Consider the following 72,089-nt stretch of genomic DNA (forward strand, 5'->3'; position numbering starts at 1 on the left):
TATATGCTGGAGAATCAACCTCTGGTATGTCACACTTAAGGACTCATCGTATTACGTGTTGCCTACTTATGCATGTAGCTTATGTTGTCATTTGTGAGTGAATGATGATGAGTTAATTTGCTCTTTGCGAAGGCTTCATGCTGACTTTTCTATGCCCATGGAGCTCCATGGGTATGTGGGTATCCAGTGGGTTTGGACACGGGCACAAGTTTTGCCCATGGATAATTTGGTGGATGGGCAGAGGGTAGGAAGATGGGTCATGGGTTGGATTTGGACCAGCTCCACCCGCCCCAAACCCGACCCATTGCCATCCCTAGCTGGCAAGGAGCAGAGGAGCACTGCCCTAGGCTAGGAACCACCATGGTTGGGGCCGGAGCCATACATCAGGTGCGGCGGCACACCCCATGCGCGCCATGATGACCCGTCGGAGACCAGAACCGAAGCACCCGCGACGCCAACAGAAGGCAGTGTGATCAAGATCGCCACCAGCTCCCACCACCCCACCACCTCCACTAGCAGTACTCACCACCACCCTCCTCTGTCCCAAGCCGAACAACCACGGGCCGATCCAACCGGATCCAGCAAGTCCAGCGGAACGCACCACCAGCAACCTTCCAGATCAGGAGCGGAGCCATAGGAAGGACATCATCGCGCGCGCCTAGGATGGACCACCAGGGCACGGGAGGCCGGCACAGCACCCCCTGATGACCCACAAGTATAGGGGATCTATCGTAGTCCTTTTGATAAGTAAGAGTGTCGAACCCAACGAGGAGCAGAAGAAAATGATAAGCAGTTTTCAGCAAGGTATTCTCTGCAAGCACTGAAATTATAGGTAATAGATAGTTTTGTGATAAGATAATTTGTAACGAGCAACAAGTAACAAAAGTAAATAAAGTGTAGCAAGGTGGCCCAATCCTTTTGTAGCAAAGGACAAGCCTGGACAAACTCTTATATAGAAGAAAGCGCTCCCGAGGACACATGGGAATTATCGTCAAGCTAGTTTTCATCACGTTCATATGATTCGCGTTCGGTACTTTGATAATTTGATATGTGGGTGGACTGGTGCTTGGGTACTATCCTTACTTGGACAAGCATCCCACTTATGATTAACCCCCATTGTAAGCATCCGCAACTACAACAGAAGTATTAAAGTAAACCTAACCATAGCATGAAACATATGGATCCAAATCAGCCCCTTACGAAGCAACACATAAACTAGGGTTTAAGCTTCTGTCACTCTAGCAACCCATTATCTACCTATTACTTCCCAATGCCTACCTCTAGGCCCAAATAATGGTGAAGTGTCATGTAGTCGACGTTCACATAACACCACTAGAGGAGAGACAACATACATCTCATCAAAATATCGAACGAATACCAAATTCACATGACTAATAATAGCAAGACTTCTCCCATGTCCTCAAGAACAAACATAACAACTCACAAAGCATATTCATGTTCAGAATCAAAGGGGTATTAATATGCATATAGGATCTGAACATATGATCTTCCACCAAATAAACCAATTAGCATCAACTATGAGAAGTAATCAACACTACTAGCAACCTACAGGTACCAATCCCAGACTTAGAGACAAGAATTGGATAGAAGAGATGAACTAGGGTTTGAGAGAAGACGGTGCTGGTGAAGATGTTGATGGAGATTGGCCCCCTCCCAATGAGAGGATCATTGGTGATGATGATGGCGATGATCTCCCCCTCCCGGAGGGAAGTGTCCCCGACAGAATAGCTCCGCCAGAGCCCTAGATTGGTTCCTCCAAGGTTCCGCCTCGTGGCGGCGGAGTCTCGTCCCGAAAGCTTGCTTATGATTTTTTTCCTCAATGAAAGACTCCATATAGCAGAAGATGGGCATCGGAGGGCCACCAGGGGGCCCATGAGGCAGGGGGCGCGCCTAGGGGGGTAGGGCGCGCCCCCACCCTCGTGGCTAGTGAGTGGCCCCCCTCTGGTACTTCTTGCACTCAGTATTTTTTATATATTTTGGAAATAACTTCCGTGAAGTTTCAGGACTTTTCGAGCTATGCAGAATAGGTCTGTAATATTTGCTCCTTTTCCAGCCCAGAATCCCAGCTGCCGGCATTCTCCCTCTTTATGTAAACCTTGTAAAATAAGAGAGAATAGGCATAAGTATTGTGACATAATGTGTAATAACAGCCCATAATGCAATAAATATCGATATAAAAGCATGATGCAAAATGGACGTATCAACTCCCCCAAGCTTAGACCTTGATGTCTACTACACAACCTTCTTCTTGTAGACGTTGTTGGGCCTCCAAGTGCACAGGTTTGTAGGACAGTAGCAAATTTTCCTCAAGTGGATGACCTAAGGTTTATCAATCCGTAGGAGGCGTAGGATGAAGATGGTCTCTCTCAAGCAACCATGCAACCAAATAACAAAGAGTCTCTTGTGTCCCCAACACACCCAATACAATGGTAAATTGTATAGGTGCACTAGTTCGGCGAACAGATGGTGATACAAGTGGTATATGGATGGTAGATAATAGTTTTTGTAATCTTAAAATATAAAAACAGCAAGGTAACGAATGATAAAAGTGAGCGTAAACGGCAAGGCCTAGGGTTCATACTTTCGCTAGTGCAAGGTCCCTCAACAATACTAACATAATTGGATCACATAACTATCCCTCAACATGCAACAAAGAATCACTTCAAAGTCACTAATAGCGGAGAACGAACGAAGAGATTATGGTAGGGTACGAAACCACCTCAAAGTTATTCTTTCCAATCAATTCGTTGGGCTATTCCTATAAGTCTCACAAACAGCCCTAGAGTTCGTACTAGAATAACACCTTAAGACACAAATCAACCAAAACCCTAATGTCACCTAGATACTCCAATGTCACCTCAAGTATCCGTGGATATGATTATACGATATGCGTCACACAATCTCAGATTCATCTATTCAACCAACACATAGAACCTCAAAGAGTATCCCAAAGTTTCTACCGGAGAATCACGACGAAAACGTGTGCCAACCCCTATGCATAGGTTCATGGGCGGAACCCGCAAGTTGGTCACCAAAACATACATCAAGTGAATCACGTGATATCCCATTGTCACCACAGATATGCATGGCAAGACATACATCAAGTGTTCTCAAATCTTTAAAGACTCAATCCGATAAGATAACTTTCAAAGGGGAAACTCAATCCATTACAAGAGTGTAGAGGGGGGAAGAAACATCATAGGATCCAAATATAATAGCAAAGCTCGCGATACATCAAGATCGTATCACCTCAAGAACACGAGAGAGAGAGAGATTAAACACATAGCTACTGCTACATACCCTCAGCCCCAAGGGAGAACTACTCCCTCCTCGTCATGGAGAGCACCGTGATGATGAATATGGCCATCGGAGAGGGATTGCCCCCTCCGGCAGGGTGCCGGAACGGGTCTAGATTGGCTTTTGGTGGCTACGGAGGCTTCTGGCGGTGGAACTCCCGATCTATTGTGCTCCCCGGTCATTTTAGGGTATATGGAGATATATAGGCGGAAGAAGTACGTCAGGGGAGCCACGAGGGGCCCACGAGGGTGGAGGGCGCGCCCAGGGGGGTGGGCGCACCCCCTGCCTCGTGGCTTCCTCGTTGCTTCCCTTACGTGGACTCCAAGTCTCCTGGGTTGCTTTCCTACCAAAAATAAGTTCCGTGAAGTTTCAGGTCAATTGGACTCCGTTTGATTTTCCTTTTCCGCGATACTCTAAAACAAGGAAAAAACAGAAACTGGAACTGGGCTCTAGGTTAATAGGTTAGTCCCAAAAATCATATAAAATAGCATATAAATGCATATAAAACATCCAAGGTTGATAATATAATAGCATGGAACAATAAAAAATTATAGATACGTTGGGGACGTATCAGCATCCCCAAGCTTAATTCCTGCTCGTCCTCGAGTAGGTAAATGATAAAAACATAATTTTTGATGTGGAATGTGTTGGGTTTCGTAGTAATTTCAAAAAATTTCCTACGCACACGCAAGATCATGTGATGCATAGCAACGAGGGGGAGAGTGTTGTCTACGTACCCAACGCAGACCGACTGCGGAAGCGATGACACGACATAGAGGAAGTAGTCGTACGTCTTCACGATCCAACCGATCAAGCACCGAAACTACGGCACCTCCGAGTTCGAGCACACGTTCATCTCGATGACGATCCCCGGACTCCGATCCAGCAAAGTGTCGGGGTAGAGTTTCGTCAGCACGACGGCGTGGTGACGATCTTGATGAACTACAGCAGCAGGGCTTCGCCTAAACTCCGCTACAGTATTATCGAGGAATATGGTGGCAGGGGGCACCGCACACGGCTAAGGAATAGATCACGTGGATCAACTTGTGTGTCTAGAGGTGTCCCCTGCCTCCGTATATAAAGGAGTAGAGGGGGGAAGGCTGGCCGGCCAAGGAGGGAGGCGCAGGAGGAGTCCTACTCCTTCCGGGAGTAGGACTCCCCTCCAATCCTATTCCAACTAGGATTCCCCGAGGGGGAAAGAGGGAGAGGGGTGGCCGGCCACCTCTCCTAGTCCTAATAGGACTAGGGGAAGGGGGGAGGCGCGCAGCCCTTGTGGACAGCCCTTTCACCTTTCCACTAAGGCCCATGTAGGCCCATATGGCTCCCGGGGGGGGGGGGTCCGGTAACCTCCCGGTAACCCGGTAAAATCCCGATTTCACCCGGAACACTTCCGATGTCCAAACATAGGCTTCCAATATATCAATCTTTACGTCTCGACCATTTCGAGACTCCTCGTCATGTCCGTGATCACATACGGGACTCCGAACAACCTTCGGTACATCAAAATGCATAAACTCATAATGTAACTGTCATCGTAACCTTAAGCGTGCGGACCCTACGGGTTCGAGAACAATGTAGACATGACCGAGACACGTATCCGGTCAATAACCAATAGCGGGACCTGGATGCCCATATTGGCTCCTACATATTCTACGAAGATCTTTATCGGTCAGACCGCATAACAACATACGTTGTTCCCTTTGTCATCGGTATGTTACTTGCCCGAGATTCGATCGTCGGTATCCAATACCTAGTTCAATCTCGTTACCGGCAAGTCTCTTTACTCGTTCCGTAATACATCATCTCACAACTAACTCATTAGTTGTAATGCTTGCAAGGCTTATGTGATGTGCATTACCGAGAGGGCCCAGAGATACCTCTCCGACAATCGGAGTGAAAAATCCTAATCTCGAAATACGCCAACCCAACATCTACCTTTGGAGACACCTGTAATGCTCCTTTATAATCACCCAGTAACGTTGTGACGTTTGGTAGCACCCAAAGTGTTCCTCTGGTAAACGGGAGTTGCATAAACTCATAGTCATAGGAACATGTATAAGTCATGAAGAAAGCAATAGCAACATACTAAACGATCGTGTGCTAAGCTAATGGAATGGGTCATGTCAATCAGATCATTCAACTAATGATGTGACCTCGTTAATCAAATAACAACTTATTGTTCATGGTCAGGAAACATAACCATCTTTGATTAACGAGCTAGTCAAGTAGAGGCATACTAGTGACACCTTATTTGTCTATGTATTCACACATGTATTATGTTTCCGGTTAATACAATTCTAGCATGAATAATAAACATTTATCATGATTATAAGGAAATAAATAATAACTTTATTATTGCCTCTAGGGCATATTTCCTTCAGTCTCCCACTTGCACGAGAGTCAATAATCTAGATTACATTGTAATGATTCTAACACCCATTGAGTATTGGTGCTGATCATGTTTTGCTCGTGGAAGAGGCTTAGTCAACGGGTCTGCAACATTCAGATCCGTATGTATCTTGCAAATCTCTATGTCTCCCACCTGGACTAGATCCCGGATGGAGTTGAAGCGTCTCTTGATGTGTTTGGTCCTCTTGTGAAATCTAGATTCCTTTGCCAAGGCAATTGCACCAGTATTGTCACAAAAGATTTTCATTGGACCCGATGCATTAGGTATGACACCTAGATCGGATATGAACTCCTTCATCCAGACTCCTTCGTTCGCTGCTTCCGAAGCAGCTATGTACTCCGCTTCACATGTAGATCCCGCTACGACGCTTTGTTTAGAACTGCACCAACTGACAGCTCCACCGTTTAATGTAAACACGTATCCGGTTTGCGATTTAGAATCGTCCGGATCAGTGTCAAAGCTTGCATCAACGTAACCTTTTACGGTGAGCTCTTTGTCACCTCCATATACGAGAAACATATCCTTAGTCCTTTTCAGGTATTTCAGGATGTTCTTGACCGCTGTCCAGTGATCCATTCCTGGATTACTTTGGTACCTCCCTGCTAAACTTATAGCAAGGCACACATCAGGTCTGGTACACAACATTGCATACATGATAGATCCTATGGCTGATGCATAGGGAACATCTTTCATATTCTCTCTACCTTCTGCAGTGGTCGGGCATTGAGTCTTACTCAATTTCATACCTTGTAACACAGGCAAGAACCCTTTCTTTGCTTGATCCATTTTGAACTTCTTCAAAATTTTGTCAAGGTATGTGCTTTGTGAAAGTCCAATTAAGCGTCTTGATCTATCCCTATAGATCTTAATGCCTAATATGTAAGCAGCTTCACCGAGGTCTTTCATTGAAAAACTTTTATTCAAGTATCCCTTTATGCTATCCAGAAATTCTATATCATTTCCAATTAGCAATATGTCATCCACATATAATATCAGAAATGCTACAGAGCTCCCACTCACTTTCTTGTAGATACAGGCTTCTCCGAAAGTCTGTATAAAACCAAATGCTTTGATCACACTATCAAAACGTTTATTCCAACTCCGAGAGGCTTGCACCAGTCCATAAATGGATCGCTGGAGCTTGCACACTTTGTTAGCTCCCTTTGGATCGACAAAACCTTCCGGTTGCATCATATACAACTCTTCTTCCAGAAATCCATTCAGGAATGCAGTTTTGACATCCATCTGCCAAATTTCATAATCATAAAATGCGGCAATCGCTAACATGATTCGGACGGACTTAAGCATCGCTACGGGTGAGAAGGTCTCATCGTAGTCAATCCCTTGAACTTGTCGAAAACCTTTCGCGACAAGTCGAGCTTTGTAGACAGTAACATTACCATCAGCGTCAGTCTTCTTCTTGAAGATCCATTTATTCTCAATTGCTTGCCGATCATTGGGCAAGTCAACCAAAGTCCATACTTTGTTCTCATACATGGATCCCATCTCAGATTTCATGGCTTCAAGCCACTTTGCGGAATTTGGGCTCACCATTGCTTCTTCATAGTTCGTAGGTTCATCATGATCTAGTAGCATGACTTGCAGAACAGGATTACCGTACCACTCTGGTGCGGATCTTACTCTGGTTGATCTACGAGGTTCAGTAGTATCTTGATCTGAAGTTTCATGATCATTATCATTGGCTTCCTCACTAACTGGTGTAGGTGTCACTGAAACAGTTTTCTGTGATGTACTATTTTCCAGTAAGGGCGTAGGTACAGTTACCTCATCAAGTTTTACTTTCCTCCCACTCACTTCTTTCGAGAGAAACTCCTTCTCTAGAAAGGATCCATTCTTGGCAACGAATGTCTTGCCTTCGGATCTGTGATAGAAGGTGTACCCAACAGTTTCCTTTGGGTATCCTATGAAGACACATTTCTCCGATTTGGGTTCGAGCTTATCAGGTTGAAGCTTTTTCACATAAGCATCGCAGCCCCAAACTTTAAGAAACGACAACTTTGGTTTCTTGCCAAACCACAGTTCATAAGGCGTCGTCTCAACGGATTTTGATGGTGCCCTATTTAACGTGAATGCGGCCGTCTCTAAAGCATAACCCCAAAACGATAGCGGTAAATCAGTAAGAGACATCATAGATCGCACCATATCCAGTAAAGTACGATTACGACGTTCGGACACACCATTACGCTGTGGTGTTCCAGGTGGCGTGAGTTGCGAAACTATTCCACAATTTTTCAAATGTACACCAAACTCGTAACTCAAATATTCTCCTCCACGATCAGATCGTAGAAACTTTATTTTCTTGTTACGATGATTTTCAACTTCACTCTGAAATTCTTTGAACTTTTCAAATGTTTCAGATTTATGTTTCATTAAGTAGATATACCCATATCTGCTTAAATCATCTGTGAAGGTGAGAAAATAACGATATCCGCCACGAGCCTCAATATTCATCGGACCACATACATCGGTATGTATGATTTCCAACAAATCTGTTGCTCTCTCCATAGTACCGGAGAACGGTGTTTTAGTCATATTGCCCATGAGGCATGGTTCGCAAGTACCAAGTGATTCATAATCAAGTGGTTCCAAAAGTCCATCAGTATGGAGTTTCTGCATGCGCTTTATACCGATATGACCTAAACGACAGTGCCACAAATAAGTTGCACTTTCATTATCAACTCTGCATCTTTTGGCTTCAACATTATGAATATGTGTATTACTACTATCGAGATTCAATAAGAATAGACCACTCTTCAAGGGTGCATGACCACAAAAGATATTACTCATATAAATAGAACAACCATTATTCTCTGATTTAAATGAATAACCGTCTCGCATTAAACAAGATCCAGATATAATGTTCATGCTTAACGCTGGCACCAAATAACAATTATTTAGGTCTAATATTAATCCCGAAGGTAGATGTAGAGGTAGCGTGCCGACCGCGATCACATCAACTTTGGAACCGTTTCCCACGCGTATCGTCACCTCGTCCTTTGCCAGTGCCCGCTTATTCCGTAGTCCCTGTTTTGAGTTGCAAATATTAGCAACAGAACCAGTATCAAATACCCAGGTGCTACTGCGAGCTCTAGTAAGGTACACATCAATAACATGTATATCACATATACCTTTGTTCACCTTGCCATCCTTCTTATCCGCCAAATACTTGGGGCAGTTCCGCTTCCAGTGACCAGTCTGCTTGCAGTAGAAGCACTCAGTTTCAGGCTTAGGTCCAGACTTGGGTTTCTTCTCCTGAGCAGCAACTTGCTTGCCGTTCTTCTTGAAGTTCCCCTTCTTCTTCCCTTTGCCCTTTTTCTTGAAACTAGTGGTTTTGTTAACCATCAACACTTGATGCTCCTTTTTGATTTCTACCTCCGCAGCTTTCAGCATTGCGAAGAGCTCGGGAATAGTCTTGTTCATCCCTTGCATATTATAGTTCATCACGAAGCTCTTGTAGCTTGGTGGCAGTGATTGGAGAATTCTGTCAATGACGCAATCATCCGGAAGATTAACTCCCAATTGAATCAAGTGATTATTATACCCAGACATTTTGAGTATATGCTCACTGAAAGAACTGTTCTCCTCCATCTTGCAGCTATAGAACTTATTGGAGACTTCATATCTCTCAATTCGGGCATTTGCTTAAAATATTAACTTCAACTCCTGGAACATCTCATATGCTCCATGACGTTCAAAACGTCGTTGAAGTCCCGATTCTAAGCCGTAAAGCATGGCACACTGAACTATCGAGTAGTCATCAGCTTTGCTCTGCCAGACGTTCATAACATCTGGTGTTGCTCCAGCAGCAGGCCTGGCACCCAGCGGTGCTTCCAGGACGTAATTCTTCTGTGCAGCAATGAGGATAATCCTCAAGTTACGGACCCAGTCCGTGTAATTGCTACCATCATCTTTCAACTTTGCTTTCTCAAGGAACGCATTAAAATTCAACGGAACAACAGCACGAGCCATCTATCTACAATCAACATAAACAAGCAAGATACTATCAGGTACTAAGTTCATGATAAATTTAAGTTCAATTAATCATATTACTTAAGAACTCCCACTTAGATAGACATCCCTCTAATCTTCTAAGTGATTACGTGATCCAAATCAACTAAACCATAACCGATCATCACGTGAGATGGAGTAGTTTTCAATGGTGAACATTGTTTATGTTGATCATATCTACTATATGATTCACGCTCGACCTTTCGGTCTCCGTGTTCCGAGGCCATATCTGCATATGCTAGGCTCGTCAAGTTTAACCTGAGTATTCTGCGTGTGCAAAACTGGCTTGCACCCGTTGTAGATGGACGTAGAGCTTATCACACCCGATAATCACGTGGTGTCTGGGCACGACGAACTTTGGCAACGGTGCATACTCAGGGAGAACACTTCTTGATAATTTAGTGAGAGATCATCTTATAATGCTACCGTCAATCAAAGCAAGATAAGATGCATAAAAAGATAAACATCACATGCAATCAATATAAGTGATATGATATGGCCATCATCATCTTGTGCTTGTGATCTCCATCTCCGAAGCACCGTCATGATCACCATCGTCACCGGCGCGACACCTTGATCTCCATCGTAGCATCGTTGTCGTCTCGCCAATCTTATGCTTCCACGACTATCACTACCGTTTAGTAATAAAGTAAAGCATTACATCGCGATTTCATTGCATACAATAAAGCGACAACCATATGGCTCCTGCCAGTTGCCGATAACTCGGTTACAAAACATGATCATCTCATACAATAAAATTCAGCATCATGGCTTGACCATATCACATCACAACATGCCCTGCAAAAACAAGTTAGACGTCCTCTACTTTGTTGTTGCAAGTTTTACGTGGCTGCTACGGGCTTAAGTAAGAACCAATCTCACCTACGCATCAAAACCACAACGATAGTTTGTCAAATAGACTCCGTTTTAACCTTCGCAAGGACCGGGCGTAGCCACACTCGGTTCAACTAAAGTTGGAGAGACAGTCGCCCGCAAGCCATCTATGTGCAAAGCACGTCGAGGGAACCGGTCTCGCGTAAGCGTACGCGTAAGGTTGGTCCGGGTCGTCTCGTCCAACAATACCGCCGAACCAAAGTATGACATGCTGGTAGGCAGTATGACTTGTATCGTCCACAACTCACTTGTGTTCTACTCGTGCATATAACATCAACATAAATAACCTAGGCTCGGATGCCACTGTTGGGTTTCGTAGTAATTTCAAAAAATTTCCTACGCACACGCAAGATCATGTGATGCATAGCAACGAGGGGGAGAGTGTTGTCTACGTACCCAACGCAGACCGACTGCGGAAGCGATGACACGACGTAGAGGAAGTAGTCGTACGTCTTCACGATCCAATCGATCAAGCACCGAAACTACGGCACCTCCGAGTTCGAGCACACGTTCATCTCGATGACGATCCCCGGACTCCGATCCAGCAAAGTGTCGGGGTAGAGTTTCGTCAGCACGACGGCGTGGTGACGATCTTGATGAACTACAGCAGCAGGGCTTCGCCTAAACTCCGCTACAGTATTATCGAGGAATATGGTGGCAGGGGGCACCGCACACGGCTAAGGAATAGATCACGTGGATCAACTTGTGTGTCTAGAGGTGTCCCCTGCCTCCGTATATAAAGGAGTAGAGGGGGGAAGGCTGGCCGGCCAAGGAGGGAGGCGCAGGAGGAGTCCTACTCCTTCCGGGAGTAGGACTCCCCTCCAATCCTATTCCAACTAGGATTCCCCGAGGGGGAAAGAGGGAGAGGGGTGGCCGGCCACCTCTCCTAGTCCTAATAGGACTAGGGGAAGGGGGGAGGCGCGCAGCCCTTGTGGACAGCCCTTTCACCTTTCCACTAAGGCCCATGTAGGCCCATATGGCTCCCGGGGGGGTTCCGGTAACCTCCCGGTAACCCGGTAAAATCCCGATTTCACCCGGAACACTTCCGATGTCCAAACATAGGCTTCCAATATATCAATCTTTACGTCTCGACCATTTCTAGACTCCTCGTCATGTCCGTGATCACATCCGGGACTCCGAACAACCTTCGGTACATCAAAATGCATAAACTCATAATGTAACTGTCATCGTAACCTTAAGCGTGCGGACCCTACGGGTTCGAGAACAATGTAGACATGACCGAGACACGTCTCCGGTCAATAACCAATAGCGGGACCTGGATGCCCATATTGGCTCCTACATATTCTACGAAGATCTTTATCGGTCAGACCGCATAACAACATACGTTGTTCCCTTTGTCATCGTATGTTACTTGCCCGAGATTAGATCGTCGGTATCCAATACCTAGTTCAATCTCGTTACCGGCAAGTCTCTTTACTCGTTCCGTAATACATCATCTCACAACTAACTCATTAGTTGTAATGCTTGCAAGGCTTATGTGATGTGCATTACCGAGAGGGCCCAGAGATACCTCTCCGACAATCGGAGTGAAAAATCCTAATCTCGAAATACGCCAACCCAACATCTACCTTTGGAGACACCTGTAATGCTCCTTTATAATCACCCAGTAACATTGTGACGTTTGGTAGCACCCAAAGTGTTCCTCCGGTAAACGGGAGTTGCATAATCTCATAGTCATAGGAACATGTATAAGTCATGAAGAAAGCAATAGCAACATACTAAACGATCGTGTGCTAAGCTAATGGAATGGGTCATGTCAATCAGATCATTCAACTAATGATGTGACCTCGTTAATCAAATAACAACTCATTGTTCATGGTCAGGAAACATAACCATCTTTGATTAACGAGCTAGTCAAGTAGAGGCATACTAGTGACACCTTATTTGTCTATGTATTCACACATGTATTATGTTTCCGGTTAATACAATTCTAGCATGAATAATAAACATTTATCATGATTATAAGGAAATAAATAATAACTTTATTATTGCCTCTAGGGCATATTTCCTTCAGAATGCTACCTAACATATTCATCATGTATTTCTATTTATTCTAGCAAGAATATTCAGATCCATAAGATTCAAGAGAAAAGTTTAATATTGACATAAAAATAATAATACTTCAATCATACTAACAAAGCAATCATGCCTTCTCAAAATAACATGGCCAAAGAAAGCTATCCCTACAAAATCATATAGTCTGGCTATGCTCCATCTTCACCACACAACATATTAAATCATGCACAATCCTGATGACAAGCCAAGCAATTGTTTCATACTTTTGATGTTCTCAAACCTTTTCAATCTTCACGTAATACATGAGCATGAGCCATGGACATAGCACTATAGGTGGAATAGAATGGTGGTTGTGGAGAAGACAAAAAGGAGAAGATAGTCTCACATCAACTAGGCGTATCAACGGGCTATGGAGATTCCCATTAATAGATATCAATGTGAGTGAGTAGGGATTGCCATGCAACGGATGCACTAGAGCTATAAATGTATGAAAGCTCAAAAAAAAGAAACTAGTGGGTGTGCATCCAACTCGCTTGCTCACGAAGACCTAGGGCATTTTGAGGAAGCCCATCATTGGAATATACATGCCAAGTTCTATAATGAAAGATTCCCACTAGTATATGAAAGTGACAACATAGGAGACTCTCTATCATGAAGATCATGGTGCTACTTTGAAGCATAATATATGAGACTCGCTATATGAAGAACATGGTGCTACTTTGAAGCACAAGTGTGGAAAAAGGATAGTAGCATTGCCCCTTTTTATTTTTTTATCTGGCCTTTCCTTTTTTTATCTGGCCTTTCCTTTTTTTATTTGGCCTTTATTTTTTTATTTGGCCTTTTTTGGGACAATGCTCTATTGAATGATGATCATCACACTTCTATTTGTTTACAACTCAATGATACAACTCGATACTAGAACAAAGTATGACTCTATATGAATGCCTCCGGCGGTGTACCGGGATATGCAATGAATCAAGAGTGACAAGTATGAAAGAATTATGAACAGTGGCTTTGCCACAAATACTATGTCAACTACATGATCATGCTAAGCAATATGACAATGATGAAGTGTGTCATAATAACCGGAACGGTGGAAAGTTGCATGGCAATATATCTCGGAATGGCTATGGAAATGCCATAATAGTTAGGCATGGTGGCTGTTTTGAGGAAGGTATATGGTGGGTTTATGGTACCGGCGAAAGTTGCGCGGTACTAGAGAGGCTAGCAATGGTGGAAGAGTGAGAGTGCGTATAATCCATGGACTCAACATTAGTCATAAAGAACTCGCATACTTATTGCAAAAATCTACAAGTTATCAAAACAAAGTACTACGCGCATGCTCCTAGGGGGATAGATTGGTAGGAAAAGACCATCGCTCGTCCCCGACCGCCACTCATAAGGAAGACAATCAATAAATAAACTATGCTCCGACTTCATCACATAACGGTTCACCATACGTGCATGCTACGGGAATCACAAACTTCAACACAAGTATTTCTCAAATTCATAACCACTCAACTAGCATGACTCTAATATCACCATCCTCATATCTCAAAACAATTATCAAGCATCAAACTTCTCATAGTATTCAACACACTCATAAGAGAATTTTATTCTTCTTCTTGTATACCTAGCATATTAGGATTATTTAAGCAAATTACCATGCTATTTAAGACTCTCAAAATAATATAAGTGAAGCATGAGAGTTCATCTATTTCTATAATACCACCACCGTGCTCTAAAAAGATATAAGTGAAGCACTAGAGCAAATGACAAACTACTCAGAAAGATATAAGTGAAGATCAATGAGTAGTTGAATAATTATGCAACTATGTGAAGACTCTCTAACATTTAATAATTTAAGATCTTGGTATTTTATTCAAACAGCAAGAAAAACTAAATAAAATGACATGACGCTCCAAGCAAAACACATATCATGTGGCGAATAAAAATATAGCTCCAAGTAAAGTTACCGATGAACGAAGACGAAAGAGGGGATGCCTTCCGGGGCATCCCCAAGCTTAGGCTCTTGGTTGTCCTTGAATATTACCTTGGGGTGCCTTGGGCATCCCCAAGCTTAGGCTCTTGCCACTCCTTATTCTATAGTCCATCGAATCCTTACCCAAAACTTGAAAACTTCACAACACAAAACTTAACAGAAAACTCGTGAGCTCCGTTAGTATAAGAAAATAAATAACCACTTCAAGGTACTGTAATGAACTCATTATTTATTTATATTGGTGTTAAACCTACTGTATTACAACTTCTCTATGGTTTATAAACTATTTTACTAGCCATAGATTCATCAAAATAAGTAAACAACACATGAAAAACAGAATCTGTCAAATACAGAACAGTCTCTAGCAATATGGATCAAATGTATACTTATGGAACTCATAAAATTATCAAATAAATTGCTGTACCTGAGTAATTTATCTATTAATAATCTGCAAAAAGAATTAACTAAATATCACTCTCCAAATAAAAATTGCAGCACTTCTCGTGAGCGCTAAAGTTTCTGTTTTTGACAACATGATCAACAAGACTTTCCCCAAGTCTTCCCAAAGGTTCTACTTGGCACAAACACTAATTAAAAGCATAAAACCACATCTAAACAGAGGCTAGATGAATTATTTATTACTAAACAGGAACAAAAAGCAAGGAACTAAAATAAAATTGGGTTGTCTCCCAACAAGCGCTATCATTTAATGCCCCTAGCTAGGCATGATGATTTCAATGATGCTCACATAAATGATAAGAATTGTAACATAAAGAGAGCATCATGAAGAATATGACTAGCACATTTAAGCCTAACCCACTTCCTATGCATAGGGATATTGTGAGCAAACAATTTATGGGAACAAGAATCAACTTGCATAGGAAAGTAAAACAAGCATAACTTCAAAATTTTAAGCACATAGAGAGGAAACTTGATATTATTGCAATTCCTACAAGCATATGTTCCTCCCTCATAATAATTTTCAGTAGCATCATGAATGAATTCAACAATATAACCAGCACCTAAAGCATTCCTTTCATGATCTACAAGCATAGAAAATTTATTACTCTCCACATAAGCAAAATTCTTCTCATGAATAATAGTGGGAGCAAACTCAACAAAATAACTATCATGTGATTGAAAATTAAGATCAAGATGACAAGTTTCATGGGTATCATTATTATTTAAAGCATACGTGTCATCACAATAATTATCATAGATAGGAGGCATGCCTTCATCATAATAAATTTGCTCATCAAAGCTTGGGGGACAAAAAATATCATCTTCATCAAACATAGCTTCCCCAAGCTTGTGGCTTTGCATATCATTAGCATCATGGATATTCAAGGAATTCATACTAACAACATTGCAATCATGCTCATCATTCAAATATTTAGTGCCAAACATTTTATAGATTTCTTCTTCTAGCACTTGAGCACAATTATCCTTTCCATCATACTCACGAAAGATATTAAAAAGGTGAAGCGTATGAGACAAACTCAATTCCATTTTTTATAGTAATTTTCTTTTATAAACTAAACTAGTGATAAAACAAGAAACTAAAAGACTCGATTGCAAGATCTAAAGATATACCTTCAAGCACTCACCTCCCCGACAACGGCACCAGAAAAGAGCTTGGTGTCTACTACACAACCTTCTTCTTGTAGACGTTGTTGGGCCTCCAAGTGCAGAGGTTTGTAGGACAGTAGCAAATTTCCCTCAAGTGGATGACCTAAGGTTTATCAAGTGGATGAAGATGGTCTCTCTCAAGCAACCCTGCAACCAAATAACAAAGAGTCTCTTGTGTCCCCAACACACCCAATACAATGGTAAATTGTATAGGTGCACTAGTTCGGCGAAGAGATGGTGATACAAGTGCAATATGGATAGTAGATAATAGTTTTTGTAATCTGAAATTATAAAAACAGCAAGGTAGCAAGTGATAAAAGTGAGCGTAAACGGTATTGCAATTATAGGAAACAAGGCCTAGGGTTCATACTTTCGCTAGTGTTAGTTCCCTCAACAATACTAACATAATTGGATCATAAAACTATCCCTCAACATGCAACAAAGAGTCACTCCAAAGTCACTAATAGCGGAGAACAAATGAAGAGATTATGGTAGGGTATGAAACCACCTCAAAGTTATTCTTTCCAATCAATCCGTTGGGCTATTCCTATAATTGTCACAAACAGCCCTAGAGTTCGTACTAGAATAACACCTTAAGATACAAATCAACCAAAACCCTAATGTCACCTAGATACTCCAATGTCACCTCAAGTATCCGTTGGTATGATTATACGATATGCATCACACAATCTCAATTCATCATTCAACCAACACATAGAACCTCATAGAGTGCCCCAAAGTTCTACCGGAGAATCACGACGAAAACGTGTGCCAACCCCTATGCATAGGTTCATGAACCCGCAAGTTGGTCACCTCAACATACATCAAGTGGCACGCGGTATCCCATTGTCACCACAGATATCCACGGCAAGACATACATCAAGTGTTCTCAAGTCTTTAAAGACTCAATCCGATAAGATTACTTCAAAGGGGAAACTCGATTCATTACAAGAGAGTAGAGGGGGGAAGAAACATCATAGGATCCAAATATAATAGCAAAGCTCGCGATACATCAAGATCGTATCACCTCAAGAACACGAGAGAGAGAGATCAAACACATAGCTACTGGTACATACTCTCAGCCCCGAGGGAGAACTACTCCCTCCTCGTCATGGAGAGCACCGGGATGATGAAGATGGCCACCGGTGAGGGTTCCCCCCTCCGACAGGGTGCCGGAACAGGGCCCCGATTGACTTTTGGTGGCTACGAAGACTTCTGGCGGCAAAACTCCCGATCTATCTTGCGTTCTAGAAGGTTTAGGTCACGTGGGTATATATGGGTGCAGGAGGTACGTCAGGGGAGCCACGAGGGTCCCACGAGACAGGGGGGCGCGCCCTAGGGGGGCGCCCCCCACCCTCATGAGCACCTCGTTCCTTCCTTGACGTAGGGTCCAAGTCCATTGGGTGTGTTTCCTTCCAAAAATAACTTCTCCAGTTGATTTCGTTCCGTTTCGACTCCGTCTGATATTCCTTTTCTTTAAAACACTGAAATAGGCACAAAACAGCAAATCTGGGCTGGGCCTCCGGTTAATAGGTTAGTCCCAAAAGTAATATAAAAGTGGATAATAAAGCCCAATATTACCCAAAACAGTAGATAATATAGCATGGAGCAATCAAAAATTATAGATACGTTGGAGACGTATCAGCCACCATTCATAATTCTTTCATACATGTCACTCATGTATCATTGCATATCCCGGTACACCGCCGGAGGCTCATATATAGTCATATTTTGTTCTAAGTATCGAGTTGTAATTATTGAGTTGTAAGAAAAATAAAAGTGTGATGATCATCATTATTAGAGCATTGTCCCAGTGAGGAAAGGATGATGGAGACTATGATTCCCCCCACAAGTCGGGATGAGACTCCGAATGAAAAAAAAGAAAGAAAGAAAGAAAAGAGGCCATAAAAAAGAGAAAAGGCCCAAATAAAAAAAGAAAAGAAAAAAATGAGAAAAAAGAGAGAAGGTACAATGTTACTATCCTTTTACCACACTTGTGCTTCAAAGTAGCACCATGATCTTCATAGTAGAGAGTCTCTCATGTTATCACTTTCATATACTAGTGGGAATCTTTCATTATAGAACTTGGCTTGTATATTCCAATGATGGGCTTCCTCAAAATGCCCTAGGTCTTCATGAGCAAGCAAGTTGGATGCACACCCACTTAGTTTCTTTTTGAGCTTTCATATACTTATAGCTCCAATGCATACGTTGCATGGCAATCCCTACTCACTCACATTGATATCTATTGATGGGCATCTCCATAGCCCGTTGATATGCCTAGTTGATGTGAGACTATCTTCTCCCTTTTTGTCTTCTCCACAACCACCACTCTATTCCACCTATAGTGCTATATCCATGGCTCATGCTCATGTATTGCATGAAAATTGAAAAAGTTTTGAGAATGTCAAAAGTATGAAACAATTGCTTGGCTTGTCATCGGGGTTGTGCATGATTTAAATATTTTGTGTGGTGAAGATAAAGCATAGCCAGACTATATGATTTTGTAGGGATAACTTTCTTTAGCCATGTTATTTTGAGAAGACATAATTGCTTTGTTACTATGCTTGAAGTATTATTATTTTTATGTCAATATGAACTTTTGTCTTGAATCTTTCGGATCTGAATATTCATACCACAATTAAGAAGAATTACATTAAAATTATGCCAAGTAGCATTGCGCATCAAAAATTCTGTTTTATCATTTACCTACTCGAGGACGAGCAAGAATTAAGCTTAGGGATACTTGATACGTCTCCAACGTATCTATAATTTTTGATTGCTCCATGCTATATTATCTACTATTTTGGACATTATTGGGCTTTATTATCGACTTTTATATTGTTTTTAGGACTAACCTATTAACCGGAGGCCCAGCCCAGAATTGCTGTTTTTTGCCTGTTTAGGGTTTCGAAGAAAAGGAATATCAAACGGAGTCCAAACGGAATGAAACCTTCGGGAACGTGATTTTCTCAACGAATAAGACTAGAGAGACTTGGACCCTATGTCAAGAAAATAAACAGGTGGCCATGAGGTAGGGGGCGCGCCCACCCCCACGAGGCGCGCCCTCCACCCTCGTGGGCCCCCTGTTGCTCCACCGACGTACTCCTTCCTCCTATATATATCCACGTACCCTCAAACGATCAAAGACGGAGCCAAAACCCTAATTCCACCGCCGCAACTTTCTGTATCCACGAGATCCCATCTTGGGGCCTGTTTCGGAGCTCCGCCGGAGGGGGCATCGATCACGGAGGGCTTCTACGTCAACACCATAGCCTCTACGATGAAGTGTGTGTAGTTCACCTCAGACCTACGGGTCCATAGTTAGTAGCTAGATGGCTTCTTCTCTCTTTTTGGATCTCAATACAACATTCTCCCCCTCTCTTGTGGAGAACTATTCGATGTAATCTTCTTTTTGCGGTGTGTTTGTTGAGACCGATGAATTGTGGGTTTATGATCAAGTCTATCTATGAATAATATTTGAATCTTCTCTGAATTCTTTTATGTATGATTAGTTATCTTTGCAAGTCTCTTCGAATTATCAGTTTGGTTTGGCCTACTAGATTTATCTTTCTTGCAATGGGAGAAGTGCTTAGCTCTGGGTTCAATCTTGCGGTATCCTTTCCCGGTGACAGTAAGGGCAGCAAGGCACGTATTGTATTGTTGCCATCGAGGATAACAAGATGGGGTTTTCTTCATATTGCATGAGTCTATCCCTCTACATCATGTCATCTTGCTTAAGGCGTTACTCTATTTTTAACTTAATACTCTAGATGCATGCTGGATATCGGTCGATGAGTGCAGTAATAGTAGTAGATGCAGGCAGGAGTCGGTCTACTTGTCTCGGTCGTGATGCCTATATACATGATCATACCTAGATATTCTCATAACTATGCTCAATTCTGTCAATTTCTCAATAGTAATTTGTTCACCCACCGTAGAATACTTATGCTCTCGAGAGAAGCCACTAGTGAAACCTATGGCCCCCGGGTCTATCTTTATCATATTGATCTCCTATTACTTAGTTATTTCCTTTGCTATTTACTTTGCCTTTATTTTACTTTGCATCTTTATCATAAAATACGAAAAATATTATCTTATCATATCTATCAGATCTCACTCTCATAAGTGGCCTTATAGGGATTGACAACCCCTATTTGCGTTGGTTGCGAGGATTTATTTGTTTTGTGCAGGTGCGAGGGACTCGCGCATAGCCTCCTACTGGATTGATACCTTGGTTCTCAAAAACTGAGGGAAATACTTACGCTACTTTGCTGCATCATCCCTTCCTCTTTGGGGAAAACGAATGTAGTGCTCAAGAGGTAGCAGAAACCACCTCAAAGTTATTCTTTCCAATCAATCCGTTGGGCTATTCCTATAAGTGTCACAAACAGCCCTAGAGTTCGTACTAGAATAACACCTTAAGACACAAATCAACCAAAACCCTAATGTCACCTAGATACTCCAATGTCAGCTCAATTATCCATGGGTATGATTATACAATATGCATCACACAATCTCAGATTCATCTATTCAAACCAACACAAAGTACATCAAAGAGTGCCCCAAAGTTTCTACCAGAGAATCACGACAAAAACGTGTGCCAAACCCTATGTATAGGTTCATGGGCGTAACCCGCAAGTTGGTCACCAAAACATACATCAAGTGAATCACGTGATATCCCATTGTCACCACAGATATGCACGGCAAGACATACATCAAGTGTTCTCAAATCTTTAAAGACTCAATCCGATAAGATAACTTTCAAAGGGGAAACTCAATCCATTACAAGAGAGTAGAGGGGGGAAGAAACATCATAGGATCCAAATATAATAGCAAAGCTCGCGATACATCAAGATCGTATCACCTCAAGAACACGAGAGAGAGAGAGAGAGATCAAACACATAGCTACTGGTACATACCCGCAGCCCCGAGGGAGAACTACTCCCTCCTCGTCATGGAGAGCACCGGGATGATGAAGATGGCCATAGGAGAGGGATTGCCCCCTCCGACAGGGTGCCGGAACGGGTCTAGATTGGCTTTCGGTGGCTACGGAGGCTTCTGGCGGTGGAACTCCCGATCTATTGTGCTCCCCGATCGTTTTAGGGTATATGGAGATATATAGGCGGAAGAAGTACGCCAGGGAAGCCACGAGGGGCCCACGAGGGTGGAGGGCGCGCCCAGGGGGTGGGCGTGCCCCCCTACCTCGTGGCTTCCTTGTTGCTTCCCTTACGTGGACTCCAAGTCTCCCGGGTTGCTTTCCTTCCAAAAATAAGTTCCGTGAAGTTTCAGGTCAATTAGACTCCGTTTGATTTTCCTTTTCTGCGATACTCTAAAACAAGGAAAAAACAAAAACTGGCACTGGGCTCTAGGTTAATAGGTTAGTCCCAAAAATCATATAAAATAGCATATAAATGCATATAAAACATCCAAGGTTGATAATATAATAGCATGGAACAATAAAAAAAATTATAGATACGTTGGAGATGTATCAGACCTCACTTGTCCTCAAGCGAAAGCCGAAATCAAAAAATATGTACACATGTTTAGAGACAGTGGTGTCGATAAAAATAAAATATGGACATGAGGGCATCATGGTCATTCTTAGAACAGCAACATATATATATATATATATATATATATATATATTGTCATATGATCTCTTATGCTAAAATAACAATTCAATCACAATTTCAAGGATGAATCATAAACTTCATTGAGAACCAACAAACTCTAATCTCAGTCATTGAGGCAATTGCAATTTATCATAACATATGAAAGAGTCAATATAAGAGCTTTTCAGCAAGTCCACATACTCAACCATCTTTTAGTCTTTCACAATTGCTAACACTCCCGCAATATTTATGGGTATGAAGTTTTAATCGGACACAGAGAAAGATAGGGGCTTATAGTTTTGCCTCCCAACATTTTACCTCAAGGGTAATGTCAACAACAATTGTTCATGAAGACTCACATCCAATTAGCTATATATATCAGGATCTTTCCAACATATTGTGCTTGCCAAAAGATAAAATGTAAAAAGGAAAGGTGAAGATCACCATGACTCTTATGTAAGGTAGGAGATAAAAGTAAAAGATAGGCCCTTCGCAGAGGGAAGCAGAGGTTGTCATGCGCTTTTATGGTTGGATGCACAAAATCTTAATGCGAAAGAATGTCACTTTATATTGTCACTTGTGATATGGACCTTTATTATGCAGTCCGTCGCTTTTATTTCTTCCATATCACAAGATTGTATAAAGCTTATTTTCTCCCACACTAATAAGTCATACATATTTAGAGGGAAATTTTTATTGCTTGCACCGATGACAACTTACTTGAAGGATCTTACTCAATCCATAGGTAGATATGGTGGACTCTCATGGCAAAACTGGGTTTAGGGATATTTGGAAGCACAAGTAGTATCTCTACTTGGTGCAAAGAATTTGGCTAGCATGAGGGGAAATGCAAGCTCAATAATGTTGGATGATCCATGATAATATAATTTATCTCAGATGTAAGAAAACATAACCCATTACGTTGTCTTCCTTGTCCAACGTCAACTCTTTAGCATGTCATATTTTAATGAGTGCTCACAATCATAAAATATGTCCAAGATAGTGTATTTATATGTGAAGACCTATCTTTCTTTATTACTTCCTATTAATTGCAACGATGACCAAAACTATGTTTGTCAAATCTCAACAACTTTTATTCATCATACTCTTTATATGTGAGCTCATTACTCTCCATAAGATCCATATGATCTCTTTTATTTCTTTTTATTCTTTCTTTTTCTTTTATTCACTCAAGATCATAGCAAGATAATCAAGCCCTTGACTCAACACTAATCTTTATTATATAGCTCATGGACTCGATTACATAGAGGGATCATAAAGCAAAACTCAAAACTAGATCATACCAAAAACTTTATTCTACTAGATCAAGATATTACTAAAAGGATCAAACTAAGAAAAACGATAAAGATAGAGATGTGATGGTGATACGATACCGGGGCACCTCCCCCAAGCTTGGCAGTTGCCAAGGGGAGTGCCCATACCCATATGATTATGTCTCCTTTGTTGGTGAAGAAGATGGTGGTGATGATGAAGTAGGTTTGTCGTCCATCTTCCAAGGCATAGGCTCACCATCATAGAAGGATGAACGAGTCTCCTGGATCCTCAAATCTGCATCCAAACTCATCCTCTTGAATCTATATTCATACTCACAGTTTTGGTTTTGCAGGTCATAGATTTGGGCTTGGAGGTGCTCGATCTTCTCGTGAAGCTTGAAGATGGTCTCCCCAATGTTCTTGGCATTCAGCTTGTGGTTGTTGGTGAACTCCATGATCATCATATGGTTGGCATTGAGTCCACGTTCCACCATCTCCTGGCACTTGAAAACTTGTTGCTCCATTGCCTCGAGCCTTGTCTCCATGCTTCTGGTCCTCCTTGGTCCTTCAACATCGCGGATGTGCAGCACCCCCTCATGCATCTCAATGGTTTGAGAGGGTTGCGGCACTTCCGCGAGGTAGGGGTTGATGACCTTCTCGAAAAACTTGTCCTTGGGGCACTTAGAGACGTCATGATGATCTAGATCTGTCAGAAAAGCAGCTCGAAACAAGAACAGAGGACAATTGTGTGATACGGGAGTCAAAACCTTCGGGAGATTATATAATGAATTTTTACCGACCAAAATATGTAATGTGCAAGAAAACGGAGTCCGAGAGCGCACGAGGTTCCCATGAGGCGGGGGGCGCGCCCAGGGGGTAGGGCGCGCCCTCCACCCTCGTGGAGTCCTCGTGTCCTTCCCGGCCTGCTTCTTATTTTTGTATTTTTCTAAATATTCCGAAACGGAGAAAAATTGCCATTAGAACTGTTTTGGAGTCGGTTTACTTACCGTACCACATACCTATTCCTTTTCGGAGTCTGAAACGTTCCGGAAAGTGTCCCTTATGTATTCCTCTGGAGTTACGGTTTCAATAACATTGGTTTCAACATTTATAGGATTACCTGAGATATAATGTTTGATTCTTTGACCGTTCACCACCTTCGGATTCGTGCCTTCGAAGTTGTTGATTTTTATGGCACCGGAACAATAGACCTCCTCGATAACGCAAGGACCTTCCCATTTAGATAGAAATTTTCCTGCAAAAAATCTTAAACGAGAGTTGTATAGCAATACATAATCACCTACATTAAACTCACGCTTTTGTATCCTTTTGTCGTGGCATCTTTTAACTTTTTCTTTAAACAATTTGGCATTCTCATAGGCTTGGGTTCTCCATTCATCAAGTGAGCTAATGTCAAATAACCTTTTCTCACCGGCAAGTTTGAAATCATAATTGATCTCTTTAATAGCCCAATAAGCCATATGTTCTAGTTCGGGAGGTAAGTGACATGCTTTTCCATAAACCATTTTATACGGAGACATACCCATAGGATTTTTATATGCAGTTCTATAGGCCCATAATGCATCATCAAGTTTCTTGGACCAATTCTTTCTAGATCTATTAGCAGTCTTTTGCAAAATTAATTTGAGTTCTCTATTACTCAATTCTACTTGATCACTGGACTGTGGGTAATAAGGAGATGCAATTCTATGATTAACATCATACTTAGCAAGCATTTTACGGAAAGCACCATGAATAAAATGTGAACCACCATCAGTCATTAAATACCTAGGGACCCCAAACCTCGGAAAAATAACTTCTTTAAGCATCTTAATAGAGGTGTTATGATCAACACTACTAGTTGGAATAGCTTCTACCCACTTAGTAACGTAATCAACAGCAACTAAAATATGTGTATATCCATTAGAGGCAGGAAAAGGTCCCATATAATCAAAGGCCCAAACATCAAATGGTTCAATAACAAGCGAATAATTCATAGGCATTTCTTGACGTCTACTGATATTACCAATTCTTTGACATTCATCACAAGATAAGACAAACTTACGGGCATCCTTGAAGAGAGTAGGCCAATAAAAACCGGATTGCAATACCTTATGTGCAGTTCTATCTCTAGCGTGGTGTCCTCCATAAGCTTCAGAGTGACACTTGCGTAGGATCTGTTCCTGTTCATGCTCAGGTACACAACGCCTAATAACACCATCTACTCATTCTTTATAAAGATGTGGGTCATCCCAAAAGTAATGTCTTAAATCATAGACAAACTTTTTCTTTTGCTGGTATGTGAAACTAGGTTGTATAAATTTAGCAACAATGTAATTAGCATAATCAGCATACCATGGAGCAGTATGAGAAGCATTTATGACATTTAATTGTTCATCAGGAAAGCTATCATCAATAGGTAGTGGGTTATCAAGAACATTTTCTAACCTAGACAAGTTATCTGCAACGGGGTCCTCAGCTCCCTTTCTATCAATAATATGCAAATCAAATTCTTGTAGCAAGAGAACCCATCTAATAAGTCTAGGTTTAGCATCTTTCTTTTCCATAAGATATTTAATAGCAGCATGATCAGTGTGAATAGTTACTTTAGAATCAACAATATAAGGTCTGAACTTATCACAAGCAAATACAACTGCTAAAAATTCTTTTTCAGTAGTAGCATAATTTCTCTGGGCATTGTCTAGAGTTTTACAAGAATATTGAATAACATTTAATTTATTATCAACTCTTTGCCCTAGAACAGCACCCACAATATAATCACTAGCATCACACATAATTTCAAAAGGTAAATTCCAATCAGGTGGCTGAACAATCGATGCAGAGATCAATGTTTTCTTAAGTATTTCAAATGCTTCTACACAATCATCATCAAAGACGAATGGTATATATTTTTGTAATAAATTAGTCAGAGGCCGATAAATTTTTGAGAAGTCCTTAATGAACCTCCTATAAAAGCTGGCATGACCAAGGAAACTTCTTATACCTTTGATGTCCTTGGGACACGGTATCTTTTCAATAGCATCAACTTTATCTTTATCAACTTCAATGCCCCTTTCAGAAATTTTGTGCCCCAAGACAATACCTTCATTAACCGTGAAGTGGCACTTCTCCCAATTCAAGACAAGGTTAGTTTCTTCACATCTCTGTAAAACTCGATCAAGGTTGCTTAAGCAATCATCAAAAGAGGATCCATAAACGGAGAAATCGTCCATGAAAACCTCACAAATCTTTTCACAAAAGTCAGAGAATATAGCCATCATGCATCTTTGAAAGGTAGCGGGTGCATTACATAAACCAAAAGGCATACATCTATAAGCAAAAGTACCGAAAGGGCAAGTAAAAGTGGTCTTAGCTTGATCATCAGCTGACACGTGTATTTGAAAGAAACCAGAATAACCATCTAGAAAGCAAAAATGTGTATGTTTGGATAATATTTCTAGCATTTGATCAATAAAAGTTAAGGGGTCATGATCTTTTTTAGTAGCCTTATTTAATTTGCGGAAATCAATTACCATCCTATAACCTTTAATAATTCTTTGCGGAATCAATTCATCTTTATCACTAGGAACGACAGTAATACCTCCCTTCTTAGGAACACAATAGATAGGACTTACCCACTGACTATCACCAACGGGATAAATTATACCTGCCTCAAGGAGTTTTAGTATTTCTTTTCTTACCACTTCTTTCATCTTAGGATTCAGCCGTCATTTATGATCAATAACTGGTTTGGCATCTTTCTCCAAATTTATTTTGTGTTGACATAGAGTGGGACTAATGCCCTTAAGATCATCAAGAGTATATCCAATAGCAGCACGGTGCTTCTTCAGAGTTTTCAATAATTTTTCTTCCTCCTTCTCTGAAAGGTTAGCACTAATAATAACAAGATATATCTTCTTTTCATCAAGATAAGCATATTTAAGAGTATCAGGCAATGGTTTAAGCTCAAACACGGGATCACCCTTGGGTGGAGGAGGATCCCTTAAGATTTCAACAGGAAAGTTGTGTTTCATAATAGGTCCCTGTTTAAAGAACACTTCATCTATTTCCCTTCTTTCATTCATAAACATATCATTTTCATGGTCTAGCAAATATTGTTCTAAATGATCACTAGGAGGTACGGCAATAGAAGCAAGACCAATAATTTCATCTTTACTAGGCAATTCCTCTTCACGGTGTTGTCTATGAAATTTAGAAAAGTTGAACTCATGAGACATATCACCTAAACCAATAGTAACAACATCCTTTTCATAGTCTATCCTAGCATTAACAATGTTTAAGAAGGGTCTACCAAATATAATGGGACAAAAGCTATCTTGTGGGGAACCAAGAACAAGAAAATCAGCAGGATATTTAGTTTTCCCACACAAGACTTCAACATATCTAACAATCCCAATTGGTGAAATAGTATCTCTATTGGCAAGTTTAATTATGACATCAATATCTTCTAACTCAGCAGGTGCAATATCGTGCATAATTTCTTTGTATAAGTCAATAGGTATTGCACTAGCACTAGCACCCATATCACACAAGCCATGATAACAACGATCTCCTATTTTAACAGAAATAACAGGCATGCCTACCACAGGTCTATGTTTATCTTTAGCACAAGGTTTAGCAATTCTAGCAGTTTCATCACATAAATAAATAACATGCACATCAATATTATCAGCCAAGAGATCCTTAACAATAGCAATATTAGGTTCAACTTTAACTTGCTCAGGAGGTGTATAGGTTCTAATATTGCTTTTACGAACCACAGTTGAAGGTTTAGCATGATCTTTTATCCTAACAGGAAAAGGTGGTTTCTCAACATAAGAGTAGGAATAATAGGATCATCATAAGTGATAGTCTTTTCTTCAACTTTAATAGGTGCAGCTACTTTTACTTCTATGGGAGGATGATATTTAAACCACTTCTTCGGGAGATCAACATGAGTAGCAAAAGATTTACAGAAAGAAGCTACTATCTCAGAGTCAAGTCCATATTTAGTGCTAAATTTACGGAAAACATCGGTATCCATAAAAGATTTAACACAATCAAACTTAGATGTCATACCTGACTCCTTACCTTCGTTGAGATCCCAATCTTCAGAGTTGCATTTAATTCTTTCCAATAAATCCCATTTGAATTCAATATTCTTCATCATAAAAGAGCCAGCACAAGAAGTATCGAGCATGGTGCGATTGTTGTCAGAAAGCCGAGCATAATTTTTTTGGATAATCATTTCTATTGAGAGCTCATGATTGGGGCATGAATATAACATTGATTTAAGCCTCCCCCAAGCTTGAGCGATGCTTTCTCCTTCGCGAGGCCAAAAATTATATACATAATTGCGATCACGATGAACAAGATGCATAGGATAAAACTTCTGATGAAATTCCAATTTCAATCGTTTGTAGTTCCATGATCCCATATCATCACATAGCCTATACCATGTCAATGCATATCCCTTCAAAGATAAAGGGAAGACCTTCTTCTTGATAACATCATCGGGCATACCTGCAAGCTTAAATAATCCACAAACTTCATCCACATATATTAGGTGCTCATCAGGATGTAATGCTCCATCTCCTGCAAAAGGATTAGCTAGCAGTTTTTCTATCATACCCGAAGGAATTTCAAAGTAGACATTTTCATTTTCAGTAGGTTGAGGAGCAACTCTTTGCTCTACTGGTCGGGGTGAAGATACCCCGGACAAGCCCCTCATAGGATTACTTTCCATAGTAACAAGTGACAGTAAATTTCAGCACACTATATAAATTTTTCCTTACCAAATTCCACCTACCAAAGACGCTTCACTCCCCGGCAACGGCGCCACAAAAGAGTCTTGATTCCCCACAAGTATAGGGGATCTATCGTAGTCCTTTCGATAAGTAAGAGTGTCGAACCAACGAGGAGCAGAAGGAAATGATAAGCGGTTTTCAACAAGGTATTCTCTGCAAGCACTGAAATTATAGTAATAGATAGTTTTGTGATAAGGTAATTTGTAACGAGAAACAAGTAACAAAAGTAAATAAAGTGCAGCAAGGTGGCCCAATCCTTTTTGTAGCAAAGGACAAACCTGGACAAACTCTTATATATAAGAAAGCGCTCCCGAGGACACATGGGAATTATCGCCAAGCTAGTTTTTATCACGTTCATATGATTCGCGTTCGGTACTTTGATAATTTGATATGTGGGTGGACCGGTGCTTGGGTACTGTCCTTACTTGAACAAGCATCCCACTTATGATTAAGCCCCATTGCAAGCATCTGCAACTACAACAGAAGTATTAAGGTAAACCTAACCATAGCATGAAACATATGGATCCAAATCAGCCCCTTACGAAGCAACACATAAACTAGGGTTTAAGCTTCTGTCACTCTAGCAACCCATCATCTACTTATTACTTCCCAATGCCTCTCTCTAGGCCCAAATAATGGTGAAGTGTCATGTAGTCGACGTTCACATAACACCACTAGAGGAGAGACAACATACATCTCATCAAAATATCGAACGAATACCAAATTCACATGACTACTAATAGCAAGACTTCTCCCATGTCCTCAGGAACAAACTTAACAACTCACAAAGCATATTCATGTTCATAATCAGAGGAGTATTAATATGCATATAGGATCTGAACATATGATCTTCCACCAAATAAACCAACTAGCATCAACTACGAGAAGTAATCAACACTACTAGCAACCTACGGGTACCAATCCCAGACTTAGAGACAAGAATTGGATAGAAGAGATGAACTAGGGTTTGAGAGGAGACGGTGCTGGTGAAGATGTTGATGGAGATTGCCCCCCTCCCGATGAGAGGAGCGTTGGTGATGACGATGACGATGATCTCCCCCTCCCGGAGGGAAGTGTCCCGGCAGAACAGCTCTACCAGAGCCCTAGATTGGTTCCGCCAAGGTTCCGCCTCGTGGCGGCGGAGTCTCGTCCCAAAAGCTTGCTTATGATTTTTTTTCCTCAACGAAAGACTCCATATAACAGAAGATGGGCATCGGAGGGCCACCAGGGGGCCCACGAGGCAGGGAGGCGCGCCTAGGGGAGTAGGGCGCGCCCCCACCCTCGTGGCTGGTGAGTGGCCCCCCTTTGGTACTTCTTGCGCTCAGTATTTTTTATATATTCTGGAAATAACTTCCGTGAAGTTTCAGGACTTTTGGAGCTGTGCAGAATAGGTCTCTAATATTTGCTCCTTTTCCAGCCCAGAATCTCAGCTGCCGGCATTCTCCCTCTTTATGTAAACCTTGTAAAATAAGAGAGAATAGGCATAAGTATTGTGACATAATGTGTAATAATAGTCCATAATGCAATAAAAATCGATGTAAAAGCATGATGCAAAATGGACGTATCACCCCCGGTGTCGTCACCTCGCATAGGGCGACCCAGATCCGCCCCCAACGCCCACGATAGACCTGCCTTCACCGCAAGACGCGGCCACACCAGTCAGCAGACACACGGGCCACCGCGATGGGAGGCAGCAACCCCGGATCCGACGCCAGTCGCCCACACGAGCCACCACGCCGAGAGGCAGCTGCCTCAGATCTGCGTGAACGCCAGTCGCGAGAGCCCCGCCGCCACCATCCCAGGGGCACGTGCGGCAGGGGTTGCCCCCGAGTCGTCGGAGGAGACGACGCAGGGGGGGGCGTCATAGATTGCTAATATATTCAAGGCAATTTTTTTTATTGATGTATGGCGCAAAAATAAATTGTATTATAAAGAAAGTTGGAATTAATATACACAGTCCCCACAATTTGTTAACTAAGAATCCCGCAAAAAGTTTTTGAATCTAATTTTACTTTATGTTTCTCTTCCAAAACCATCTTTTTTGGGCGCAACACTTCTTTGACATAAGCTGCAACATGGCCCGAGAGGAATCAGTATGGGCCATGTCTTCTGAGAAGGATTACACGATCGGTCTAGAACATGGTGGATGTAGCAACCATGCACTATTCACTCGGATCACACTGGTTTTAGCCGTTGGATTTAGGACATAAATGGTTAGGATTGATGGCCAGTTCCAATTCAAATTGGTACACTATAGTCGTGTAGCTGAAACTTGATGAAGTTTTAAAAACTCATTAAAACATATTCCAAATGGGTGTCATTTCAAAGCCATCCCACAAAAAACATGAAGATGCAAGTGAAATTTAATTTAAACTTTTGGTTTAAAAGATCCAGATACAAAAAGCAAAAAGAAAAGAAAAAGGTAGGTGCAGAGAAAGCGTTGACGCCTCCCTGCCCCTCATGCCACAAAGTGCCTCCCGGCTGCCTTCATAAGTTTTAGTCAATTTGATTTTGACCTCGCCGTTTGATTTTTATACTTCGTCATTCTCTCTCGCTTTTTTCCTCGTCTCGACTTAACTTAAAGTCAAGGGTTTTTCACCCCTTGGAAGTGAGCGGCCTCAGACTCTTTTTTTCCTCTGAAGCAATGCCGGTTGTCCTTGTCTGCGCCAAGGTTGTACTGAGGGCCTAGCTCGCCACCGGCCTCCACTCATTCACACATCCCTGACTCCATCGAGGTAATTTGTCCCTGCCTCCATCGAGGTCCTCATGAGCTTTCATTGTCCCAGTATGCTCGTTTTAGGCTTGGAATCAGGCCTAGTGATATCGGCTCTTACATGCGCATTCTATCAATTAAGAAAGCAAGTTTTCAAATTTGAATGTTTTGAAAATTGAAATAATATATTCATGAATGTTTACAAACGATGTGTTCACAAGAGATGCGCCCACACACTTAGAGAAAACAATTCTAAACTCAAAATACACATTAAGAAATAAAAAAAGACAAATCCATGATCCATGATGATAGTGTCAAAGAAGATAAAAGGCAAAAGTGACACTATTCACATATGGATTTCTCTTTTTTATTTCCTCCATGTGTATTATGAAATTTGATTTGAAATGATTTTTATGAGTTGTAGACACATGTCTGGTGAACACTCATAATTTTTATAGAAAAATTAACGAAAATACTAACGCCCATACATGTGGGCGTTTGCATCTCGCCTACACGCATGGATCAACATCCGTTTATGTTTGCATAAATCTCGGCATGTTTCGTTAGATTTTTTATGCCACGTAGAACTGGGTTGGTGTGTGTGCATTCATCCGGTCGCCGCCACGTCCGTTTCACCACGCAGGATGGGCTGGTGTGAGCGTTTAGCAGTTCGCCCATACATCAATTTTCACGCACGCAGAGGGGTTGGTATGTGGGCGTTTATCAGTTCGTCCACACGTTCGTCTTCTCTCCCGCACCCAAAGCTGTTAGTTGCCATGTGTTTTGTACGGTACATGACAACTGCCCTAGCGTGCTTGTAAGCATATGGCAACTCTCTCCTTACTCGAGTTGACATGTGTTTTGCAGGGTACATGGCAACTGCCCTAGCATGCTTGTAAGCAGATGTCAACTCTCTCTTTACCCGAACATATTCTTTTGCCATGCCTTTTTTTAGTGTTATATGGCAACTACCGTGTTAGTAGGTGTCAACTCCTAAAATTTTCAAATCATGGCAACTGCAGTAGACCAAACCATACATGGAAATAGCTGCAGTTGTCCAAAAATGGCATCTGGCACTTGCCCTGAGATGGCAACTGCAGTTGAGCAACCATGGCAACTGTAGTTGTCGGACATGGCAACTGTAGTTCAGCAACATGGCAACTGCAGCTAAACGAACATGAAAGAGGGTTCGGACCATGGCAACTGAGGGGACGCGTGGTGACTGTCACGTGGAGCGTGTGGAACCATGAGTACGGGCATGTGAGCGTTATTTATTTTACCCACACATAGACGTGTGGGAGGGACCGCGAGGGAAAAGACCGGGCGTGTGGACATTACTTGTTTTGCCCACACGCAGACGTGTGAACTGGTTCTTTAGATACCACACAAAACGTGTGGCCAAACACCTTAACGCCTACACATGTGGGCGTTATCAGGACCCAAAATTAATACATCTAAATTTGATATCATTTTTAAAAAAAGATTGATAGTATAAAAAAAAGTGTGTGGTCTCAGTTCTCAGAGTGAACTATGCGGCTGGCTGGTAGTACTACAGTGAACAAAAGGTTTTGTCTCCGTTCTAAAAGAAGTTGGCATGAAAAACTCCCTAAAAGAAATTTGGTCTGAGTAAAGGACGCGATGCAGAGGATAGACTGGATAGACGGATTTGGACACGCAGGATTAGCAGCATGTGAAGTTTGTCGGTACGAATAAATCCGCTGCTCCGCTGCCGTCTTTCGGCATCCCGTGCCGTGAAGTTTTGTCGATTCTTTGGCTCTGTTTGAATCCTAAGTTAAAGTTAGTTTTAGTTAGTTGGGGTTTAAATAACCTAAAAATATCCAAACATGATAAGTTAATTTGGGTTAGTTGAATTTAACCCACTTTAAAAAACTAGTCCGCACTAGAGGAACTTATTTGGGTTAGTTTTCCTAGGCCCACTAGAAAAAATAGTAAAAAAGTTATCCCTTCCATTCAAACATGATCCAAAGTAGTCAAATGATTGAGAAAGAATATTTATTGTCAATTTAACTCTACCATCCAAACAGCTCTTTGGTTAGAGTTAGTCTAGGGTTAGTTCAAGGTTAGAATCTAACTCTAACCTCTAACTGAGTTAGAGTATCCAAAAAGGCCTTCGTTATATACTGGCATCTCCAACAGTGTTTCGTAGAAACAGTGGTATCCCAATCCACTATGGTTTAAATCCTGGTACTCGTATTATTTTTAAATTTATTTCAATATTTTCAGCGATGTGCTTTCAGTGGAAGGAGACGTTCCCGTTGATGATGAGGCGTCTATGATGACTTCGTAACTCTCAAGATGATATGCCGACTCCTTCTCTTAAAAGTGTCCATAAAAATAGAATATGCGTGTTTATAAAGGTGAGTATATATGTATATATATAAACGCTTGCGTCTATACTGTGCTTAAAAAATAAAAATGTTCCTTAAACCGGCCCTCAGGAAAAATATAATGTGCTGCCGTCCATCTCATGATACAGTGCTCCAAGACCTCATGGTTCGTTGGATCTACATGCAAGGGACATGATCATCTTACTACCCCATGAAACGTTGGATCTGCATGCAAGCAATAGGATCATCTATCTTTTTACACACACTCCTAGTGTGTCTTGCGTGCCATCACACACGAGTCGCAAGACTGGCTCAAACTTGAGAATTTTTCTGAAATCTTGATTTTTTTTAAGTAAGGAAAATAATCAAAAAGAAAAAGAAAAATGAGATGACAAAAACATGGGTGTCCCTTCTCCCATAGGGGCCGGCCCAAGAGCGCTTGCGGGGGAACGGGGGGTGTTAACGGTGTCCTGGATACTTGGCATATACATCAAAGCATATTCAAATATTCGGCATGTTTATCTCTAAATGCAACCGATCATGTGTAATGCTAGGTATCACTCGGTGCCTATATAAGCCGAGGGTTTTGGTCTGTAGAGATAAATCATCCTGTATTTTGTACCCCATCCCCCACCCCCATCCCCCATCCACAATACGAATGGAAATACAACACTGAAAGACGAAAATCCATTTCTGCATCTGAGCTCATCTGCACCCGCGCCGATGAAAAAAAAATAAAAGCAAATACTAGAAAAATTCGAAAAATTCCAAATAAAATTTGTGTGGTAGAAAATTTGATGCGCGAGGCCCGCTCCAAATTTTAAGTTATTTGGACATATGAGCAGCTCTCAGCAAAAAAGGCAAATTGGGGGTCTGTAAAAATGTTTACTGTTCATGTACTGTTTTGGCCCGATTTGTCTTTTTTGCTGAGAACTGCTCATATGTCCAAATGACTTGAAATTTGGAGCGGGCCTCACGCATCAAATTGTCTACCACATAAATTTTATTTAAAATTTTTTGAATTTGTTTTGAATTTTTTATGATTTTTTTCTAACCGGGTGCAGATGAGCCTGGGCACCAAAACGCCCTACTCATTGAAAGATAATAACATAAATGAAATAACCAACCATAATAACTTGCTAGAGAAAAAAAGACATCCACCAGACGAAGAACAACCTGACAAAAACATGCATTAGCCTCTAGCTTGTACCACGATGACTAATAAGGGTTACCCCTTGTAAAGGTTACTCCCACCTGAAAGTTTTCCCTTTTGTTGTAGATTCATTTATTCAAAACGGGTTATCTCTTGGACCGTGCGTCAAGATCCTAAACCATTTTCACTGTTGAATTTCTCGCATCAAGATCTTTAAATCTAGATCCCACGTTAATAGATTCCGACTAACTTTTTTCACAAAAAAGAAAAGAAAAAACCCAAAGCCGGAAGCACTACCCCTCCCCCCTCCCCAGTTTTTCCCTTCCCGAGAGGCATAGTCGTGCTTCTCGCGAAAACAAATTTGTATCTCCACGAGAAGCAAACAAATCTGTGCTTCTCGTGAAAGCAAAAAAGCACATTTTTTCCCAAGAGGCATAGATGTGCTTCTCGCGGGAGTAAATCTGTGTCTCCATCAAAAGCAAATATGTCATTATTGTGCAAGAAAAAACACATTTTTTTACTATTTTTGAGAGGCACAGTCGTGGTTCTCACGGAAGCAAATTTGTGCTTCTCGTGTAAACAAAAAATACATGTCTTCTCTTTTTCTGAGAGGCACAACTGTGTTTCTCACGCAAGCAAATATGTGCTTCCATGATAAGCAAATATTTACTTCTCGTGCAAAAAAATCACACAAATCTGTGCTTCCAAAGCCACTATATATCCTTTTTCTGTCCGGATGGTGGAAAGCCATTGCTGATTTTTTATTTTTTTTGCTCTTTGGCGGAAGGTTGCTAGCATTTGGCGGAAGCACTATTGTTTCACTTTTTTTTCCTCAAGTGCTGTAGTCTATTTTTCTTTTTCAAGTGCTCACAGTGGCGGAAAGCACTAAATTTTGAAGTCACAATGGCGAAAGGCCATTAGCCAATAGTTGCGGACCGATTCCGGGCAATATCATGTCTGTTCTTTTCAAATACCGTGTCCGTTTGTGGGTCGGCGTTGGAGGAGCCCATCAAAATGACCTGAATGATTCGGCCCGAGGAGAAAAGGCCTCGCATGTAAAACGTCCCAACGGAGGCCCACGAGCAAGTCAAACGGTCAAGTCTGAACGCCGCCGCACCTGACCGTGCGTGTCCCCAACGCGTACGCGTAAAAAGCCGGCCCAGGACTGGAACCAGAACGGGTATTCCACCCGTCACCCTAGACAGGCTTCGTTTCCTCCGGCGACGGCGGAACGAGCGAGAGAGTCCTCGGCGCGGCCGACAACCGGCTGCGGGATCGCGCGATTCAGCCGGCGCCAAGGGCCGCAGAACTAGCGGCACCGCACCGCACCGCGCCGCACGCCATGGCAGGTTCGTCGCCTCCCCGCCCCGCGCGCTTGCGCCCCCCACCCTCCCCTCCCCTCCCCTCCCCGGATTACTTTTCTGATGATGGTTGGATCGATCGTGTTGGGTGCGATTTTGGTGCGCGCGGTTGGTCTTGGGCCGTCGCTTAGTTCGCGATGGATCGGGTTGGGGCGTGGGAAGCATCCGATCGATTAGGTAGGGTAGTAGGTGGGTGGCCATGTTCAGGAACGTCTTTCGGGAAGTACTGCGAATTCAGGAACGATAACCGATAATTGGTATAGTTTGGGGTTGAAGTTGAGATGGCTCTGAGTATTTCTCATGTGAGGTATTATATGTCAAACCTTCATACATGTGTTTAGCTTAATTAGCTCCTCTGCTTATTCCAAAAAAATTGTACAGGTGTTTAGAACTTTAGATGGTTTCTTTCCTGCACATTTCTTGCAGGTTAACTGATACTAGTTCCTAAACGTTTTCATGACTGGCTGCAATCTCCGCCTTCTAGTATAGCGCTCTGCCCGTAAACATCCAGCTAAGATTGCTGTCCAGTGTCCAGGGTGGAAGTAAAAGCATGGTTCCTCATAGTTAGAAGCAATTTCTTCATTTCATTCAGTCACGAATGTACCAGCTCAGATTGCTACAGTGTGCAGATAAAATCATGTCTCTTCATAGTTAGAACAATCCCTTCATTCAGTCATGAATGTGATTTGCAGGTAATAACCCACCACCAAAGCCATGGGAACGTGTTGGCACTTCATCTGGTCCAGCGCCTTTCAAACCCCCATCTGGAGGCAGCACAAATGACGTTGTTGAGGCCTCTGGGACAGCAAAACCTGGGGAAGTTGTTTCTGCTGCACAGAGCAATGCTGCTTTCAACGTGAACAATCCAGTTGCAGGGCCTGTGCCCCCGCGTCCCTGGCAGCAGCAAGGATACGGAAATACTTATGGGGGTAATCAATAATTTGTGCAGCGTTCCAGCAATTACATGCTCTTTGTGGCTTGAAATGATAACTTTTCAATCAAAATGCAGGTTATGGTGCCAGTACCTATAATTCATATGGTGGATTTGGTGGGGCTTATAGTAACGGCGGGCTATATGGAAATAATAACATGTATTCAGGGTATGGAGGTGGTTACGGCAGTTCGTACGGGGGCTCTGGAATGTATGGTGGGTCAATGTATAATAACGGGATGGGAAACCCATACGGTGGTATGGGCATGGCTCCTTACAATCAGGGTCCTAATTCATTTGGTCCTCCAGCACCACCCCCAGGTTTCTGGGTGTCCTTCCTACAAGTGGTAATGCCATTTCTACCAACTGAAAATTGAATTAGATATTGATTTGTGCAATTTATAATCCATACAGTTGAGCATGATTCAGCTTTGCACAATTGTGTCCTTCATATGGTGATTGCTGTGCTTAAACTTTTGTGGATCTAAGTTTGCTTGTTTAGCCTGTTTGTGCTGCCATGTTATGATTATCCTGATGAAGTTCATGCCTTCTTTATGTATAAAAATTAGTTGGCGGAACCGGTTTCAGGTTTGGCTAGAAATCTATGATCTAAATCTATGGCGCGGCTATTGTCCAACGCACAATTTGTTCCTTGCATCTTGTGCATTCAAAACATAATAATTAATCATTTTATATGCTTTAAATGGGGACAACATTCTATTTACTCTGGTTCTCGCTGATTGCAGATGCATGGGATTGTGAATTTCTCTGGACGAGTTGCTTTCCTTATCAGCCAGAATACTCAGGCATTCCACATGTTCATCACAGCTCTTTTGCAGGTATCCTTTGACGAGTGCCTTTCCATTTGGACTCTATTCAAGCATGCTTCTTAAGTTCTTCTGAATTCTGATCCAATGATATTATTGCCACAGCTATGTGATAAGTCTGGAATGCTTTATGGTGAGCTTGCGAGATTCACATTTCGATTGCTGGGGATCAAAACCAAACCAAATAAGGGCAGAATTCAGGGTGCACAAGCTCCATCATCGGATGGGCCAGGCCAGCAGTTCGTTGAGGCACCAAAAGCTAACAAGAACTCATGGGAGAATGTCTGGAACGGCGATGCTAAGGGAATGTGAGCTGCTATATGTGTGCAGTTACAGTGACAGGTTTTGTTAGACGAGGACGATGAGTTTGCTTATGGCTATGGGGAGAAAGGAAATCTGCTGATTTCTGTTCTGATGCATCTGCCATTTGAACCAGAGCGAGAAAGCCAAGTAATCCCTATTGCTCGTTGTATTTACCGTGATATCTTTTCTTCCCTGGTATCTGTGTAGTGCTGTTACGAGGAGTTTGCTGCTGTGAGAAATGTGAGCTTGTAAAGTATGGCTTTCCTGATAATAGAGTAAATATTACCCAAAATGCCTTGTCCGGAGAAGTGGTCCACAATATTACTGTTTTCCGTCATATCCTTTTTAATGATAAAAAGATATATTTTTATTTTAGTACAGGAGTATACTGGCGCTCCTCGTGATAACGGCTTGGAATTATTATCTGCTCTCACAGTTGTTTTCGCCAACAGGCGGAGTGATCATGATTAATCAGCAATATCCCTTCCCTTTGGAACAGTTGCTGGGACAGATAAAAGTTCTTGGGCTCTTGCAGAGGGTAGTGCTGCTACTCGTAAGTGTTACTAGCTGCGTGGTGCGCGAAACTGGTCTGAAGTTGACATGCGCCCTGAGCTCTGAGGCTGAAGCGCGTTGTTTCTTATCCTCCTTGTTGCCTGACTGTCGTTTATGCAGAGCATGATTTGTACCATAGCTCTGAACTTTTGCCTTTTGAAAACTGTATGACACGAGAGACTTGTAAAGGCCATGTGATGTCCTGTGTCTCTGACCAAGACGGAGCAGATTTGCATGGCAACCTCTTGCGATGGCTGACGCAGGTCTTGTGGGTGTATCAGGTTCGTTCACCGAGTCCTTAAGTGAACATGGTCACTGGTCCCTGTATGTACCCCATTATCGCCAAACAGTCCCACTTGAGCAACCAAACCAAACGTGCCATATATCAAGATACAGTACCATAATTCTTTTCAAAAAAAAGATACAGTACCATAAAATTTTCAAAAACCGTAGATCGGCTGCCGAGTACGGGCGCCTAATATCTCTTCTGCTGTCCAGCAATCACCGGCGCGACAAGATCACCTGGACTCACCGATGATCAAGACAATTGGTCGCCACGGCCTTTAATTTCTTACAATTTTCCGAGAGAAGGTCAGGGAGGAGATAATCTGCTGCAACGGAAACACAAAAAATAAAGAAAATGAGCCCCTTTTATTGTGTTTCTCCGTTGGCTTGGCTGCTCATGATGATGTCAAGTGGATGAGGAAGCAGTGTAGGAGGAGCCACCCTTCATCCCAACCTCCAATAGCTCATCCGTAACCTCCACCCCTGCCTTTCCCCCTCAACTATCTCCACGTCTCCCTGCATCTTTGTCTCCATGCGCAGCTGAAGCCTCCCCCTATCTGCTATCCCCTGGCTACTATATATCACTTGCACTCCCCACCACTCCCTCCCGTTCGTGTTCCCTTCTCCCGCCTGCGTCCTCCTCTAAGGTAAAGCGCAATCCATTCCATTCCATCCATGTTCTTCCTTCACCCGCTTCATGCGTCGCAGTTTCTTCTCGAGCTCGGTCTGCCTGTGTTTCTGTTGAAAGAGTACGAGGATTGGGGAGTGCCTTTGTAGCTTTTCCTTTGTCTTCCGTCTCTTTGTTGGTTCGATCCTCTGTAGGAGCAGTGAGGATTTCGTGTTTGTTTCTTCTTGACTTTGCGTTTACCGATGTTCCAAAGTTCCATTGCTAGCTTCACCACGTTCCTTTATCATTTCTGCCAAAATGAATCGCGCGTCGGTTTGTTTCGCTGTTTTCTCCTAGGAAATTGTTCGTCGGTTTTGCTTTTCTGCTGAAAGAGCAGTAAAATGGGCATCTGCATGCACTCTGCAAGAAAGGTGTCCCTTTTTGTTTCTCCAGCCATGGAACCTGCCATCATACTATTTTTTTGGAGTAGCTCGGCTTGTTGCTTTAAAAGAAAGGGCGTCCATACTTTCATCTTCCCAAGTTTTTTGCATGTAAACGACGGCCGTTTTGGAGGAAGATCTAGCTCTACCGTCTAACACGCTCGCCCTGTGCTGTTCTTGGTTGCAGAGTGGTGAGGGGTTCGTCGCTGCTAGCCAGGCAATCATGGCGGAGACGGTCACCAATGTATCGGAGTACCAGGCCATCGCGAAGCGGAAGCTTCCCAAGATGGCCTACGACTACTACGCGTCCGGGGCGGAGGACGAGTGGACCCTCAAGGAGAACAGGGAGGCATTCTCCAGGATCCTGTAAGCCAAATAATTTTAGTTTGTCTATTTAACCTGGTTTAACGCCTGTATTCCCTTCATTCCTAAATATAAGTTTTTGTAGAGCTTCCATTATGGACTATATACGAAGCAAAATAAGTGAATATGCACTCTAAAATGCATCTATATATATCCGTATATGGTCTATAGTGAAGTCTCTACAAAGACTTATATTTAGGAATGAAGGGAGTATACTACACATGCATGTGTGGGTCGAGCGAGCTCTGGGCTTTTGAGTTCCAAACAAGATTATCTTAAACGTTTAGGGCACTGATGATGAAAATAGTGGTCATCGGATTTAACCTGATCATAAGTATTACCTCCATTCCAAATTAGTTGTTGTAAATTTATCTAGATACGGATGTACCTAACACTAAATCGTGTGTAGATATATATCCTTATCTAGACAAATTTAAGATAACTAATTCGGAACGAAGGGAATATTATACTGGCCTTGGAATTATAAATTGCTCTGGTATGTTTTATCGGACACTTTTTAGGAGCTATATAGATTTATTAAACTGTACAAACCATTCAATGCTTTCACAAATTATTGTAAAAATAGTTCAAAAATATGTGGAGAGAAAGAAACATTTATACTCAGTGTTGTGTTTGAGTCCATTATATTATCCTTTTTTGTGGGGGAGTCCATTTTATTATCCGAGTCTGTATATTATGCGAGCAACAGTTATAGTGTTAGTACTACCCTCCAAGCAGGTATCCTTCTGTATTAACTAAAGTAGAAGCATCATTTCCTTTTCCGATGAAATTGGAATTTGAAACAACAGTTTCATCGATTGAAAGCACTTTCGTTTGCGATGAAAAATGTAAACAACATTAATGGTTGAATTGTCCTCTTATGTGCGCAATAATACCTTTTTGGAATAGGTATATGTATACTATACAACTTGACAATTTCATAGTTACACTTGTTGCTATTCCGTCCACAACCTAGCAAAAGTTATAGTTAATATATAGCATAATTTCGATGGAGCTTTTCAACAAAAGTTGCCAAAATTGTGCGAAACACATTTACACAAACTTTTCTAGTTATTAAATCTACATCGAACTATCATGGTCACCTCTAGCATTTAATACATAGAACACCTTCATCCTAACCCCAACTTGTCTCCCTCCCATCCAAACGTCGCCGCACAATGGCACACTCTCCTCCTCCATCCTCTTCTACCTCTAGTGTTGCCCTTTTCCTCTTCTCCAACGATCTTTATGTTGCCACACTTCCTCCTCTTCTATGATGGTCCTTGAGGACACCTTCCAGTGATGTTTTGTGACCTCTTTGTTGAGTACCTATACAAGAAATAGGCGAAGGAAGGAAGAAAGAGGTTGGGGACTATTCTTCAAAGAAATTTACTTTGTGGGTGATATGAGAAGACATCTTTAGCCATCATGAGTCGCTTCGTTGAGTCAAAAAGTAGGTGGGATGACCATGTTTTATCAAAACCAACCAAAAGTAAAAATAGTAATTTCCGGTAATTTAACGTGCATTCGAAATCTAAACCTCAAAACTATTCCACAATGACGTCTATCCCAAATCCTTTGATGTCCAATGTTCCAGAACCTCGTTCGTGACTCTGCCTAACTCCACATCGTGAATGATTCAGGTTGATCTCAATTATTATCACAATTCCAACGTCCACTCTTGCCTATTCATTTAGTTCCGGCTTCACTACCTTCTTCTTTGAGTAATACAGTGACAACAACCATTTTTGAATATTATCATCATGATTCCTTTTTCAAAAGGAATGGTTGTTTTCTTATGTAACACGACATGATGGGTTATCATTATCAATTTATTGAATAAAAAACATAATTAGGTGGTAGTACTTAAAGAAAAATAATTACACTACGCTAATATGCACTGTTGGCAGTGATGGGCAAAATATTTTACGTGTTATAGGATAGGTTAAAGATAATATCATTATCTATATATTTATATTGAACTATTTTACCCTGACATAACTCACATAGCCAATAATATATGTTGTTTTGTTAAGACATTATTTGATAAATTATATATAAAAACATTTTTTAGTATAACAAGTATCATGAACAATAAAAAAAAGATTATTTATATCGATGTGCAAATACAGTTTCAACATCCACCATTAGATATACATTTCTTGTACGACACTAAAACTATATTTTGTCACAAAATTTGTTTGTATTATTTAGTTTATAGTGTTTAAAATATATTTTGGTGTATTAATTTTTTACAATGTGTTTCGGCATTAAGCAAAGAGGAAACCAATAATTTCACATTATTCCACCAACTTATCGTATGTCCCTTGATGTACCATAATGTATTTATATATGTATCGTTAAATATCTATCAAACTTGGTAGAGTGTCTTTTGATTATACGGATTTAGCAGATAACTTGAGAAGTCTGAAGTTCAAGACTATGAAGATTAGGTGCAGTTAAACAGATGTTTCTAAAATTTGTGAAGTGTCAAGTCATAGTATGTCATTTCCTTAAAATGATATTAGGATGTGCTCAATCTACCAAGAATCTCTCATTGTCTGTTGCCTTGACTCGTCAATTTTAGAGCAGAAAATTTACCTCTACCACCGGATGCCAACTTGAACCCAAATCCCTCCGTTCCGCTCTCTCCCATGCGATAAGCGGCTATGTGTTTCACCTCTCCGCCGCCGCCTCCCATCAGGGGCGGAGATAGGAACCAGGCCCCTAGCATGGGCCCAAGGCATGAGGGCCAATCCCTTTGTTGACCGCAGCGATCATCGTAGCTACAGTGACATGGAGGCCCTGGCTCCGCCATGCCTCCCATCCCCTCCTTCCATGTCACGGTCTCGCCCTCGACCATGTAATCTCTCGCCTACGCGTGTACCAAGCTCCTATGCCAGTAGATCGGTGATGTTGAACCCATCAACCTACCTCGCTACATTTTATATTTTGCACGAAAGGGGTAGTATATTGATTAGCAAGAATCAAATCATGTTTGCAAGCACTGCTCGTTACATTAGTTGGTAAGATGTTTGGTGTTTCTTTTTATCAATGGCCCTCAATCTAACGGAACTAATTCATGTGTGACCAGGTTTCGCCCTCGCATACTGATCGACGTGTCGACCATCGACATGACCACATCTGTGCTGGGAATAAAGATATCCATGCCCATCATGATTTCCCCCACCGCCTTTCAGAAGATGGCTCACCCAGAAGGTACTTGGTTACTCAACTCGAGCACTCTTTCCTCGTGTTTACTTTGCGATTAGCCGGTTTCCTTAGATTGGAACTATGCATCTAGCCCAAATAATAGTATTACCACATTCAACATGAAACATCAGCTTCATACACTAATACTACAGTGAGCCATACTGATACACTGAGACAGAGTTAACTACCGTAGATACGTAGTGAACAATCGTCAAACCAGAGTTGACTCTGTGCAACACACCTGCGAAACCAGAGTATGTCTTGTGTTTCTCGAGCTAACTGAGACCCCTTGTGTGTTGATTAATTCAGGAGAGTACGCAACAGCACGGGCAGCGTCAGCAGCAGGAACTGTGATGGTATGCTCCTGTTAATCCAACCAATTCATGTCGTGTGCGTGTGTGTGTGTGTGTGTGTGATCCTGAGCTTGAAAACACTTTGCTCTCTATTTTTGTTACCAGACGCTGTCATCGTGGGCTACATCGAGCGTGGAGGAGGTGGCCTCGACTGGGCCGGGGATTCGCTTCTTCCAGCTCTACGTAAGCACCACATCCATCTCTGTTGGTGTCAGACAGATCGATGCATGGCATGGGTATCTGAAGCTAATCATCTTGGTTGGCTGCGATGCGCCATGGACGACGATGGGTGCTTGATTTGCAGGTGTACAAGGACAGGAAGGTGGTGGAGCAGCTGGTGAGGAGGGCGGAGAAGGCCGGGTTCAAGGCCATCGCGCTCACCGTGGACACCCCGCGCCTCGGCCGCCGCGAGGCCGACATCAAGAACAGGTTCGTGCTGCCGCCGGGCCTCACGCTCAAGAACTTCGAGGGCCTCAACCTCGGCACCATGGACCAGGTCAGTTCACCCGCCTTCCTTCATTCCTCCCTCCGTTCCTCGGCTTACCAAAATCGACGTTGCAAATTTTGCTTACCATCTCGATCGGTTGCAGGCCAATGACTCCGGGCTGGCGTCGTACGTCGCCGGCCAAATCGACCGCACCCTGAGCTGGAAGGACGTCAAGTGGCTGCAGAGCATCACCACCATGCCCATCCTCGTCAAGGGAGTCATCACCGCGGAAGACGGTAACCCATCTCGCCATCTCTTCTTCTTAGCTTTGAATTGAGAGCCACGGATGCAAAGATAGGCTGACATCGTCGATTTCCGTGGACACCCGCGCGCGCGCAGCTCGGCTGGCCGTCCACTCCGGCGCGGCGGGCATCATCGTGTCCAACCACGGCGCCCGCCAGCTCGACTACGTGCCGGCCACCATCAGCGCCCTCGAGGAGGTCGTCACGGCCGCCCAGGGACGCATCCCGGTGTACCTCGACGGAGGCGTCCGCCGCGGCACCGACGTCTTCAAGGCGCTCGCCCTCGGCGCCTCCGGTGTCTTCGTAAGCCACCGATCGACCCTTCACCAGTCACTGTACATACCGCGTACGTATGTTTAGCACTGAATTCTCACCCTGTAAATTCTTGTTTGCAGATTGGGCGGCCGGTGGTGTTCGCGCTGGCGGCGGAGGGCGAGGCCGGCGTGCGGAACGTGCTGCGCATGATGCGGGAGGAGTTCGAGCTCACCATGGCGCTCGGCGGGTGCACCAAGCTCAGCGACATCACCCGCAACCACATCTTCACCGAGGGCGACCGCCTCGGGCGCCCCCTGCCGAGGATGTAAGCAAGAGCCAGCGGCATACGAACGCGCCCATCGCCGATCATCGCCGTCTCGACGCACGGCCGGGCATGCTAGCCAAGTATCCACTGCAACGCACGCAATAATTACCGCGAACTCTATACCTACGACATCGTCAGCGCCAAGATGCTAGCCGTGTGTGTCCGGCCGGGGACGGTGAGCCGTAGTAGATAAATTTTGCGTACTGTCCACCGGCACGTCTCGCCATTTGACCATATTTTACACCGACTACACAACCATATTGTATTCCAAATCCTATTGGGTCCGCACATATACACTCATCGATTCTGTATTTATCATACATTGTCATCGAGTAAAGCTTATATGGATACGGGTGTGAACTGGAAAGGGCACGTCGAGCCAATGTGCACGCTAGGCGCCGGTCGGCAGCCGAACTTTCGGCCGGCCACGTTCCCACCGCGTGATCTGCTCTGCCCGCCATGGCCGCACACATCCTCGTCGCCGTTCGTGCCACCGTGACAGAATTCCTGTTTTTTGAATCGAAGAACACGAGTCTCATCATCCATAGTATCAACGAGAGAGTATTGAAAACATGCAATAGGACATAGTCCTTCTCGAGGACGATCCTCACATTACATTATCAACCGTAAAGTTTTTTATTTTTGCGGTTGATCAATTGTAAAGTCTTATCGAGGTAATTTTAAACATCTAATCAATTTGAAGAAGAAAAGTGGAATGCAAGATATTATAATTGAAATTACACTTATACAATGTTCATAACTAATTGCTCTTAGTAATTGAACAATTTTAACTTTAAAGTGCGCTCACACTCAAATCAACATCTCTCATAATTGATATTAAGCGATTCAAGATTCATGTCTCAGTTGTTCATCATTGATGTGTACATTATTGATGACAAATAATTCCACGGTGGGCAAACTTGTCAATCACATCTCTATGTGACTCTTGTTCATCTTTTGATGGACGTGTTCTGAGCTCAGGACGATCCTGCCATGAACGTAAGACAACCAAGTGATCTTGCTGTAAGGTCTGACCTCTTATACACACATCTACCATTGTTATTATGGGATTTTTTCTTCTAGCTCGACTTCTTCCTCTTTTCATATCGTTACTTTTCAAAATGAGTTTTATTTCTTTAGTAGGTACCCTCCTCGTATGGTATAGCCTTTTTCGTTGGTGAAGTCTACATCATCCTCACGCGCATTTTTGCAAAAATTTGCCATGGCAGCCTTTTTGTCCGACGTGGCAGCAGGAAAACGCTGCCATAGCAGCGGTCCTAAAACAGATTTCAGCCTAAACTGTCGCCGTGGCAAAAACGCTGTCGTGGTAGCAGTTTCAAAAATTGCTGCCGTGGCAGCAGAATTCTTAGTCACGGCAACATGTTTTTGTTATTGTGGCAGAACTTTTCTGCCTAAGCTCTTTTCTTCACCGTTCTTCATCGGAGCGCTTCTTCTTCGTGTACAACTTTTGCGTTGGCTTCAATGTTTTGATGGTCATATATGAGTATATCTACCTAGTGGACTGCATAAATGCATATGTGTGATCTATTTTAGTGACACTCCTCCACCTAGTCCTTTCTAATCTGCACAACAATACCTCGATTCAAAATAAGCTCTACACTAAAAAGTGCAAATCAACGCTTCAAGTGATCTGTTTGTAGTTTCTTTGGCTGTAAATGTTGAACTTCGTGTTCATGTTTAGAGCTATTTGGATGAATTTTGTCAAACTAGTTGCACATGGTTGACCATTTGAAATTTCTTTTGACCAATCACTTTATCTCGCTATTTCAGATGATTTTTGTGTTATACACTTTCTTTTTTGAGTATCGTAGACGAGTATATATGCATCTCCTTATTGTATTGTACTAAGGTGTTCATGTAATTCAGATCGTCAACCTTGTCGTATGGGCACCATGTCATGCCCGGCGCCACCGAAGGCATCGTTTCTCTCAGCCTCCTCGCCCGTGGCCAACTACACTTGAGCCACCATCGTGTCCAAATTGCACTTCTCCTCCCCGCCCTCTGCCTCGGCACCCTCTTCACGCACTTCTCCTACGCCGACAACGCTAGCAACTGGTTCGCCGCACCGCCTACGGGGGTGCTCGCATGTGACTCTGTGCCGATCGCGTCGAACGCGGTGTCGCAACCATCATCCATCCCAGTCGTCGATGCACTCTACTGTAATGTTGTATCTCATGTGTAGTTCACTACTTTAGTGATCTAAACATTTTTATTTTTCTTTACGGAGGGAGTACATGCAGGACATGAGTTTTACCTGTATTTACTCAGCCAGGCTCACAGATAGAATAAAGCAAAAAAAAAATGATGCAGTCTACCAAATACACCCTTAATAGTGTTTAGCATTCGTGGCCAGCACAGTCATGCGAGGCTCATAATGTGTGCTCTACAATCCCTCAAAAAAGTGGTCTCTACAATTTTTTTTATAAAACCCCTAAAAAACAAAAAAAAAACGCTTATGAAAAAGGAAAATGCAGCTTGCTGGATGCCGGTTGTTTCGGTGTATAAATGGCATAAAGTGCAGGGTCGTATAAGCAGCCATCGAGAGAGAGGCGTCTTGAGTCAACAGGGCTGCGACGCCTTGTCCTTCGCCCTAGCCGCCGGCTCTCCCGCTCCGCACGGTCTAGCCATCGACGATCGTCGAGGAACTCGAGCACACCTCCTTTTGATCGGAAGCCATGGTGGTGTCGCCTACTGCAGCGGAGGCGCCCGACGTCGATCTCGCGCAGGCGTCGAAGAAGGCGCTCGCCAGCCCTGCGGGTGCTAGGGCTGGGACCATATGGAAGGGGATGATGATCCGCGCGAACCGCAGCGTCGCCGACAACGACCCGTTACGCTGCTTGGTAAGCTCCGTGATCTCTCCCTCCCGATCCGTTCCCCTAATTAACACCCTCCTCCTTCCAGTTATATATACTGCATGTACGTTGATCAAATCTACTACTCCCTCCGTCTCATAATATAAAAGCGTTTTTTACACTAGTATAGTGACAAAAACATTTTTATATTATGAGACGGAGGGAGTAGCATTCTAGTGCTTTATTCCTGCCGACTGTACTGTTCTATCAAATCCCGCGGTCTTCTTTTCTTTGGCAGGGTTGCTTTGAAGGGTTTTTATTTATTTATTTATTTATGAAATGGGTGCTTTGAAGTGGTGGGTGACTGGGTGTCCGATCTCATGTATTGATTGGGTGTGCATTTTTAGTTTTTAGAACCAGGGTGCCATATTTGAACCCTTCTTTGAGGAAGTTTTAAATTTGTAAGTTTGGTTCAAGGTTTTTTGTGTGTGAATAGTTTGATTCAAGGTTTTATCTCCTACATTACGTTTTATGACACTATTTATCCATTTTTGAATAAGCTTCCACATTTTGTGATCTTGTCATGGCCTATTTTTTTTCCAAAATGACATCAACGTGCCATGATGACATGACAGCGGATTAGACGGGCAACTCGGGCCGCTATTCACTAGGGATGTATTTCATGCGGTGTGGGAGCAATGTGGTGACTGGTGCAGCTAGTCAAACATGTTTGGTATAATTGACAAAATTTCATAGACTTTGACTAAAATTTGATGAAATCTCACATAATGAAGTATGCTCTGGACGAGTACACATCCGAGTTGTTTGTCTAATCATCCGCCACGTCGTCCTAACAAATGAATCTAACTTCTCGGTTAGGAGACGAATGATAAAATTGGGTAAAAGCTATCACAATGTGACAAGTAAGCGGTAAAATATCGAATTTGCCTCTTAAATCTGTAGGATTAGAAACACTCTTTTCACATGTTATCTCTTGGGCGGTCGGTTGCTATGTCTCATGTTGGCTCACGTTTTTCCCTGTTGTTTCGCTCATTGTTCAGTTTGTATCTCTTGTGTTGGCAGCAGCGTCATTGGACAAAGCACAATACATTAAGATCATGATTTTGCGTTCACAACAGATGGGGCTTTTTTCTGAATATAAGTTCTCCATTGTTAGTTAATGCTGTCAGTTTGCAGCGGATTATTGCCTTATTTGCATGATCTGTTTGAATAACATGTATTATTTGACACTTATTGTCTACTCAGATATATCTGCACATCGCTTTTAAAGCCTGGGACAGTGATCCTATATGTGCAAGAGTCCCTCAACTTCTGTAATGTGAAGGTAATATCTACTTAGCGAGCCAGCATGAGTTTGGTGCTGAAGTATATGTGGATTACCCAGTCTTTTCCTGATCCCACATATACTTCAACACCCCTCTCATGTGTGGCTCAATAAGGGCTCAATAAGGCTTAAACATGGACAGAAAGAGGGTGATCTTTATTTAAATTGCACAGCCGACACTTGAACCCAAGATCTCCTGGGTTTGATACCATGTTAAGTTTCATGCACCAATCATTAAAATAAAAAATCCAAAGATAATAAGAAAGTTGGGTGGCCCACATATATTCATCAACACTTTAAAAACTTGATATGCACCCTGGAACATACATTATTGTTTACTAAGAATTGACCATTATCTTTTGTTGCCTAATATATCCAGATAATGGAAGAAGTACAAAGAGTTCGTGCTGAAAGAATCAACCGTCAAGATCAAATCAAAAGGTACAAGATAATTTGGATTACACCTATTCTCCTGAGCCAGCTCATGTACTCCATCCGTTTGTTTTACTCACCATATTAGATTTTATAAAATTTGACCAAACATATATTTAATAGTCTGAACATCTACAATACCTAATAAGTATATGAAAGTACATTCCATGATGAATCTAATGATATTTGTTTGTTATTGTAAATATTCATATATTTTTGTATAAACTGGAACAAACTTCGAAAAGTTTGCATTGACTTGAAGACAAATCTAATATGCGAACTAAAAAGAAAAGGAGGAGGTACTAATCATTCCTCACGGTTGTTCTCTATTTTTATATGCGTTATATATACTTGGAAATAAATTAATAGTCTCGTTGGAATTTTATAAAGATGTACTAGCTTATGGTTTTGGGGTTATGGTTTCTGTTGATGTTGGTGTGTGAAGACCTGGGTAGTGGGAAATTATATTAGTGTAATAGAGTTTATTCCATTTTTTACCCCCAAGTTGTGCCTGTGACAAAATTACCCCTGTTAAAAATTCTTACCACCTTTTGCCCCTAAGTGGTAACTAAATGACATGTTTTACCGGATTTAACGATTTCCCTCCAGTTCTGCCGAGAAGTAGCCAACCATCAAACCTGCGCTGTCCCGCTGTGCTACTGCATTTCTTGCACCCGACTGTGTGAAAAGAAGTGGAGATGGTGTGTCAACCCCTGTTAGCACCAGGCATGCAGCTGGAATCCTGAAGACGCCCATAAACGTAAGAACACAGTTCTCCTTTTCTGATGCCCATTTTTGTTCAATCTTCAGGGCGTTAATGTTTCTACTGTATTTGCAGGTTGAAATAGTTTATCCACACATGACCGCCAATAGAGTTATCAATATATCAGAAACCATAGAATCCGCTGTTACTGGTGCGTCAAGAAGAAGAAAATCAATCATCAAAGGCCGCTCTTACGAGTGTAATGGTCGGATTTGGCAAGGCAACGAACTTGTTATTCTGCCCAACATCCGTGAAGGTAGCAGAATATCAGTTTGTCCAAGGCTAAGAGGAGTACGAGAGGCAGGTGATACTGGATCAGGTGCTAGTAGGACAGACTCAAGTAAACTGGGCAAAATAAGCTTGAGCGATAAGATTCAAGCTACAGAAGAGTGGCTTGAGGCAGTTGACGTACCAGCGTCACTACGCTGGCCAGGCGCCCCTGAGAGCGTACTAATGCTAGGTGAGGGCGGCAGAATGATCCTGACACAGTTATTGCAGCGCGTTGAAAGACTCCATTCCTCCGGAAAATCTCTCCAGGAAAATTCGAAGAGAAGGATATCTTCTTCCTACCTTTATATGATGTGTTGGAAATAGACTCCGTCTGGCATGAACTTGACGCCGAGGGCTACCGGAGTGACCTTGAAGCTATAATTTCTATACTGAAGAAGCACTTCGTGGAAGACAATGTGGCCCGCGTGACCCGCTGTCCGATGCTCGTGGAGAACCTAATAGCAGAAATTAGAATGCTTAAATCGGAGGAAACCCTTGACTACAAGGATCTTGACAGGAGGTCTATCATTTTCAGTCATCCTGTCACGCTGTGCTCGTCCGCGCGGATCAGTATCTATACTAATATTATCCTCCATTCGAGCTCGTCGTACGGGACATACGGACAAAATTTTAGGGATGCATTGGACCCGCCAGGATCGAAGAAGTTTCCTGCACCAAGCTGGGTGCTAAGAGCATACGATCGAAATGATCAATCATCGCCGGAAGGACTGAGAGACGTGTTTGTACATCCTGAGAAAGCATATCGCGATACATTTCTCTCCAGACTGCGTTTCTCCAGGTGCCTGGTGACGCACGCCCTAAAGAACGAGGTATTTACATCGTCTGCGCCCAGACTAGACATACCAAAATGTGCACATTATTGGTTTGTTGATTGACTTGACTCTTATTTTTCCAGATAACAGAGAAACAGGTTGAAGCCGCACTCTACTTGTTTTGGCCAACTCAGTTGCCAGAACTACAACGGAGAGTGATGCTCCTTTTCAAGCCAACAGCTCGGTCCAAATCGGCAAATAAAAATTCTACATCACTAAAGACAGTGAACCTAATTGACCTACGAGAGGCTTTTGGCTCCAAGAAATGAAATAGCACACTTCAAGTGTTTCTGGTTAGTACTACCTTCTGTATACTCTATTCAGTCACCTCTGGCTCCATAGATTCCCAACTGAATTTTGCTTCAGATGCTAAGAGGGCTGATTCCCCTGCTTTACATGAGCTAATCCTAGATTCCCACTCTGAACCTGAAAATGGACCTACAATTTTTACATGTACTCTTTTCCAGCTTGAGGTTCACAGATTTGGATCAAATGTTGTTATATATTGCCTCATGTGCCTACAGTTTTCTTACCTGAAAATCCTAAGATTCTCACTCTGAACCTGAAAATGGACCTACAGTTTTCTTACTTGTACCCTGCATATATAAGTTGAAGCATGCATGTTAGCGTTCTTGTTTGAGTTTTTAGGTGTTCACTTGACGATAAGTGTGTAAATCCTTGTTTCATATGCTACACTACAGATTTTGATCAAATGCTGCTATATTGCCTTATGTGGAATACGTTACCAAATTGTCAATTAAATCTTGAAACCCCTAATATATCTGAAAATAATAGAGTTTTAAAAAATTATATGTTGTACTGACCGAGTTACTAATGTTCGATGGTGCTGTCCTGTTACTCTGCCATGTTCCAGGACGACAGCACTGGAAGCTGCTCTGGCACCGAAGACAATGAAAGTGGACATATTTGACCCTTTTAGAAACTTCAGTACAAATGAAGCCTTTTTGATGACGCTCGGGACTGGGGCGCCATGTTACAAAGCATGAGCCTTGGACTGGATCGCCATGCTAGACAACACGACGCCCTCGATAGGTGCAGCTGTCGTGCCATCAAGCATAGCGCCCTAGCCTAGGCCGTCGTGCAAAAGGGTCAGTTTGTGCTCTTTTTTTTTCTCATATCCGGTTCATTTTGCGGTGAAAATTTCAGAGAAAGGTCAAATTTGTCCATTTTCGTCGCTGGCCTGGCTGCAAGATGCTGGACTTCCACGGACTTGCTCGCCGCGCTGCGCCCTGTGTGGCAAGGAGCCCTGAGTCAATGCCCGTCGACTGCTCGTTCTCGCATCAAACATGCATGACATCCTCTCCTCGGTGCGACCCACTGCATGACCGTCTCTGCCAGGCCCAGGAGGCAAGTTGAAATCACGGTGGTCGTCTGCATGCGGTGGCTGCCGGCCGGCCCTGAGAAAGGGGATGGCTTCCCTGCTCTCGGCCTGGTAGGTCTGGAGGAAAAGGATGACTGCGTGTTCAACGCGGCGCAGCCTGATGTTCATCGTCTCCTTCGTTATCATTCAGGACGAGGCACGCGAGTGGTCACGCGACTGCTAAATCTGTTATCGTTCCAAGCTAAATTTGAAGACATGACGATTTGTGGCTGGCGTTGGCGTGAGTCCTTCCTATATGCAGTATGTTCTAGAGTTTTTGAGAGTTTCGATGACATATGTTGCCATGTTTTTGCAAGATTAAACCTGTTGGTTTCTTTCAGAGTTGTGTACTTGATAATATACTTCGTTATCCTCGTTGTTCAAATAAGTTGGTGGCTCAGCTCACTTTTTAGGGCCCAACTACCTTTTTTATTTGAGCCAGACCTTTTGTAGTGATTGTTTGGATCCCATGCATATACTTATATGCTTGCGGAATTGAATTAGCAGCCTTGAAACTGAAAGGCATACGAAATTGCTGTGTTGTGACCGAGACAGAACTGTCGGCTGCTTGCTCGATGAATATTTGGGCACTGAGCCTGCGTCCTGAAACCTGTACAAAGAAGGAGAAGAGGAACACAAGCCGCGATCCGGAATAGCACTTGTAACTACTCCGTCCGTCCCACAATATAAGAACATTTGTTATACTACACTAGTGTTAAAAACGCTCTTATATTATGAAATGAAGGGAGTATTACCGAACTGAATACCTTTCTCGCAGGGAACTAAACCATAGGTGAATGGAGAGATCCTTGTTGGCAGAATAACACTGGGTTCAGCCCAGGCAACTCCCGCCAGCAAGTTCTTGTTCCGGGTCACTCGCTATCTTGGATCATCAGGCGGAAAGAACTCGGGATACTCAGGATGCAAGCGGCACCAGACTTTTTTTTTTACAGGGAGGCACCAAAGTCTTTGCAACACATCATCTACAGTAGTTGGTTGCACAACAGAGCGCCTCGCTGGTGACAACAGAAGTACAGAACAACCAAGGAGCTAGTGTCTCCTACTCCCTCCGTTCCAAAATAGATGACTTAATTTTGTACTAACTTTAGTACAAAATTAGTATAAAATTGAATCATCTATTTTGGAACGAAGGAAGTACCTGCCTACACGCCTTAACGCAGCTGAAATATCTACCATTGCACCGAGTAGTATCAAGAGCGTCAGACAGAGATAGACTACTTCAGGTTTACATTACTCCAACCTGCACAAGGTTGGAGTACTCGACCACACAAGAAGATTGGAAGCTAATACGAACCGCGTTGTATTTCCTCGGTACATCCGCAACTAAGCGAGAACAGACTGTGTAAGTGTGTACTACATTTAGAGGAGATGAAGTGTGGATCACATCGGAAAGGCACGGTCTCGGCCGAAGGTGTAACGCTGAAACTTGTGCCGGATCATGCGGAGCCTTCCTTCTTCGTCGGACACCACTTCCACCCCGACGAGCACCATGAAATTATTTGAGATGTCGGGCGGTGGGGTATGGCAGAACATGTCCTCCGACTTGTCCTCGTCCTCGGTCAGGAAGAACCTGGCAGTGCAGAGTCTGCCGGAACCAAGCGGCACGAGGTCGGTCGACATGAGCTGCCAATCTTTCGGCCAGAACCTCAACCCCAGATCACTCCCCAGGTTCTGCCACACCGGTGGCCTCCGCGCGGACACGGCGGCGAGGGCGAGGTCCGATGCGCAGAGCTCCTGCTGCCCGCCTGTGTCGGAGAAGCCGATCCAGAGCCTGTGCTCGGGGACGTACTCGGCGCGGCCTCTGAACGGCAGCGCCCACCGGCGGGCATTGCTCCACGCGCCGCTCTCTGTGTCGAAGCAGAACGTGCCGTCGTCAACGGTGGAGACCCAGAGCTGATCGCCGACCGCCGTGTAAGCGCGGATTTCAGAGAGGTACGGCCGTTGCTGCTGGAGGCGGCTGGGGAAGGGAGGCGGCTGGAGGGACTGCCAGTGCCAGTTCGGCATGGTCAAAGTCAAACACCTGGCGTTGGGGTCGCGGCCGTCCATCAGAGCGTGATCCATGGCACTCATGTTGTGACGCCTTGAGACCGTTGCGTCAGGTGTTTTTCAGTTATTTGCTGTTGTTGCCTTGTCATTTGCTTGCGTGTTGCATCTTGTCATGTCATCACATGCATTGCATCATCATGTTTTCAAAATTTGCATCCTTTCGGGTCTCTCCATTCTTTCCGTTGTCCGTTCTGAGCCTAACCGTATTTGCACGCGCCCACGGCACCTCCGAAATATTATTTTATAAGTGACTGAAAAATGTTCTCGGAATAGGTTGAAAGTTGGCACGCGGTGTTGTTTTGTTGTCAGTAGGCCGCCTGCCAAGTTTCATCGCATTCGGAGTCCGTTTGACGCCCCAACGAATAACTATAGCGACAATATAGTCGGTCAAATCGTCAGACATTTTCGGTCTCCGAAAACTGTTGCCGGGCGTTCCCTCTCTTTCCTCCCTAAACCGTCTACACAGTCCACCACCTACCGCTAGACCCAACCTAAGCTCTCTCGTCAGCCCGCGGACCTCCTCGCGCGCGCGTCCGAAAGCTGTCCCGGACCCGACCCGGATTGTCGTTACCATTGTGTCCGGATCATCCCCCAACATCTATAAAATATCTCCATTTTCTTAGTTAGGCTTCCTATCTATTTATTTCTCGACCGTCCAATTAAAACCGGAAAGACCAAATACCCCTAACCAAAATCTCGTGCTATATAAATAGATGGAACCCTAGCCTTGTCCCATCCATCCACCGAATCCCTCAGCCGCCGCCGCCCGACAACCTCCCTCTTTTTCCTCGCGCAGCCAGTCAACTCCCTGCTTTCTTCCTTGGGATCGCTCCCGATCCAAATATCCACCAACCAGATCCACCTTCCTTTCCTCCTAAAGCACTCAACTCCTCTCGATCCATGCTCGCCTCCTCCCTGTCTTCTTCATCAACAACCACAGCAAACCGCAACTTGCTCCCTCCTCGAGCCCGAGGCCATGCCTCCTCTGCTCGATCTCCACCGCAAGCCGCCGCCTGCCGGCACTCTATTTGGACCGGCGCCATGCCTGCGCCTCCCGAGGGAGCCCGTCGTCGCCCCATTCACTGCTTCCCGGAGTTCTTCACCGCGAGGCCTTCTTCGAGCCATGGCGCGCCAAGGTCTTCGTCGTCTCGCCTCCCTCGCCTCGCTGCCTCATCGCCGCGGTAACAGCAGCAGTTCACAAGCCCCGGCACCGCTCCTCCTCTATGCGCCCGTCGCTACTCCTCGAGCCCTCTGCTTCACCCTGCACTGAGCGACAAGACGCGCCGTCGCGTTTTGACCCATCCTCTACCTCGCGCTAAGCTCGCCCGAGCCTCACCTCCAGGACCCCGCGCCACCGGTGCAGACTAGTGCTCGCCGTCGCCGGCGACCAAACCATCAGGCCGTCCCCTGGCCCTTGCCTTTTCTTTCCGTTTCTTCTCGATGTCTCTCCTCTCTAAACTCTGTCGCTCTCTGCGTTTGTTCACAGGAGCATGCCCCTGCACCGAGCCGTTCCCGACTTCCATCTCGTCGCCCACGCCGCCGCCTTGCTCCTCCCTCGCCGTCGTCCCGCCGACGAATAGCACCAACAGGTCGTCCTCGCTGCCCCTCCTGTTCGCCTCGACCGCCAAGCCCCGCGCCTACTGGCTTCCTCTGCTTCGAGCGACAGGACGAGGCCAGCGCCAAGAACCGCCCGATCCCCTGCCTGCGTTGACCACGCCCCTCGACCGCACGCGCACGGACCGGCCTCACCTGCCGAGATCCGCGCCCTGGGCCGCTTCTTGCACCAAGGCCAGCGCCACCTCTTTCCTGCAGCCCACAAAGCCGGCCCAGTTGCTGTTGGCCCAGCGTGAGCAGTTCCCCGCAGCCTAGTCCGCCTCAGATTCAGCCCATGTCTTGTTTTTTTGTTCTACGAATTTGTCCTTTTATCCAGAGTTTACGGTTTTACAGAAAAACCCCTAGTCTTCATTCATATAATAACTTATGATTAATGCATCATATGTAATAACTTTATATATGAAATATGACTAGAATTTCATCTAGTTTAATAATATCCAACTTTCAATCATGTTCGACATGTTTAAAAATGATGTTTGCTTTAATTTTCTTAAATAACATGCTAAAATGATTTAATTCATAACTAATTAACTGTAGCTCAGATTTAATTAATATTTATATGTATAAATGGGGTAGAATATTGCCTAGTTTAACATGGTGGCATTGCTTTGCATGTTTAAAAAATCTAAAATATGCTTTAGGGCAGAACAACTCCAAATCTAATATATGCTCATGAGGATTTCTCCGGACTTGTTGCTTGTTGTTCCGGCCTCATTTAAATTTGCCTAGATAGGTAGTTTTCATATGCTCCACCTCTTGCCATATTTAACAACATTTAATATTGTTGGGTACCTAAACGAGAGTGAACTAAATAAGTTACATGGTGTTCCGTCAATATGCAACAGAGTTGCATATTGAGCTCCACTTAATTTGTAGGATTGTTTGTGCACTTTGCCATGCCATGCCTCATTAAACTGGACATGCATCATACTTGGTTGTGCATCATGTCATGCTTATGTGATTGTTGTTTACTATGTTGCTTACTTCTTTCCGGTGTTGCTTCTTCGGTTTAGTTCCGATAACGTCGTGTTTGTGAGGATCCGTTCGACTACGTCCGTTTGTCTTCTTCATGGACTCGTTCTTCTTCCTTGTGGGATCTCAGGCAAGATGACCATACCCTCGAAATCACTTCTATCTTTGCTTGCTGGTTGCTCGCTCTATTGCTATGCCGCGATACCTACCACTTGCTATATCATGCCTCCCATATTGCCATGTCAAGCCTCTAACCCACCTTTCCCAGCAAACCGTTGTTTGGCTATGTTACCGCTTTGCTCAGCCCCTCTTATAACGTTGCTAGTTGCAGGTGAAGTTGAAGTTTGTTCCATGTTGGAACATGGATATTGTTGGGATATCATTACTATACCTTGTTTACTTTAATGCACCTATATACTTGGTAAGGGATGGAAGGCTCGGCCTTATGCCTGGTGTTTTGTTCCACTCTTTCCGCCCTAGTTTCCGTCATACCGGTGTTATGTGCCTTGATTTTGCGTTCCTTACGCGGTTGGGTTATAATGGGAACCCCTTGACAGTTTGCTTTGAATAAAACTCCTCTAGCAAGGCCCAACCTTGGTTTTACATTTGCCTAACAACCTATCACCTTCCCTTGGGTTCTGCAGACTCAAGGGTCATCTTTATTTTAACCCCCCGGGCCAGTGCTTCTCTAAGTGTTGGTCCGAACCGAGTAGACTGTGGGGCCACCTCGGGGCAACTTGAGGTTTGGTTTTACTCGTAGGATGTCTCATTCGGTGTGCCCTGAGAAGGATATACGCGCGACTCCTATCGGGATTTTTCGGCACATCATGTAGCTTTGCTGGTCTTGTTTTACCATTGTCGAAATGTCTTGTAACCGGGATTCCGAGTCTGATCGGGTCTTCCTGGGAGAAGGAATATCCTTCGTTGACCGTGAGAGCTTGTGATGGGCTAAGTTGGGACACCCCTGCAGGGTTTTGAACTTTCAAAAGCCGTGCCCGCGGTTATGGGCAGATGGGAATTTGTTAATATCCGGTTATAGAAAACTTGACACTTAACTTAATTAAAATGAATCAACCGCGTGTGTAGCTGTGATGGTCTCTTTCCGGCGGAGTCCGGGAAGTGAACACGGTTTTGGAGTTATGTCTGCACGTAAGTTGTTTCAGGATCACTTCTTGATCATTATAGCTTCTCGACCATGCTTTGCTCCTCTTCTCGCTCTCATTTGCGTAAGTTAGCCACCATATATGCTAGTGCTTGCTGCAGCTCCACCTCACTACCCCTTTCCTCCCTTTAAGCTTAAATAGTCTTGATCGCGAGGGTGTAAGATTGCTGAGTCCCCGTGACTCACAGATACTTCCAAACAGTTGTAGGTGCCGATGATAGCAGTGCAGATGACGCAACCGAGGTCAAGTGGGAGCTCGATGAAGATCGTGTTCGTTGTGTTGTTCCGTTTTAGTTGATCAGTAGTGGAGCCCAGTTGGAGCGATCGGGGATCTAGCATTTGGGGTTGTCTTTCTTTTTTTGGTTCCGTAGTCAGACCTTGATTGTATTCTGGATGATGTAATGCTATATTTATGTATTGTGTGAAGTGGCGATTGTATGCCAACTCTTTATCCCTCTCTTATTCAGTACATGGGATGTGTAAAGATTACCCCTCTTGCGACATGCCTACTATGCGGTTATGCCTCTAAGTCGTGCTCTGACACGTGGGAGATATAGCCCCACCATGGGTGTTACAAGTTGGTAATCAGAGCCTTCCCCGACTTAGGAGCCCCTTGATTGATCGAATCGCTGGCATTGTTGAGTCTAGAAAAATGTTTTGAGTCTTATAGGATTATATCGGAGAGTAGGATTCTTTTTTACTCCTCAGTCCCTTCGTCGCTCTGGTGAGGCTACCTGACGTAGAGTTTTGATTATTCTCTTCTCAAATTTGACGTAGACCTGTCTTATCATGAGCATCCCGTTGCTATTCTTGAAGAAACTGAGCGCAAGACTCGCAACAAGTGTATCAAATTCCTGAAAGTGAAGTGGTCACATCATTCCGACCGAGAAGCCACCTGGGAACGCGAGGACCACCTCCGTTCTGAATATCCGGAGTTTTTCTAGTCCTAGATCTCGGGACGAGATCCTTTTGTAGTGGTGGAGTGTTGTAACGCCCAGTATGTAACTTGCCATATTTGTATTCCAACTCTTGCCATTTTCGGCCCTAAGTTACGATATTCCCTCGTGGTTGGGTTTTGTCTTCATTTTGCATTTTTCCATGTCATGCATCTCATATCATGTCATCATGTGCATCATATTTGCATACGTGTTTGTCTCATGCATCCAAGCATTTTCCCCGTTGTCCGTTTTGCATTCCGGCACTCATACGTCCTCTGGCGCCCCCTTTTGCCTCTTTTCGTGTGCGGGTGTTAAACGTTCTCGAATTGGACCAAGATTTGCCAAGCGGCCTTGGTACGCCACCGGTAGACCACCTGTCAAGTTTCGTGTCATTTGGAGTCCATTTGATACTCCAATGGTTAACCGGGGAACCGTAAAGGCCTCGTGTGTGTTGCAGCCCAACACCCCTCCAAAGTGGCCCAAACCCCATCCAAACCCCCTCCATCCTCTCGGCCGTTCGATTACGATCGCGTGGCCGAAAACCGCACCTCATTTGGACTCTCCTAGCCCCCTCTACCTATAAATATGTGCACTCCTCCGAATTTTCGGGTCCAAAACCCTAGTCTCTTCCTCCCCGCGCCGCCGGACACGTCCGGATCGGACCGGACGCGTCCGCCCCGCCGCCTCAGCCACTCCCGCGCCGCCACGTCACCGCCACCAACCCGCGCGCCGCCGAGGCCTGCCGGCCCAGCCGCCGCCTGCCTCCACCGCGTCCTCGCTCCGCCGCCCGGTCGCCCGCGCGCCCCGCGCCTCCCCTCGCCGGACTTCGCCCGCCATCGCTTCCCCGCCCGCCGGCGCACCACCGCCACCGCGTCCGACCACCGCCTCGCCCCGTCGCCACCGTGCCCGTCCGCCGCCTCGCCGCCGACCCCTTCTCCGGCGACGGGCCGGCCAGATCCGCCGTCTTCTCCCCAAGCTCCGGCCACCGCAGGCGAATTTCGGTCATCCTCGGGCTTCGTGCCGCCCGGATCTGGATCTGAGAAACCCTAGGGTTGACCTCTCTATTTCCTCTAAGTCCTTTTCTGTTATTTTTTCTAGCTCTATTCATCATGTCATAACTCCGCATCCGTAGCTCCGTTTTGGGCGTGCCATATATCAAAATGTTCATCTGGATGTCCTCTTCATTTTGTTCCATTGCATCATGCTTGTTTGAGTCCATCTTGATGCCCTAATGACTATTGCAAGTGTGCTATAAAATGTTAGTTCATGATTCTTATCAGTTTATGAGCATTTGTCATTTTTGCCATGAATATTGTGTGATGCATATGGGCATGAGCTCTACATGTGTTTTGGGCTATGCCATGCCATCTTTACAGGGGTGTATGCCATGTATTTTTGTGATCAATGTGGTGACTAGCACAAGCATGCAAAGTAGCTCTCATGATATTGCTGATTTCAGGGACTTAGAATTCTACTAAGTCATTTCTCTGATGTTATTTTTATGCCATGTACTCATGTTGCTACAGAGAGATCCATGCTTCTTTTGAGTATGTTTAGTAATGATGTTTTGGACATATGGTTGTGCTCTATCCATCCATGTCCCTGTTTGCATTTATGGAGCACCCTAGCATGACTCAATCTTACTCTACTTTTGCTATAAAATGTTCCTGGCAGATTGTTTACGTGTTAATCAATTTTGCCAAGGTTGTTGTAGTTGATCCATGCATGCTATGAGATGGTTCTTGCCATGGTTAGCTTCTTGGTCATGCCTTCTTGCTGGTAGTATGCTTAGTTTGTCATGAAATACCTTGTGTTGAGTGCATCGAGCTTGCAAACGTGCCTTCGTAACTCTGTTTTTGCCATGTCCAGTTTTCTGCTAAGTCTGAATCTGTTAACGAGACTTGCTATATTTACATGGGTGCCATCATATCCTATGGTCCTTTTTGGCTTATGGTCAGTAAGGGACTTTTGTTGTATTCTTTGAGTAAATTCATGCCATGCCTTTGTTTGCTATGTTCTATTCTTGTAGCATGTTGTTATCTTGCTCTAAACATTGCTTCCTGATGTTAATTCCTGGCATGTTATTTTCACAAAGTCTGTGAAGCTGATATCTTTTGCACTTTTGCCATGCTTGTTTGAACCTGCTATTGTGTGATTTAGCCGTAGATCAGTGTTCATCTTTTGTCAAGCATCTTGAGTAGATCACTGCCATGTGCTATGTTGCTATGTTAGAGTCCAGTAGCTTAATTTCTTGTTGCATTCTATATGGCATCGTGCTGTTTATCGCAGAATTGTGCCATTATTGTTTTGCTTGCCATTTGCAAACCATGCATCCGTTTCCGGTGATCTTTATATCGATTTCGACCGAAATCAACTCATCTTTCCAGTGGCACTCTTGGTTTGCCAAGTTGAGGCCTGGTTCAATCTTTTCCTTCCGGAGCACGCATATGCATTGCATATCACATCCTGCATATCATGCCATGTTTTGCATCATGTTGCTTGCGCATTGCACCGTGGTTGATTATTGTTTCCTTTGCTTGTGTTCTTGCCTTGGGTAGAGCCGGGAGATGAGTACATGATTGAGTAACCCGTTGAGTACGCTTACGAGGATCAAGCTTACGTCAACTCGGAGAACTTTGCAGGCAAGATGACCATACCCTCGAAATCACTTCTATCTTTGCTTGCTAGTTGCCCACTCTATTGCTATGCCGCGATACCTACCACTTGCTTTATCATGCCTCCCATATTGCCATGTCAAACCTCTAACCCACCTTGTCCTAGCAAACCGTTGTTTGGCTATGTTACCGCTTTGCTCAGCCCCTCTTATAGCGTTGCTAGTTGCAGGTGAAGTTTGGAGTTTGTTCCTTGTTGGAACATGATTATTATTTGGGATATCATAATTATATCTTGTTTATTTTAATGCACCTATATACTTGGTAAAGGGTGGAAGGCTCGGCCTTATGCCTGGTGTTTTGTTCCACTCTTGCCGCCCTAGTTTTCGTCATACCGGTGTTATGTTCCTTGATTTTTGCGTTCCTTACGTGGTTGGGTTATAATGGGAACCCCTTGACAGTTCGCCTTGAATAAAACTCGTCCAGCAAGGCCCAACCTTGGTTTTACCATTTGCCACCTAAGCCTTTTTCCCTTGGGTTCCGCGGACTCAAGGGTCATCTTTATTTTAAACCCCCGGGCCAGTGCTCCTCTGAGTGTTGGTCCAAACTAGAGCCCCCTGCAGCGCCACCTTGGGGACACTCGAGGGTTGGTTTTAGTTGTACGGATTGGTTATCAGGTGAGACCTGAGAACGAGATATGTGCAGCTCCTACCGGGATTTTTCGGCACATTCAGGTGGCTTTGCTGGTCTTGTTTCATCATTGTTGAAATGTCTTGTAACCGGGATTCCGAGTCTGATCGGGCCGTCCTGGGAGAAGGAATATCCTTCGTTGACCGTGAGAGCTTGTGATGGGCTAAGTTGGGACACCCCTACAGGGATTTGAACTTTCGAAAGCCGTGCCCGCGGTTTTGGGCAGATGGGAATTTGTGAATATCCGGTTGTAGAAAACCTGACACTTAACTTAAATTAAAATGAATCAACAGCGTGTGTAGCCATGATGGTCTCTTTTCGGCGGAGTCCGGGAAGAGAACACGGTCTCGTGTTATGCTTGAACATAAGTAGTTCTAGGATCACTTCTTGATCTTATAGCTTCTCGACCGTGCTTTGCTCCTCTTCTCGCTCTCATTTGCGTAAGATAGCCACCATGTATGCTAGTGCTTGCTGCAGCTCCACCTCACTACCTTTTCCTACCCATAAGCTTAAATAGTCTTGATCGCGAGGGTGTGAGATTGCTGAGTCCCCGTGACTCATAGATTACTTCCAAAACCAGATGAAGGTGCCGATGATGCCATTCCAGGGGATGCGACCAAACTCAAGTGGGAATTCGATGAGGATTCAGGATGTTACTATGTTTCCTTTCCAGACGATCAGTAGTGGAGCCCAGTTGGGGCGATCGGGGATCTATGCATTTGGGGCTATCTTTATTTTGGTTCCGTAGTTGGACCTTGATTGTATTCTGGATGATGTAGTGCTATATTTATGTATTGTGTGAAGTGGCGATTGTAAGCCAACTCTTTATCTTTCTTATTCAGTACATGGGATGTGTAAAGATTACCCCTCTTGCGACATGCCTACAATGCGGTTATGCCTCTAAGTCATGCTCCGACACGTGGGATATATAGCCGCATCGTGGGTTTTACAATAATCTAGTTCACATCGCTATGTGATTAACACCCAAAGAGAGATCATGTTTTGCTCGTGAGAGAAGTTTAGTCTACGGGTCTGCAACATTCAGATCCGTATGTATTTCACAAATTTCTATGTCTATAATGCTCTGCATGGAGCTACTCTAGCTAATTGCTCCCACTTTCAATATGTATCCAGATTGAGACTTAGAGTCATCTAGATCGATGTAAAAAGCTTGCATCAACGTAACTCTTTACGACGAACTTTTTTATCACCTCCATAACCGAGAAATATTTCCTTAGTCCTCTAAGGATAATTTTGACCCTGTCCAGTGATCTACTCCTATAGATCACTATTGTACTCCCTTGCCAGAATGATGCTAAGGTATACAATAGGATTGGTAAACAGCATAGCATACTTTATAGAACCTATGACTGAGTCATAGGGAATGACTGTTCATTCTCTTTCTATTTTCTCCTATGGTCGGGGTTTTTTGATTCTTTACTCAACTTCACACCTTGCAATACAGGCAAGAACTCCTTCTTTGATTGTTCCATTTTGAACTACTTCAAAATCTTGTCAAGGTATGTACTTCATTGAAAAATCTTATCAAGCGTCTCGATCTATCTCTATAGATCTTGATGCTTAATGTGTAAGCAGCTTCATCGAGGTCTTTCTTTGAAAAACTCTTTTCAAACACTCCTTTATGCTTTCCAGAAAATTCTACATTATTTCTGATTCACATATACTTATCAGAAATGTTGTAGTGCTCCCACTCACTTTCTTGTAAATACAGACTTCACCGCAAGTCTGTATAAAACCATATGCTTTGATCACTTTATCAAAGTATATATTCCAACTCCGAGATGCTTGCACCAGTCCATAGATGGATCATTGGAGCTTGCACACTTTGTTAGCACCTTTAGGATTGACAAAACCTTCTTGTTGCATCATATACAACTCTTCTTTAAGAAATCCATTAAGGAATGCAGTTTGACATCCATTTACCAGATTTCATAAAATGTGGCAATTGCTAACATGATTCAGACAGACTTAAGCATCACTACGAGTGAGAAAATCTCATCGTAGTCAACATCTTGAACTTGTCAAAAACCTTTTGCGACAATTCGAGCTTTGTAGATAGTAACACTACTATCAGTGTCCGTCTTCCTCTTGAAGATCCATTTATTTTCTATGGCTTGCCGATCATCGGGCAAGTCAACCAAAGTCCACACTTTGTTCTCATACATGGATCCCTTCTCAGATTTCATGGCCTCAAGCCATTTCGCGGAATCTGGGCTCATCATCGCTTCCTCATAGTTCATAGGTTCATCACGGTCAATTAACATGACCTCCAGAACAGGATTACCGTACCACTCTGGTGCGGATCTCACTCTGGTTGAGCTACGAGGTTCGATAGTAACTTGATCTGAAGTTACATGATCATCAGCATTAGCTTCCTCACTAATTGGTGTAGGAGTCACAGAAACAGATTTCTGTGATGAACTACTTTCCAATAAGGAAGCATGTACAATTACCTCATCAAGTTCTACTTTCCTCCCACTCACTTCTTTCGAGAGAAACTCCTTCTCTAGAAAGGATCCATTCTCATCAACAAATATCTTGCCTTCGGATGTGTGATAGAAGGTGTACCCAACAGTTACTTTTGGGTATCCTATGAAGACGCACTTTTTCGACTTGGGTTTGAGCTTACCAAGATGAAACTTTTTCACATAAGCATCTCAACCCCAAACTTTAAGAAACGATAGCTTAGGTTTCTTGCTAAACCACAGTTCATACGGTGTCGTCTCAATGGATTTAGATGGTTCCCTTTTTAATGTGAATGCAGTTGTCTCTAATGCGTAACCCCAAAAAGATAGTGGTAAATCGGTAAGAGACATCATAGATTGCACTGTATCAAATAAAGTATGGTTATGACGTTCGGACGCACCATAACGATGTGGTGTTCCAGGTGGCATGAGTTTGTGAAACTATTCCACATTGTTTTAATTGAAGAACAAACTCGTAACTCAAATATTCGCCTCTGCGATCAGATCGTAGAAACTTTATTTTCTTGTTACGATGATTTTCCACTTCACTCTGAAATTCTTTGAACTTTTCAAATGTTTCAGACTTATGTTTCTTTAAGTAGATATACCCATATCTGCTTAAATCATCTGTGAAGGTCAGAAAATAATGATACCCGCCGCGAGCCTCAACACTTATCGGATTGCATACATTAGTATGTATTATTTCCAATAAGTCAGTTGCTTGCTCCATTGTTCCGGAGAACGGAGTCTTAGTCATCTTGCCTATGAGGCATGGTTCGCAGGCATCAACTGATTCATAATCAAGTGATTCCGAAAGCCCATCAGCATGGATTTTCTTCATGCGCTTTACACCAATATGACCTAAACGGCAGTGCCACAAATAAGTTGCACTATCATTATTAACTTTGCATCTTTTGGCTTCAATATTATGAATATGTGTATCACTACGATCGGGATTCAACAAACCATTTTCATTTGGTATATAACCATAGAAGGTTTTATTCATGTAAACAGAATAACAATTATTCTCTAACTTAAATGAATAACCGTATTGAAATAAACATGATCAAATCATATTCATGCTCAATGCAAACACCAAATAACACTTATTTAGGTTCAACACTAATCCCCAAAGTATAGGGAGTATGCGATGATGATCATATCATTCTTGGAACTACTTCCAACACACATCGTTACTTCACCCTTAACTAGTCTCTATTCATTCTGCAATTCCCGTTTCAAGTTACTACTCTTAGCAACTGAACTAGTATCAAATACTGAGGGGTTGCTATAAACACTAGTAAAGTACACATCAATAACATGTATATCCAATATACCTTTGTTCACTTTGCCATACTTCTTATCCGCCAAATACTTGGGGCAGTTCCGCTTCCAGTGACTAGTCCCATTGTAGTAAAAGCACTTAGTCTCATGCATAGGTCCAGACTTGGGCTTCTTCACTTGAGCAGCAACTTGCTTGCCATTCTTCTTGAAGTTCTCCTTCTTCCCTTTGCCTTTTTCTTGAAACTAGTGGTCTTGTTAACCATCAACACTTGATGCTTTTCTTGATTTCTACATTCATAAATTTCAGCATCACGAAGAGCTTGGGAATCGTTTATGTTATCCCCTTGCATATTATAGTTCATCACGAAGTTCTAGCAACTTGGTGATAGTGACTAGAGAACTCTGTCAATCACTATCTTATCTAGAAGATTAACTCCCACTTGATTCAAGTGATTGTAGTACTCAGACAATCTGAGCACATGCTTATTGGTTGAGCTATTCTCCTCCATCTTGTAGGCAAAGTAATGTTAGAGGTCTCATACCTCTCGACACGGATATGAGTATGAAATACTAATTTCAACTCTTGGAACATCTTATATGCTCCGTGGCGTTCAAAACATTTTTGAAGTCCCGGTCCTAAGACGTAAATCATGGTGCACTAAACTATCAAGTAGTCATCATACCGAGCTTTGCCAAACGTTCATAACGTCTGCATATGCTCCTGCAATAGGTCCATCACCTAGCGGTGCATCAAGGACATAATACTTCTGTGCAGCAATGAGGATAATCCTCAGATCATGAATCTAATCCGCATCATTGCTACTAACATCTTTCAATTTATTTTTCTCTAGAAACATATCAAAAATAAACGGGGAAGCTATGTGCGAGCTATTGATCTACAACATAGATATGAAAATACTATCAGGACTAAGTTCATGATAAATTTAAGTTCATTAATCATATTACTTAAGAACTCCCACTTAGATAGACATTCCTCTAGTCATCTAAATGATCACGTGATCCAAATCAACTAAACCATGTCCGATCATCACGTGAGATGGAGTAGTTTTCAATGGTGAACATCATTATGTTGATCATATCTACTATATGATTCACACTCGACCTTTCGGTCTCCAGTGTTCCGAGGCCATATCTGCATATGCTAGGCTCATCAAGTTTAACCCGAGTATTCTGCGTGTGCAAAACTGGCTTGCAGCCGCTGTAGATGAACGTAGAGCTTATCACACCCGATCATCACATGGTGTCTCGGCACAACGAACTTTGGCAACGGTGCATACTCAGGGAGAACACTTTTACCTTGAAATTTAGTGAGAGATCACCTTATAATGCTACCATCAAACAAAGCAGAATAAGATGCATAAATGATAAACATCACGTGCAATCAAAATATGTGACATGATATGGCCATGCATCTTGCGCCTTTGATCTCCATCTCCAAAGTACCGTCATGATCTCTATCGTCACCCGCATAACACCATGATATCCATCATCTTGATCTCTATCAGTGTGCTGTCACATGATCGTCTTGCCAACTATTGCTTTTGCAGCTATTGCTATCGCATAGCGATAAAGTAAAGCAATTTACATGGCACTTGCATCTTATGCAATAAAGAGACAACCATTAGGCTTCTGCCAGTTGCCGATAACTTTAAAAAAAACATGATCATCTCATACAACAATTTATATCTCATCGCGTCTTGACCATATCACATCACAACATACCCTGCAAAAACAAGTTAGACGTCCTTTACTTTGTTTTAGCAAGTTTTACGTGGCTGCTACGGGCTGAGCAAGAACCGTTCTTACCTACGCATCAAAAACCACAACGCGGTATAGTGATTGCTTTTTGATCTTCAGAAAGAACCCTGTTCATTGAATCCGGTTGAACTAAAGCTGGAGAAACAGACACCCACTAGCCACCTGTGTGCGAAGCACATCGGTAGAACCAGTCTCGCGTAAGCGTACGCGTAATGTCGGTCTGGGCCGCTTCATCCAACAATGCCACTGAATCAAGAATCAACTAGTGACGGCAAGCAATATGCATATACCCACGCCCACAACTCCTTTGTGTTCTAGTTGTGCGTATAACCTCTACGCATAAACCTGGCTCTGATGCCATTGTTGGGGAACGTAGTAATTTCAAAAATTTCCTACACACACAGGATCATGGTGATGCATAGCAACGAGAGCGGAGAGTGTGTCCACGTACCCTCGTAGACCAAAAGCGTAAGCGTTATCACAACGCGGTTGATGTAGTCGTACTATTTCACGATCCGACCGATCCAAGTACCGAACACACGGCACCTCCGAGTTCAGCACACGTTCAGCTCGATGACGTCCCACGAACTCCAATCCAGCAGAGCTTCACGGGAGAGTTCCGTCAGCACGACGACGTGATGACGGTGATGATGATGCTACCGACGCAGGGCTTCACCTAAGCACCGCTATGACATGATCGAGATGGATTATGGTGGAGGGGGGCACCGCACACGGCTGGGATAGATCAACTGATCAACTTGTGTGTTCTTGGGTGCCCCCTGCCCCCGTATATAAAGGAGCAAGGGGGAGGCCGGCCAGCCCTCCTAGGATGCGCCAGGAGAAGGAGTCCTCCTCCTAGTTGGAGTAGGACTCCCCTTTCCTACTCCTATTAGGAGGAGGAAAGGAAGGAGGAAGGGGAGAAGGAAGGAGAGGGAGGAGAAGCAGGAAAGAGGGGCCGACCCCCTAGTCCAATTCGATTTGGGGTAGGGGGCCGCGCACCCTGCCTCCTCTCTTCCACCACTTGGCCCATTGAGGCCCAATACTTCTTCCCGTATTCCCGTAACTCCCCGGTACTCCGAAAAATACCCGAATCACTCGAAACCTTTCCGATGTACGAATATAGTCGTCCAATATATCGATCTTTACGTCTCGACCATTTCGAGACTCCTTGTCATATCTCCGAACTCATCCGGGACTCCGAACTACCTTCGGTACATCAAATCACATAAACTCATAATACCGATCATCACAGAACTTTAAGCGTGCGGACCCTATGGGTTCGAGAACTATGTAGACATGACCGAGACACGTCTCCGGTCAATAACCAATAGCGGAACCTGGATGTTCATATTGTCTACTACATATTCTATGAAGATCTTTATCGGTCAAACCGCATAACAACATACGTTGTTCCCTTTGTCATCGGTATGTTACTTGCCCGAGATTCGATCGTCGGTATCTCAATACCTAGTTCAATCTCGTTACCGGCAAGTCTCTTTACTCGTTTCCGTAATGCATCATCCCGCAACTAACTCATTAGTTGCATTGCTTGCAAGGCTTATAGTGATGTGCATTACCGAGAGGGCCCAGAGATACCTCTCCGACAATCGGAGTGACAAATCCTAATCTCGATCTATGCCAACTCAACAAGTACCATCGGAGACACCTGTAGAGCATCTTTATAATCACCCAGTTACGTTGTGACGTTTGGTAGCACACAAATTGTTCCTCCGATACTCGGGAGTTGCATAATCTCATAGTTAGAGGAACATGTATAAGTCATGAAGAAAGCAGTAGCAACAAACTAAACGATCATCGTGCTAAGCTAATGGAACGAGTGAAGTAAATCACATCATTCTCTAATGATGTGATCCCGTTAATCAAATGACAACTCATGTCTATGGCTAGGAAACTTAACCATCTTTGATTCAACGAGCTAGTCAAGTATAGGCATACTAGTGACACTCTGTTTGTCTATGTATTCACACATGTACTAAGTTTCCGGTTAATACAATTCTAGCATGAATAATAAACATTTATCATGATATAAGGAAATAAATGATATCTTTATTATTGCCTCTAGGGCATATTTCCTTCAGTCTCCCACTTGCACTAGAGTCAATAATGTTGTGACGTTTGATAGCACACAAAGTTTCCTCCAGTATTCGGGAGTTGCATGATCTCATAGTCATAGGAGCATGTATAAGTTATGGAGAAAGCAATAGCAACAAACTAAACGATCATTGTGCTAAGCTAACGGATGGGTCAAGTCAATCACATCATTCTCTAATGATGTGATCCCATTAATCAAATGACAACTCATGTCTATGGTCAGGAAACATAACCATCATTGATTCAACAAGCTAGTCAAGTAGAGGCATACTAGTGACACTCTGTTTGTTGATGTATTCACACATGTACGAAGTTTCTGGTTAATACAATTCTTGCATGAATAATAAATATTTATCATGATATAAGCAAATATAAATAACAACTTTATTATTGCCTCTAGGGCATATTTCCTTGAGTCTCCCACTTGCACTAGAGTCAATAATCTAGTTCACATCGTCATGTGATTTAACACCAATAGTTCACATCTTTATGTGATTAGTTCACATCTCCATGTGACTAACACCCAAAGGGTTTACTAGACTAGATAATCTAGTTCACATCGCTATGTGATCAACACCCAAAGAGTGATCATGTTTTGCTTGTGAGAGAAATTTAGTCAACGGGTCTGCCACATTCAGAGCCGTATGTATTTTTCAATTTTTCTATGTCTACAATGCTTTGCATGGAACTACTCTAGCTAATTGCTCCCACTTTCAATATGTATCCAGATCGAGACTTAGAGTCATCCACATCGGTGTCAAAG

General features: G+C 43.3%; 3 protein-coding genes across 3 annotated transcripts; 2 read left to right on the top strand and 1 right to left on the bottom strand.

Annotated features, from left to right (window-relative positions):
* Positions 1-36,387: 36,387 nt before the first annotated feature.
* On the top strand, positions 36,388-39,026 carry LOC125510869 (peroxisomal membrane protein 13). Its single transcript, XM_048676142.2, has 5 exons — positions 36,388-36,578; positions 37,283-37,519; positions 37,600-37,868; positions 38,268-38,360; positions 38,454-39,026. The coding sequence occupies exons 1-5, from the start codon at positions 36,572-36,574 to the stop codon at positions 38,658-38,660; spliced, it is 813 nt and encodes a 270-aa protein (XP_048532099.1). The 5' UTR covers positions 36,388-36,571; the 3' UTR covers positions 38,661-39,026.
* A 945-nt stretch (positions 39,027-39,971) lies between these two features.
* On the top strand, positions 39,972-46,123 carry LOC125510868 (glycolate oxidase 1). Its single transcript, XM_048676141.2, has 9 exons — positions 39,972-40,135; positions 40,723-40,901; positions 43,993-44,117; positions 44,421-44,467; positions 44,570-44,647; positions 44,769-44,960; positions 45,055-45,187; positions 45,291-45,496; positions 45,589-46,123. Exons 2-9 carry the CDS (start codon positions 40,759-40,761, stop codon positions 45,775-45,777), a joined length of 1,113 nt encoding a protein of 370 aa, XP_048532098.1. The 5' UTR covers positions 39,972-40,135; positions 40,723-40,758; the 3' UTR covers positions 45,778-46,123.
* An 8,689-nt stretch (positions 46,124-54,812) lies between these two features.
* LOC125507416 (uncharacterized) lies at positions 54,813-55,692 on the bottom strand. The gene has a single exon (XM_048671998.2). It carries the CDS (start codon positions 55,690-55,692, stop codon positions 55,012-55,014), a length of 681 nt encoding a protein of 226 aa, XP_048527955.1. The 3' UTR covers positions 54,813-55,011.
* Positions 55,693-72,089: the final 16,397 nt, after the last annotated feature.

Source organism: Triticum urartu, chromosome 5A (assembly GCF_056163025.1).
Source record: "Triticum urartu cultivar PI428250 chromosome 5A, HENAU_Tu73, whole genome shotgun sequence".
NCBI classification, from domain to species: Eukaryota; Viridiplantae; Streptophyta; class Magnoliopsida; order Poales; family Poaceae; genus Triticum; species Triticum urartu.

Bases quoted from the DNA above. Each gene is read 5' to 3' on its own strand.
- LOC125510868 (XM_048676141.2), top strand. From the start codon at position 40,759: ATGGCGGAGACGGTCACCAATGTATCGGAGTACCAGGCCATCGCGAAG. The intron at 40,902-43,992 runs GTAAGCCAAATA...ATGTGTGACCAG, and splicing joins GAGGCATTCTCCAGGATCCT to GTTTCGCCCTCGCATACTGA. The intron at 44,468-44,569 runs GTATGCTCCTGT...TTTTGTTACCAG, and splicing joins CAGCAGCAGGAACTGTGATG to ACGCTGTCATCGTGGGCTAC.
- LOC125507416 (XM_048671998.2), bottom strand. From the start codon at position 55,692: ATGGATCACGCTCTGATGGACGGCCGCGACCCCAACGCCAGGTGTTTG.
- LOC125510869 (XM_048676142.2), top strand. The intron at 37,869-38,267 runs GTAATGCCATTT...CGCTGATTGCAG, and splicing joins GGGTGTCCTTCCTACAAGTG to ATGCATGGGATTGTGAATTT. The intron at 38,361-38,453 runs GTATCCTTTGAC...TTATTGCCACAG, and splicing joins TCATCACAGCTCTTTTGCAG to CTATGTGATAAGTCTGGAAT.